At 42.0% G+C, this 71,864-nt stretch overlaps 3 protein-coding genes across 3 annotated transcripts; 1 reads left to right on the top strand and 2 right to left on the bottom strand.

Moving 5' to 3' along the window:
- Positions 1-33,707: 33,707 nt before the first annotated feature.
- ZCCHC18 (zinc finger CCHC-type containing 18) lies at positions 33,708-35,393 on the bottom strand. Its single transcript, XM_073227520.1, is given in 7 exon segments — positions 33,708-33,827; positions 33,830-34,513; positions 34,515-34,565; positions 34,567-34,688; positions 34,691-34,783; positions 34,786-34,858; positions 35,373-35,393. Coding segments are annotated over 7 exon segments (1,164 nt in total).
- On the bottom strand, positions 34,684-36,732 carry LOC108404192 (uncharacterized). The gene is made up of 5 exons (XM_073227758.1): positions 36,638-36,732; positions 36,175-36,247; positions 35,715-35,837; positions 35,373-35,574; positions 34,684-35,006 (listed from the first exon to the last, which is right to left on the bottom strand). Exons 1-4 carry the CDS (start codon positions 36,686-36,688, stop codon positions 35,561-35,563), a joined length of 261 nt encoding a protein of 86 aa, XP_073083859.1. The 5' UTR covers positions 36,689-36,732; the 3' UTR covers positions 34,684-35,006; positions 35,373-35,560.
- SLC25A53 (solute carrier family 25 member 53) lies at positions 36,395-45,279 on the top strand. Its single transcript, XM_017671676.3, has 2 exons — positions 36,395-36,639; positions 42,816-45,279. The coding sequence occupies exon 2, from the start codon at positions 42,847-42,849 to the stop codon at positions 43,765-43,767; it is 921 nt and encodes a 306-aa protein (XP_017527165.1). The 5' UTR covers positions 36,395-36,639; positions 42,816-42,846; the 3' UTR covers positions 43,768-45,279.
- Positions 45,280-71,864: the final 26,585 nt, after the last annotated feature.

Raw genomic sequence — 71,864 nt, 5'->3', positions numbered from 1 at the left:
AGAGACAGAGGCACTAAATAACATATTAGAGAAGATGGATTTAATGGACATCCACAGAACACTTTATCCAAAAGCAACAGGATAGAAATTCTTCTCAAGTGCACAAGGAACATTTTCAAGAATAGAACATATAGTAGGCCACGAAAAGGGCCTCAGTAAATTCAAAAATATCAAAATTGTACCAACAAAATTCTCAGATCACAAAGGTATAAAACTAGAAATAAATTACACAAAGAAAATGCAAAAACTGACAAACACATGGAGGCTAATAACATGCTCCTAAATAATCAATGGATTAACGACCAAATAAAAACAGAGATCAAGCAACATATGGAGACAAATGACAACAATAATTCAACACCACAAAATCTGTGGGATGCAGCAAAAGACATGCTAAGAGGGAAGTATATTGCAATATAGACCTATCTCAGGAAAGAAGAACAATCCCATATGAACAAGCTGAAATCACAATTAATGAAAGTAAAAGAAGAACAAATGAGGCCAAAAGTCAGTAGGAGGAACATAATAAACATTAGAGCAGGAACAAATAAAATCAAGAAGAATAAAACAATAGAAAGAATCAATGAAAGAAGGAGCTGGTTCTTTGAGAAAATAAATGAAATAGATAAACCCCTAGCTAGACTTACCAAGAAAAAAGACAGTCTACACACATAAACAGAATCAGAAATGAGAAAGGAAAAATTATTACAGACACCACAGAAATACAAAGAATTATGAAAGAATACTATGAAAAATTATATAGTACCAAACTGTATAACCTAGAAGAAAAGGACAAGTTTCTAGAAAAATACAACCTTCCAAGGCTGACCCAGGAAGAATCAGAAAATCTGAATAGACCAATTACCAGCAAGGAAATTGAATTGGTAATCAAAAAACTACCCAAGAACAAAACCCGTGGACCAGACGGTTTCACCACTGAATTTTATCAAAGATTTAATGAAGAACTAATACCCATCGTCCTTAAAGTTTTCCAAAAAGTAGAAGAGGAGGGAATACTCCCAAACTCCTTCTATGAGGCCAACATCACTGAAATACCAAAACCAGGCAAAGACACCACAAAAAAAGAAAATTACAGGCCAATATCTCTGATGAACATAGATGCAAAAATACTCAACAAAATATTAGCAAACTGAATTGAAAAATACATGAAAAAGATCATCCATCATGATCAAGTGGGATTAATCTGAGGGATGCAAGGATGGTACAACATTCGAAAATCCATCAACATCATCCAACACTTCAACAAAAAGGACAAAAATCACATGACCATCTCTATAGATGCTGAAAAAGCATTTGACAAAATTCAACATCCATTCATGATAAAAACTCTCAACAAAATGGGCATAGAGGGCAAGTATCTTAACATAATAAAGGCCATATGTGATAAATGCACAGCCAACATTATTCTTAACAGTGAGAAGCTGAAAGCTTTTCCTTTAAGATTGGGAACAAGACAAGGATGGCCACTCTCCCCACTTTTATTCAAAATAGTTCTGGAGGTCCTAGCCACAGCAATCAGACAACACAAAGAAATAAAAGGCATCCATATTGGTAAGGAAGAAGTCAAACTGTCACTGCAGATAACATGATGTTGTATATGAAAAACCATAAAGAATCCACTCCAAAACTACTAGATCTAATACCTGAATTCAGCAAAGTTGTAGGATACAAAATTAATACACAGAAATCTGTTGCAGTCCTATATACTAACAACGAACTAGCAGAAAGGGACATCAGGAAAACAATTCCATTCACAACTGCATCAAAAAGAATAAAATACCTGGGAATAAACCTAACCAAAGAAGTGAAAGACCTATAACTCTGAAAACTACAAGACACTCATGAGAGAAATTAAAGAAGATACCAATAACTGGAAACACATCCCATGCTCGTGGATAGGAGGAATTAATATTGTCAAAATGGCCATCCTGCCTAAAGTAATCTACAGATTCAATGCAATCCCTATCAAAATACCAACACCATTCTTCAATGAACTAGAGCAAACAGTTCTAACATTCATATGGAACCACAAAAGACTCCAAATAGCCAAAAAAATCCTGAGGAGGAAGAATGAAGCAGGGGGATTCTGGTGTCCCAACTTCAAGCTCTACTACAAAGCCACAGAAATCAAGACAATTTGGTACTGGCACAAGAACAGTCCCATAGACCAATGGAACAGAATAGAGATCCCAGATATAAACCCAAGCATATATGGTCAATTAATATATGATAAAGGAGCCATGAATATACAATAGAGAAATGAGAGCCTCTTCAGCAGCTGGTGTTGGCAAAACTGGTCAGCTACATGTAAGAGAATGAAACTGATCACTGTCTAACCCCATACACAAAAGTAAACCAAAATGGATAAAAAACCTGAATTTAAGTCATGAAACCATCAAACTCTTAGAAAAAAACATAGGCAAAAATCTCTTGGACATAAACATGAGCAACTTATTTATGAACATATGTCCCCAAGCATGGGAAAAAAAAGCAAAAATGAACAAGTGGGACTATATCAAACTAAAAAGCTTCTGTACAGCAAAGGACACCATCAGTAGAACAAAAAGACGTCCTACAGTATAAGAGAATATATTCATAAATGACATATCTATTAAGGGGTTGACATCCAAAACATATAAAGAGCTCACACACCTCAACAAACAAACAGCAAAAAAGCCAATTAAAAAATGGGCAGAGGAACTGAAGAGACACTACTCTAAAGAAGAAATTCAGTTGGCCAACAGGCACATCAAAAGATGCTCCACATCACTAATCATCAGAGAAATGCAAATTAAAACCACAATGAGTTATCACCTCACACCAGTTAGGATGGCTACCATCCTAAAGACAAACAACAAAAAATGTTTGTGTGGATGTGGAGAAAGGGGAACCCTCCCACACTGCTGGTAGGAATGTAAACTAGTTTAGCCATTGTGGAAAGCAATATGGAGGTTCCTCATAAACCTAAAAATAGAAATACCATTTGACCCAGGAATTCCACTCCTAGGAATTTACCCTGAGAATGCAGGAGTCCAGTTTCAAAAAAGGCATATGCACCCCTATGTTTATTGCAGCACTTTTACAATAGCCAAGAAATGGAAGCAACTTCAGTGACTGTCAGTAGATGAATGGATAAAGAAGATGTGGTACATATACACAATAGAATATTATTCAGCCATAAGAAGAAAACAAATCCTATCAATTGCAACACCATGGATGGATCTAGAGGGGATTATGCTCAGTGAAAGAAGCCAGGTGGAGAAAGACAAGTATCAAATGATTTCATTCATCGGTGGAGTATAAACAAGAAAAAAACTGAAGGAACAAAACAGCAGCAGACTCACAGAACCCAAGAATGGACTAACAGTTACCCAAGGGAAAGAGAATGGGGAGGATGGGTGGAAAGGGAGGGATAAGGGGGAAAAAGGGGCGTTATGATTAGCATGTATAATGTAGTGGTGGAGGACATGGGGAAGGCAGTATAACAGAGAAGACAAGTAGTAATTCTATAGCATCTTACTATGCTGATGGACAGTGACTGTAATGGGGTATATGGTGGGGAATTGTTAATACGGGGAGTCTACTAACCATAATGTTGTTCATGAATTGTACATTAATAATAGCAAAATAAAAATAATAAAAAATAAAACATAAAAAAAGAAACTACCAGGGTGATTTGCAGAGCTTTAATCACTTTACATTCCCAGCATCACTGAATGAAAGATTCCCATTTTCTACATGTTTCTCAGCATTTGATTTTACACTTTCATATTTTAGCCATTTTAATGGGTTTGTAACAGTAGCTTATTGCAGTATTAATTTGCATTTCCCTAATGACTAATGATGTTGAACATCTATTCATATGCTGCTTTGCTAACTGTATATCCTCTTTGATGAAATAATGTTCATGTCTTTTACTTACTTTCTAATTGAATCATTTGTTTTTTTACTGTTGAGTTCTGAGAGTTATTTTTATATTCTAGACACCAGTCCTTTCTTGGATATGTAGCATAAATATTTTCTTTCAGTCAGTAGCTTGTCTTTTCATTTCGTTAACCCAGTCTGTTACAGGACAAGAATTTCTTATATTGGTGAAGTCCATTCAGGAAATTTTATTTAATTTTTTTTATTTTGGTATCATTAATCTACAATTACATGTAGAACATTATGTTTACTAGGCTCCCCCTTCACCAAGTCCACCCGCACATACACCTTCACAGTCACTGTCCATCTGTGTAGTAAGATGCTGTAATATCACTATTTGTCTTCTCTGTGTTGTACAGCCCTCCCCGTGCACCCCAAGCACTATACATGCTAATCATAATGCCCTCTTTTTTTTCCCCCGCCCTTATCCCTCCCTTCCCACCCGTCCTCCCCAGTCCCCTTCCCTTTGGTAACTATTAGTCCATTCTTGGGTTCTGTGATTCTACTGCTGTTTTGTTCCTTCAGTTTTTCTTTGCTCTTATACTCCACATATGAGTGAAATCATTTGGTACTTGACCTTCTCTGCCTGGCTTATTTCACTGAGCATAATACCCTCTAGCTCCATCCACGTTGTTGCGAATGGTAGGATCTGTTTTTTTCTTATGGCTGAGTAATATCCCATTGTGTATATGTACCACATCTTCTTTATCCATTAATCTACCAATGGACATTTAGGTTGCTTAAAATTCTTGGCTATTGTAAATAGTGCTGCAATAAACATAGGGGTGCATCTGTCTTTCTCAAACTTGATTGCTGTATTCTTAGGGTAAATTCCTAGGAGTGGAATTCCTGGGTCAAATGGTAGGTCTGTTTTGAGCATTTTGATGAACCTCCATACTGCTTTCCACAATGGTTGAACTAATTTACATTCCCACCAGCAGTGTAGAAGGGTTCCCCTTTCTCCACAGCCTCGCCAACATTTGTTGTTGTTTGTCTTTTGGATGGTAGCCATCCTTACTGGTGTTAGATGATATCTCAGTGTGGTTTTAATTTGCATTTCTCTGATGATTAGCGATGTGGAGCATCTTTTCATGTGCCTGATGGCCATCTGGATTTCCTCTTTAGAGAACTGTCTATGCAGCTCCTCTGCCCATTTTTTAATTGGATTATTTGCGTTTTGTTTGTTGAGGCATGTGAGCTCTTTATATATTTTGGATGTCAATCCTTTATCGGATCTGTCATTTATGAATATGTTCTCCCATACTGTAGAATACCTTTTTGTTCTGTTGATGGTTTCCTTTGCTGTACAGAAGCTTTGTAGCTTGGTATAGACCCACTTGTTCATTTTTGCGTTTGTTTTCCTTGCCTGGGGAGAAAGGATCATGAAGAGCTTGCTCATGTTTATGTCCATGAGATTTTTCCCTATGTTTTTTTCTGAGTTTTTTTTTTAAGAGGGCATCTCTCATATTTATTGATCGAATGGTTGTTAACAACAATAAAATTCTGTATAGGGGAGTCAATACTCAATGCACAATCATTAATCCATCTCAAGCCTAATTCTCGTCAGTCTCGAATCTTCTGAAGCATAATGAACAAATTCTTACATAGTGAATAAGTTCTTACATGGTGAACAGTAAAAGGGCAGTCATCACAGAAACTTTTGGTTTTGATCACGCATTATGAACTATAAACAATCAGGTCAAATATGAATATTCGTTTGATTTTTATACTTGATTTGTATGTGGATCCCACATTTCTCCCTTTATTATTATTATTATTATTATTATTTTTAAATGAAATGCTGAAGTGGTAGGTAGATGCAAGATAAAGGTAGAAAACATAGTTTAGTGTTGTAAGAGAGCAATTGTAGATGATCAGGTGTGTGCCTGTAGACTAAGTGTTAATCCGAGCTAGACAAGGGCAATAAAACATCCACGGATGCAGAAGATTTCTCTCAAAACAGGGGAGGTGAGGTTCTAAGCCTCACCTCTGTTGATCCCCAATTTCTCACCTGATGGCCCTGCTGCAACTGTGCCTCTCTTAGGTTGTTCCTCCCTTGAGGAATCTTACCTGTCTCTGGCTAACCAGTCATCATCCAGTGCCATACAGGGAGATGTAAAGTTGGTAAGTGAGAGAGAAGCTATATTGTTTGAAAAGGTTAGCTTCTTACTTCTTTGCAGATTTATGCCCTGTGGCTTCTATGCCCAGCATTTGTCTTGAGGTATCTTTACCACTTGGAGGAGTTATGATACTCAGTGAATTCGATATGAGGCACAAATTCTATTTAAGGGTTGTAATTAGGAAGGAAGAAGAAAAGCTATAGAGGTAGCAGATGGAAGAATACATGGGAAGATTGATTATTTCTTTGACATATCTTTTGTAGAATAACTTAAGCATGTATAGGTTTTAAACTACTGATTAAATTGTGCACACACATTAACATAATAGGAATACAGTTACATAACCAAAGCAGATCTATAATTACTAGCCATCTCCAGTGAAGCCAAGAAAAGCAGTTAGGCACCCTAGGCATTTGTGAAAATTTGTCTATGATATAATGGATATTGCCCAATTGTACTTGAACAGTCTGAGAGAAATCAGACAAATTAAAACAACCCATTCCTGGGAACTGTTCACATACCATATGTTCTTTTAACAGCAGATAGTCTGTAGTCGTAAGCTTCTGGAGCGCTACAACTTGCACTTCTCCTAATTCTTGGTTGAGTTCCAACAGTATAGATCCAGTCAAATTTGTTGTTTTACTGAAAGCACAGGCCAGCTTAGATATCTCCTTCTTCATTCCAATGGCAAGTCCAGGAACCGGTGGGATGGATGCAGCTACAACTGCAGCATCGCCTGGAACTTTGTTGAGGTTTTTTGATGATCATCTTCTGGTATGACTCTTCCAGAGAGTGCTGATGTTGGAAGTTCTTCTTCATATCGTATCTTAGTTCATTTTCTGGGTAGCCAAATTAGGCTTTGATCCTCTATATAAACACAAACAGACCCTTTGCCCTCACTTTGACATGCCCTTTATACCATTGTGTATAACTTATTGGAGGTCACCACACAGGAACTGCTTTTTCTTTTTTTTTTTAAAGAGAAATTAATATTATCAGAAAAGTGTATCTCCATAGCCGATCATCTGACACCCTTTAAGTGATCAATATTAAGGCTATTTAAAGCATGCATTAATCATTGATTTACAGTATGTTTTATCCTATCAAGAAGTAATAACCATTTTCTTTCTTTCTTTTCATTTTTTTAATCTTTAATCTACACTTACATGAAGAATATTATGTTTACTAGCTCTCCCCTATACCAGGTTCCCCCTATAAACCACATTACAGTCACTGTCCATCAGCATAGCAAAATGTTGTAGAATAACTACTTGTCTTCTCTGTGTTGTACAGCCCTCCCCTTTCTCCCTCCCCCCCATGCATGCTAATCTTAATACCCCCTTTCTTCTTCCCCCCCTCATCCCTCCCTACCCACCCATCCTCCCCAGTCCCTTTCCCTTTGGTACCTGTTAGTCCATTTTTGGGTTCTGTAATTCTGCTGCTGTTTTGTTCCTTCAGTTTCTCCTTTGTTCTTATACTCCACATATGAGTGAAATCATTTGTTATTTCTCTTACTCTGTTTGGCTTATTTCACTGAGCCTAATACCCTCTAGCTCCATCCATGTTGTTGCAAATGGTAGGATTTTCCCTCTTCTTATGGCTGAGTAGTATTCCATTGTGTATATGTACCACATCTTCTTTATCCATTCATCTACCGATGGACATTTAGGTTGCTTCCAATTCTTGACTATTGTAAGTAGTGCTGTGATAAACATAGGGGTGCATCTGTCTTTCTCAAACTTGATGGCTGCGTTCTTAGGGTAAATTCGTAGGAGTGGAATTCCTGGGTCAAATGGTAGGTATGTTTTGAGCATTTTGATGAACCTCCATACTGCTTTCCACAATCGTTGAACTAATTTACATTCCCACCAGCAGTGTAGGAGGGTTCCCCTTTCTCCACAGCCTCGCCAACATTTGTTGTTGTTTGTCTTTTGGATGGCAGCCATACTTACTGGTGTGAGGTGATATCTTATTGTAGTTTTAATTTGCATTTCTCTGATAATTAGCGATGTGGAGCATCTTTTCATGTGTCTGTTGGCCATCTGTATTTCTTTTTTGGAGAACTGTCTGTTCAGTTCCTCTCCCCATTTTTTAATTGGATTATTTGTTTTTTGTTTGTTGAGGTGTGTGAGCTCTTTGTATATTTTGGACATCAAGCCTTTATCGGATCTGTCATTTACAAATATATTCTCCCATACTGTAGGGTTCCTTTTTGTTCTATTGATGGTGTCTTTTGCTGTACAGAAGCTTTTCAGCTTAATATAGTCCCACTTGTTCATTTTTGCTGTTGTTTTCCTTGCCCGCGGAGATATGTTCAAGAAGAGGTCACTCATGTTTATGTCTAAAAGGTTTTTGTCTATGTTTTTTTCTAAGAGTTTTAAGGTTTCATGACTTACATTCAGGTCTTTGATCCATTTTGAATTTACTTTTTTGTATGGGGTTAGACAATGGACCAGTTTCATTCTCCTACATGTAGCTGTCCAGTTTTGCCAGCACCATCTGTTGAAGAGACTGTCATTTTGCCATTGTGTGTCTATGGCTCCTTTATCAAATATTAATTGACCATATATGTTTGGGTTCATGACTGGAGTCTCTAGTCTCTTCCACTGGTCTGTGGCTCTGTTCTTGTGCCAGTACCAAATTGTCTTGATTACTATGGCTTTGTAGTAGAGTTTGAAGTTCGGGAGTGAGTTCCCCCCTACTTTATTCTTCTTTCTCGGGATTGCTTTGGCTATTCGGGGTCTTTGGTGTTTCCATATGAATTTTTGAATTATTTGTTCCAGTTCATTGAAGAATGTTGCTGGTAATTTGATAGGGATTGCATCAAATCTGTATATTGCTTTGGACAGGATGGCCATTTTGATGATATTAATTCTTCCTAGCCATGGGCATGGGATACGTTTCCATTTGTTAGTGTCCCCTTTAATTTCTCTTAAGTATGACTTGTAGTTTTCAGGGTATAGGTCTTTCACTTCTTTGGTTAGGTTTATTCCTAGGTATTTTATTCTTTTTGATGTAATTGTGAATGGAATTGTTTTCCTGATTTCTCTTTCTATTGGTTCATTGGTAGTGTTTAGGAAAGCTACATATTTCTGTGTGTTAATTTTGTATCATGCAACTTTGCAGTATTCTGATATCAGTTCTAGTAGGTTTGGAGTGGAGTCTTTAGGGTTTTTTTTATGTACAATATCATATCACCTGCAAATAGTGACAGTTTAACTTCTTCTTTACCAATCTGTATTCCTTGTATTTCTTTGTTTTGTCTGATTGCTGTGGCTAGGACCTCTAGTATTATGTTAAATAACCGTGGGAAGAGTGGGCATCCTTGTCTAGTTCCCAATCTCAGAGGAAAAGCTTTCAGCTTCTCGCTATTCAGTATGATTTTGGCTGTGGTTTTATCATATATGGCCTTTATTATGTTGAGGTACTTGCCCTCTATTCCCATTTTGCTGAGAGTTTTTGTCATGAATGGATGTTGAATTTTGTCAAATGCTTTTTCAGCATCTATGGAGATGATCATGTGGTTTTTCTCTTTCTTTTTGTTGATGTGGTGGATTATGTTGATGGATTTTCGAATATTGTGCCATCCTTGCATCCTTGGGATTAATCCCAATTGGTCATGGTGTATGATCCTTTTGATATGCTGTTGAATTCTGTTTGCTAATATTTTATTAAGTATATTTACACCTACATTCATCAGGGATATTGGTCTGTAATTTTCTTTTTTGGTGGGGCCTTTGCCTGGTTTTGGTATTAGGGTGATGTTGGCTTCATAGAATGAGTTTGGGAGTATTCCGTCCTCTTCTATTTTTTGGAAAACTTTAAGGAGAACGGGTATTATGTCTTCTCTGTGTGTCTGATAAAATTTCGAGGTAAATCCGTCCGGCCCCGGGGTTTTGTTCTTGGGTAGATTTTCGATTACAGTTTCAATTTCTTTGCTCGTAATTGGTTTGTTTAACTTTTGTGTTTCTTCCTTGGTCAGTCTTGGGAGTTTGTATTTTTCTAGGAAGTTGTCCATTTCTTCTAGGTTTTCCAGCTTGTTGGCATATAGGTTTTCATAGTAGTCTTTAATAATTCTTTGTATTTCTGTGGGATCTGTCGTGATTTTTCCATTCTCATTTCTGATTCTGTTGATTTGTGTTGATTCTCTTTTTCTCTTAATAAGTTGGGCTAGAGGCTTATCTATTTTGTTTATTTTCTCAAAGAACCACCTCTTGGTTTCGTTGATTTTTGCTATTGTTTTATTCTTCTCAATTTTGTTTATTTCTTCTCTGATCTTTATTATGTCCCTCCTTCTGCTGACTTAAGCCTCCTTTGTTCTTCTTTTTCCAGTTTTGATAATTGTAATGTTAGACTATTCATTTGGAATTGTTCTTCCGTCTTGAAGTGTACCTGGATCGCTATATACTTTCTTCTTAAGACTGCTTTTGTTGCGTCCCACAGAAGTTGCGGCTTTGTGTTGTTGTTGTCATTTGTTTATATATATTCCTTGATCTCTATTTTGATTTGTTCATTGATCCATTGATTATTTAGAAGCATGTTGTTAAGCCTCCATGTGTTTGTGAGCCTTTTTCCTTTCTTTGTAGAATTTATTTCTAGTTTTATACCTTTGTGGTCTGAAAAGTGGGTTGGTAGAATTTCAATATTGTGGAATTTACTGCGGCTCTTTTTGTGAGCTAGTATGTGGTCTATTCTGGAGAATGTTCCATGTGCACTTGAGAAGAATGTATATCCTGTTGCTTTTGGATGTAAAGTTCTATAGATGTCTATTAGGTCCATCTGTTCTAGTGTGTTGTTCAGTGCCTGCGTGTCCTTACTTATTTTCTGCCCGGTGGTTCTATCCTTTGGGGTGAGTGGTGTGTTGAAGTCTCCTTAAATGAGTGCATTGCAGTCTATTTCCCTCTTTAGTTCTGTTAGTATTTGTTTCACATATGCTGGTGCTCCTGTGTTGGGTGCATATATATTTAGAATGGTTATATCCTCTTGTTGGACTGAGCCCTTTATCATTATGTAGTGTCCTTCTTTATATCTTGTTGTTTTCTTTGTTTTTATGTCTATTTTGTCTGATATTAGTACTGCAACCCCTGCTTTCTTCTAGCTATTGTTTACCTGAAATATCTTTTTCCATCCCTTCACTTTTAGTCTGTGCATGTCCTTGGGTTGGAGGTGAGTTTCTAGTAAGCAGTATATAGATTGGTCTTGCTTTTTTATCCATTCTATTACTCTGTGTCTTTTGATTGGTGCATTAAGTCCATTTACATTTTGGGTGACTATTAAGAGATATGTACTTATTGCCATTGCAGGCTTTAGATTCATGGTTACCAAAGGTTCAAGGTTAGCCTCTTTAGTATCTTACTGCCTAACGTAGCTCGCTTATTGAGCTGTTATATACACTGTCTGGAGATTCTTTTCTTCTCTCCCTTCTTATTCCTCTTCTTCCATTCTTCATATGTTGTGTGTTTTATTCTGTGCTCTTTTTAGGAGTGCTCCCATCTAGAGCAGTCCCTGTAAGATGCCCTGTAGAGGTGGTTTGTGGGAAGCAAATTCCCTCAGCTTTTGCTTGTCTGGGAATTGTTTAATCCCGCCATCATATTTAAATGATAGTCGTGCTGGATACAGTATCCTTGCTTCAAGGCCCTTCTGTTTCGTTGTATTAAATATATCATGCCATTCTCTTCTGGCATGTAGGGTTTCTGTCGAGAAGTCTGATGTTAGGCTTATGGGTTTTCCTTTATAGTTGACCTTTTTCCTCTCTAGCTGCTTTTAAAACTCTTTCCTTGTCCTTGATCCTTGCCATTTTAATTATTATGTGTCTTGGTGCTGTCCTCCTTGGATCCTTTCTGTTGGGGGTTCTGTGTATTTCCGTGGTGTGTTCGATTATTTCCTACCCCAGTTTCGGGAAGTTTTCAGCAATTATTTCTTCAAAGACACTTTCTATCCCTTTTCCTCTGTCTTCTTCTTCTGGTACCCATATAATATGGATATTGTTCCTTTTGGTTTGTTCACATAGTTCTCCTTGTATTGTTTTGTTCCTGGAGATCCTTTTATCTCTCTCTATGTCAGCTTCTATACGTTCCTATTCTCTGGTTTCTATTCCTTCAATGGCCTCTTGCATTTTATCCATTCTGCTTATAAATCCTCCAGGGTTTGTTTCACTTCTGTGATCTCCTTCCTGTCATTCGTGATCTCCCTCCGTACTTCTTCCCATTGCTCTTGCATTTTTGTCTGCATCTCGATCAGCATGTTCATGATTTTTATTTTGAATTCTTTTTTAGGAAGACTGGTTAGGTCTGTCTCCTTCTCAGGTGTTGACTCTGTGATATTTGTCTGCCTGTAGTTTTGCCTTTTCATGGTGATAGATATAGTTTGCAGTGCTGGTACGAGTGACAGCTGGAAGAGCTTTCCTTCTTGTTGGTTTGTGGCCTTCCTATCCTGGGAGAATAGTGACCTCTAGTGACTTGTGCTTGGCAGCTGTGCGCAGACAGGGCTTCTGCCTCCTGCCCACCTGCTATGGAGTTTATCTCCGCTGTTGCTGTGGGCGTTGCTTGGCTTGGGCTTCTGCTACAAAATGGTGGAGCCCTGTTGGAGGGGGAGTGGCTGGGAGGTTATTTATCTCCATAATGGGCCTCTGTGCTCCCTGCTGCCCAGGGTATTTGAGTGCGCAGAGATCCCCAGATTCCCTGCCTCTGGACTAAGTGTCCTGCCCTGCCCCTTTAAGACTTCCAAAAAGCACTCTCCAAACCAAGACAACAACAGCAACAAAAAAAGAAAAAAATTAAATATATAATTAAAAAAAAATTAAAACGCACGATTTTCTTTGACCTCACGCACCACTCTGAGGAACCTGCTCACCAGTCTTGCTTCCCTGTTTCCCTAGTATTGGGGTTACTGTCCCTTTAAGATTTCCAAAAGCACTTGCCAAAAGAAAAAAAATAATAAAAGAGGAAAAAAAAATGGCTGCTCCCTTTTCTTTGTTCTCCGGCGTTGGCCTCAGGCACCCGCTTACCGCTTCTGCTGCCCTGTTTCCCTAGTATCCAGGACCCTACGCATGCACTGTGTCTGCGCTCTGGTCCAGATGGCTGGGGCTGGGTGTTCAGCAGTCCTGGGCTCCTTCTCCCTCCCTGCTGTCTCCTCTCCTCCCACTGGGAGTTTGGGGGTGGGGCTCTCGGATCTCACCGGGCCGGGGCTTGTATCTTACCCCCTTCGTGAGGCGCTGGGTTCTCACAGGTGTGGATGTGGTCTGGATGTTGTCCTGTGTCCTCTGGTCTCTATTTTAGGAAGAGTTGTCTTTCTTATATTTTCATAGATATATGTGGTTTTGGGAGGAGATTTCTGCTGCTCTACTCACGCTGCCATCTTGGCTCCACCCCTGTTTTTCTAAGAGTTTTATGGTTTCATAACTTACATTCAGGTCTTTAATCCATTTGGAGTTTACTTTTGTGTATGGGGTTAGACAGTGATCCAGTTTCATTCTCTTACATGTAGCTTTCCAGTTTTGCCAGCACCATCTGTTGAAGGGACTGTCATTTCCCCATTGTATGCCCATTGCTCCTTTAATATATATTAATTGACCATATATGTTTGGGTTAATGTCTGGAGTCTCTATTCTCTTCCACTGGTCTGTGGCTCTGTTCTTGTGCCAGTACCAAATTGTCTTGATTACTGTGGCTTTGTAGTAGAGTGAGATCCCCCCCTCTTTATTCTTCCTTCTCAGTATTGCTTTGGCTATTTGGGTTCTTTGATGGTTCCATATGAATTTTTGAACTATTTGTTCCAGTTCATTGAAGAATGCTGTTGGTAATTTGATAGGGATTGCATCGAATCTGTATATTGCTTTGGGCAGGATGACCATTTTGACGATATTAATTCTTCCTAGCCAGGAGCATGGGATGAGTTTCGATTTGTTAGTGACCTCTTTAATGTCTCTTAAGAGTGTCTTGTAGTTTGCACGGTATAGGCCTTTCACTTCTTTGGTTAGGTTTATTCCTACATATTTTATTCTTTTTGATGCTATTGTGAATGGAATTGTTTTCCTGATTTCTCTTTCTATTAGTTCATTGTTAGTGTATAGGAAAGCCACAGATTTCTGTGTGTTAATTTTGTATCCTGCAACTTTGCTGTATTCTGATATCAGTTCTAGTAGTTTTTCAGTGGAGTCTTTAAGGATTTTTATGCACAATATCATGTCATCTGCAAATAGTGACAGTTTGACTTCTTCTTTACCAATCTGGATTCCTTGTATTTCTTTGTTTTGTCTGATTGCCATGGCTAGGACCTCCAGTACTATGTTGAATAAGAGTGGGGAGAGTGGGCATCCCTGTCTTCTTCCCGATCTCAGAGGAAAATCTTTCAGCCTCTCGCTGTTCAGTATGATGTTAGCTGTGGGTTTATCATATATGGCCTTTATTATGTTGAGGTACTTGTCCTCTATACCCATTCTGCTGAGAATTTTTATCATGAATGGATGTTGAATTTTGTTGAATGCTTTTTCAGCATCTATAGAGATGATCATGTCATTTTTGTCCTTCTTCTTGTTCATGTGGTGGATGATGTTGATAGATTTTCGGAAGTTGTACCATCCTTGCATCCCTGGGATGAATCCCACTTGGTCATGGTGTATGACCTTTTTGATGTATTTTTGAATTTGGTTTGCTAATATTTTGTTGAGTATTTTTTGCATCTACATTCATCAGGGATGTTGGTCTGCAGTTTTCTTTTCTGGTGGGGTCTTTGCCTGATTTTGGTGTTAGGGTGATGTTTGCTTCATAGAATGAGTTTGGGAATATTCCCTCCTCTTATATTTTTTGGAACACTTTAGGGATAATGGGTGTTATGTCTTCTCTGTATGTCTGATAAAATTCCCAGGTAAATCCATTTGGCCTAGGGGTTTTGTTCTTGGGTAGTTATTTCATTACTGATTCAATTTCGTTGCTGGCAATTGGTCTGTTTAGGTTTTCTGTTTCTTTCTGGGTCAGTCTTGGAAGGTTGTATGTTTCTAGGAAGTTGTCCGTTTGTCCTAGGTTTTCCAGCTTGTTAGCATATAGGTTTTCATAGTATTCTCTAATAATTCTTTGTATTTCTATGGGGTCCATCGTGATTTTTCCTTTCTCGTTTCTGATTCTGTTGATGTGTGTTGACTCTCTTTTTCTCTTAATAAATCTGGCTAAAGGCTTATCTATTTTGTTTGTTTTCTCAAAGATCCAGCTCTTGGTTTCATTGATTTTTTTCTATTGTTTTATTCTTCTCAATTTTATTTATTTCTTGTGTGATCTTTATTATGTCCCTCCGTCTGCTGACCTTAGGCCTCATTTGTTCTTCTTTTTCCAATTTTGATAATTGTGACATTAGACTATTCATTTGGGATTGTTCTTCCTTCTTTAAGTTTGCCTGGATTGCTATATACTTTTCTCTTAAGACTGCTTTTGCTGCGTCCCACAGAAGTTGGGGCTTTGTGTTGTTATTGTCATTTGTTTGCATATATTGCTGGATCTCCATTTTAATTTGGTCATTGATCCATTGATTGTTTAGGAGCATGTTGTTAAGCCTCCATGTGTTTGTGAGCATTTTTGCTTTCTTTGTACAATTTATTTCTAATTTTATACCTTTGTGGTCTGAAAAGTTGGTTGGTAGGGTTTCAGTCTTTTGGAATTTACTGACTCTCCTTTTGTGGCCTAGTATGTGGTCTATTCTGGAGAATGTTCTATGTGCACTTGAGAAGAATGTGTATCCTGTTGCTTTTGGATGTAGAGTTCGATAGATGTCCATTAGATCCATCTGTTGTAGTGTGTTGTTTAGTGCCTCTGTGTCCTTACTTATTTTCTTTCTGGTGGATCTATCCTTTGGAGTGAGCGCGGTGTTAAAGTCTCCCAAAATGAATGCATTGCATTCTATTTCCTCCTTTAATTCTGTTAGTATTTTTTCACATATATTGGTGCTCCTGTATTGGGTGCATATATGTTTATAATGGTTAAATTCTCTCGTTGGACTGAGCCCTTCACCATTATGTAATGTCCTTCTTTATCTCTTGTTACTTTCTTTATTTTGAAGTGTATGTTGTCTGATACTACCATTGCAACCCCTGCTTTTTTCTCTCTGTTGTTTGCATGAAATATCTTTCTCCATCCCTTGAGTTTTAATTTGTGCGTGTCTGGGTTTGAGGTGAGAGGTGAGTCTCTTGTAAGGTGCATACAAATGTGTTTTGCTTTTTTATCCATTCTATTCCTCTGTGTCTTTTGATTGGTGCATTCAGTCCATTTACATTTAGGGTGATTATTGAAAGATATGTACTTATTGCCATTGCAGGCTTTAGATTCGTGGTTACCAGAGGTTCAAGGTTAGCTTGTTTACTACCTTACTTTCTGACTTAACTCGCTTATTGAACAGTATGATGATTATTTCTTTCCCTTCTTTTTCCTCCTCCTCCAGTCTTCATATGTTGAGTGTTTTGTTCTGTGCTCTTTTTAGGAGTGCTCCCATCTCGAGCAGTCCCTCTAAGATACCCTGTAGAGGTGGTGTGTGGGAGGCAAATTCCCTCAACTTTTGCTTGTCTGGGAATTGCTTAATCCCTCCTTCATATTTGAATGATAATCATGGTGGATACAGTATCCTTGGTTCAAGGCCCTTCTGTTTCATTGTATTAAGTATATCATCCCATTCTCTTCTGGCCTGTAAGTTTTCTGTTGAAAAGTCTGATGATAGCCTGATGGGTTTTCCTTTGTAGGTGACCTTTTGTCTCTCTCTGGCTGCCTTTAATACTCTGTCATTGTCCTTGATCCTTGCCATTTTAATTATTATGTGCCTTGGTGTTGTCCTCTTTGGGTCCCATCTCTCGGGAGTTCTGTGTGCCCCCGTAGTCTGAGCAACTATTTCCTCCTCCAGTTTGGGGAAGTTCTCAGCAATTATTTCTTCAAAGATACTTTCTATCCCTTTTTCTCTCTCTTCTTCTTCTGGTTCCCCTACAATGCTGTTATTGTTCATTTTGGATTGGTTGCACAGTTCCCTTAGTATTGTTTCATTCCTGGAGATCCTTTTATCTCTCTCTGTGTCAGCTTCTATGCATTCCTGTTCTCTGTTTTCTATTCCATCAATGGCCTCTTGCATCTTATCCATTCTGCCTATAAATCCTTCCAGAGTTTGTTTCATTTCTGTAATCACCCTCTGGACATCTGTAATCTCCCTCCAGACTTCATCCCTTAGCTCTTGCATATTTCTGTGTAGCTCTGTCAGCATGTTTATGAATTTTATTTTGAATTCTTTTTCAGGGAGACTGGTTAGGGCTGCCTCTGCGAATCCTCTCTCAAGTGTTGTTTGAACTATCTTGACTGGACTAAATATTTTTCCTTTTCATGGTGATAGCAGTGGCTTAGGTAGGTGGTGTGTGTGTCAGCTGGGAGAAGAATGCCCTTTCCAGCTTGCTGGATGGCTTCCCCTTCTCCGCTGCCTTTGATGGTTACCCGCACTCCTGGAGCAGCCACTGGGTTAGTCTCCAAAGCTGCTGTGTGCGAGGTCTCCATCAGATCAGCATGGAGACTTGTGGGGAGTGGCAGGCATGCCAGGTGCGTTCCTTCATGCTAGCAGCGCCCCTGCCAGGCAGCTCTGTGCCAACAGCGGCCATTGGGTCTGGCCCGTGTGGCTGTGCCTTGGGCTGGGATTCCGGTCAGCTGCTGGGTGTGTGCCTGCTCCCTCTGGCTCTGCTGCAGGTGTGCGCAGGCCTCTACCGGGCTCCTCTGGCTCCACTGCCACTGGTGCACTGAGCCATACCCGGGCTGTTGGGTCGTGCCACTGCGGGCTCACACAATCCTCTCCTGGTCCCTTCTGGTGCCATTGGCACACTGATCTGCTCTCGATCCCTTCCGGTGCCGCTGTCCCGGCACACGCTGCTGCTCTCCCGCTACTGGGCCGGTGTATCAGAGTCCACACCAGTTGGAGGAATGACTGGCAGGCTTCTTAGTGCCTTGAGGGGCTTCAGAGCTGCACTTCCTCCCCTGTGTTTAGGGCGCCTAGGTTTCCCTGGGATTCCCAGCTGCTGGCTAAGTGTGCCCAGACGACTTTGTCCAGCTATGGGGTCCCTGTCTCTTTAAGACTCGCAGAAAGCACTCGCTTTTCTTTTGTCTCAGGGGCACCAGTTGCAGGGAACTGCCCACAGGTTTTGCTTTTCCATTTCTCTCATGTCCAGCACCCCATGCACCTTGTATCTGCGCTCCGGGTGCGGATTTCTAGAGCTGGTTGTTTAGCAGTCCTGGGCTTTCACTCCCTCCCCGTTCCAACTCCTTTCTTCCTGCCAGATTTTGGGGTGGGTTAGCGTTCAGATCCTGCCTGGCCGCGGCTTGTATCTTACCCCCTTCATGTGATGTTGAGTTCTCACAGATGTAGATGTATCCTGGCTGTTGTACTGCATCCATTGGTGTCTCTTTTAGGAATAGTCATATTTATTGTATTTTCATAAATATATATGTTTTGGGGAGGAGATTTCCTCTGAACTACTCATGCTGCCATCTTCCCGTGATCCCCCCATTTCAGTAAATTTTATTTCTTTTATGGATGTCATATTTTTGATGTCTCGTCTAAGACCTTTTTGGCAAGAGCTGGGACCCAAAGATTCTCTCTTATGTTTTCTGCTACAAGTTTCATAGTTTTATATTTTATGTTTATGTTCATGATTCATTTTCAGTTAATTTTTGAAACTGGTGTGAGGTTCAGGTTGAAGTTCACTCTTACTTTCTTCTAGATGTTCAATTGTTTAAGCACCATTTTTTGAAAAAGCTACTTTTCTACTAAAATTTTTACATCTTTGTAAAAAATCAATTGAGTGTATTTGTGTTGATATATTTCTGGGTTCTCTGTTTGTTTCCTCTAATCTGTGTCTATTATTCCTTAAATATCACTGTCTCAATTTACCATAGCTCTAAGTCCTATCATTCAATAGAGTGATTCTCCCCAGTTTATTCTTCTTTTTCAAAATTGCTTAAACAATCATAGTTACTTTGCTTTTCCTCATAAGTTTTAGAATAAGTCTCTCTGTATCTATGAACAATCTGATGGGATTTTGATAGTAATTGTGTTAAACCTATAGATCACTTTGAGAAGAATTGCCATCTTTACAATATTGGGTCTTCTAATCAGTGAATGCTACATGTCTCACCATTCATTTAAATCTTTGCCTGCTTGCCTGCTTTCATCAGTGTTTTACAGAAAGGGGGATATGCCTATGAACTGAGAATACTGGTAGATTCTCAGTAGTTTTATCTTGCTCTGTGAACTCTGCAGCCTCAACTGCCTTATATATGGTGACAGCTCCCTTATAAGGTCATTGTGAAGATTTAAATAGATACTACAGGACTGAGTCTGCCTCTGAAATGTTTACTTTCCTCCTTAATGTTCCTCTCTTTAACTCTTGGGCCTCTCCAGTCCTCAGCTATGATCCCACACGATGACTGACTTCTGAGGGATTGTTGTGAGGAAGTGATGTGACAATTCAAGTAAAGCACTAAAGAGATTGCCTGACACAAAATACGGCATGATAAACAGTGGTTGTACTAATATTATTATATGAACGTAGTGAGATAAACTGTAATATTTTCCTTTCACTGAGAGAAACAGTTGATAGAAATCAAGGAGATAGTCCAAAGACCTGACCACACAAAGCAGGTAGCAAATTCTTGTTGAAGGTTTAGGAAAGTGGAAGAAGTTTATCCCAGCACATCAGGCATGAAATAGAATCTCAGAACCAAGGGCATGTTATGACCTGACTTAAATAGAAAAAGAACAATAATGAATATGTCTGTGTTTATGTAAAATATCTGGAAGAACAGACACCAGACAGGACTGTGGGGAGTTGGGGGAACTTTCACTTTTACTTTGTCCCCTTCAGATTTTGACAGCTGCTTCTTTTTAATTAAACACAAACTACACTAAATAAGGTTAAAATAAATTATTTTTTAAAAGGACAACCAATAAAAAAAAATAACCAATCAACAAATTACCCAAAAGAATCTCAGGACAGTTTCACTCAGACTTCTGTTTATTTAGCCTCCTGCTTGGCCCTTGGGCTCCCTCACCTCCTTGGCTTAGCAGCTCCCACCGTCCAGAGTTGCTTCTGCAGTAATCCTTAGACAAGGAATTTTACCTGCTATCTTCCTCTAGATCCAGGCCCTCTCAATTGGGTCCAGAGAGCCTCACTGCCCCCCGCCAAACCAAGAAAGCATCCCAGTTAGTCGTGTTCCTAATGCAGACAGTTCTGTTCTGAGAGGAATTATTTGGTTAGGTCTTAAAGGATTTTATTCTCTCCCCCTTCCATGGATAAATTAGCCTAAGGCTACTGAGCATAATGAAATTCTCTGTGAAGAAGCAGAGAGGGAAGATTTAGATAATCCATCTAAAGGCTCAGAGAGTTTGGAGAGAAGCATTTGGTGCAGTTATGATGGCATTCTATGAAACAAAACCTATAATGAACCAGACATTCTTTTAAAGCCTTTGTAAATGTTCACTCATTTGATTCTTACCACAACCCGATGCGGTACTTCCTGTTGTTACTCTACCAGTGAGGAAGCTGAAGCACAGAGAGGTTAACTACCTTGCCCAAGTTCTCACAGCTTGTAAAGGAAGGAGCCAGAGTTTCAAGAGTGCCCAAATCATTCCTCTCTTTATCCAACCATCCAACCCCTCCACAGGCAACCTGACTGACCATTTATACAAAGTATAGTATTCTATTTAGAATCACAATATGACTTCCTAAAGAGCTCAGCCAGTGCCTGATACCGAAAAGCTGGATTGAGGAATATGACTTAGTTGGTATAGCGTAGCAAAAGGTCCTGCTTGGAACTAAATTTGTAATTACCTTCTTTTTCATCAATATATTATTGAGGGTAGTTGTATCTTCATGAAAGGAGGACTTAGGGTAGCCAAAGAGAAAAGCAGGGGAATGTAGTCTTATTTCAGAAAAAGCCAGTGAGATCAGCCTTTTTAAGGTTGGGTACCTCAAGATGTGGCATTCAGCTAGAGTGAAGGTAAAGTGGTTGGGGCTGTGAGTCTGAAGTTTACAGAAGCCTATGTCAATCCTGAGACTCAACTCTGCCATTGGTCTTCAGCCAGAAAACTGCCAACATCTGCTGGCAATAGATAATAAAACACATAGAATTGAATGATAATGAAAAAATCTTCTTTTCAGCCATTCTCGTAGAATGCACCTCAAACAATATTCAAAAGCAAACTTAAAGCCACAGCGTGTATTTTAAAATGAAGAAAGACTGAAAATATATGCAGCAAATGTCCAGTGTAAATACCCAATGTAGGTAGGGTAGAAGGGAAGATCTAATAAAACAGAAATCATTGAAGTAGAAAACAAACAATAGAAAAATCAGCTAAGCCAAAAGTAGATTTGTCCAGAAGACTAGTAAACAAACCTCTGGAAAAACTGACCGACAATAAAGTAAAACAGATTGAATATGTTCTAAATGCTACTGAATTGTACACTTTAAAATGGTTAATTTTATGTTCTATGAATTTTACCCTGATAAAAAATATTTGGAATGAAAAAGGACAGACATAACTATGAATAGAGTACAGAAGAATCATACCATTTGATGAGATGTCTAGTAATTGCTTTAAAACACCCCATCAAAAAAGTGCAGGGAGATTATAGATGAAACAAGATATGCAGTGTTCATAATTCTTAAGCTGGGTGATGGGAATATGGAGGTTCATTATACCATTCTCTGTACTTTTGTGTGTGTTTGAAAAGCTCCATTAAAAAAGTTAAAATAGAAACCCCCAAGTCATTTCAAAATGTAAGTAATTTGTTGATTTCTTAGAGCTGAACTGACCTTTAAATATCACATACTAAAATCTCCAGTATCTCAGAGAAGGAGTCTTACAAGCACATTAAGAAATGAGGAAGGCTCCTGCATGTGAGCCAGTGCTGCCTCGTAGGTCATGCCACGGGCCACCTCGTCCTCCGGTTCTTGTGGAATATAGTCCTTCATTCAGCAACTCTACCTCTAGGAATGTATGCACCCTCAGGAAATAAGTGGTCACATGTGCAAACCTGCATGTAACTGAGGATGCTCCTCTCAACATGTTCATAATTGTGAAACATTGGAAACAAGAACTTATACAGAGGCTGGTTCAGTAAATCATGGTTATAAGCACATAATTGGATATAACGCAGAATAGAAAAATCTGTTTAAACTCCTTGGACCTCAGTTTCCTCCTTTGTAATTGGAGAAAGACAAAAGGAAGACAGGAAAAAGAAGTTGTAATTCTCAACTAGTTTTAATAGGCTAGCAAATCTGTGATACCAAAATATGACAAGGACATTACCAGAAAGGAAAATTATAGGCATATGGGCATAGATAGAAAAATCCTAAACAAGATATTAGCAAATTGAATCCAGCAATATATAACAATTATAATAAATCAGGACCAAATTGGGTTTAGTCCATGAATGTTTAATTAGTTTAATATTAGAAAACCAAACAATGTAGTTTAGCATGTTGAGAGATAAAGGGAAAAAATATATCATCTTAATAGATACAGAAAAAGCAATCAACAAAATTCAAAATCCATTGAAGATTTTTAAAACTAAGTAAATTAGGAATGGAAGGAAACATCCTTAATCTGATAACTGGGATATCAAAAACCAGTAGCCAGCATCGTACTTCATGTTGCATTGTTGAAAGTGGTACCCTTGAGTTCAGGAATTAGAAAAGGATGTCTCCATTTGCCACTTTTTTTTTGTTAGAACAACTCAGCAAAATAAAATTCCCGTTTATTGTTGGACAACATTGTTTCACACATACATCAAACAGGCCAAAATAAATAAACAGCAATATCATAGACAGAAAAAGGAAAAAGAGGAGACCTTTATCTTTGGCCTTTTTAACCATCTCATATAAACCAACTACTTATAGTACAGCTAAGTATACAAAAGAAGATACTAGAATGTTGAGAATAAGACTTTTTGTTGTTGTTTTTACAAGTTTTTCCCCCTCGTTTGAGATTATAATGGTCACACCACAATTAATGTAAGAAGATATAAAAAGCTTAGAAGGATGGCTTGGTCAACTGAGATCATTAAAAATGGCTGACCACTAACAACATGTACAAATATAGAAAATGTAAATAAAAAATACAGGCAAAATTTCTTTTTTAAAGTGCTTTTAAGAAAAAAAGCAGGGTCTTGGAAGTTTTGTTTCTTTTTTCCTCCCCTATTGCAAATTCACTTTGTGGTGTTGGTTGGGTGGGAAAAGCATGTGTCATCTACAGGTGGCCCTGCCCACAGTGTGTGGGCCTCTCTACTCCAGGGTGACCATGTTTACATTCTGAGAGGAGAAATGGAGGGTGAATAGGTCACAGTGACCTTTTTTTTATGTTTATATTTTCCTTTTTTGCTGTCTAGTCATCCTCATCTGTCTTCTGCTGCTTGGTGTCAACATCACCATTATCATCTTCAGCCACCTGCTTACTAGTACCTGCCTCAGCCTCCTCATCTTCATCTCCATCCTCTTCCTCACCATTACCTTTCTCCACATCCTGCTCTTCCTCCCTGCCTTCTTCCTTTTCTCATCTACCTTGTTGGCCTCCTGCTCCGCATTTCCCTCATCAGCATTCCTATTAGCAGATGCAACTCTTTGATTCTCTGCCTCCTCCACAACTACCTTCTTCTCCTTTACATCTATGGTAGTGATCACAGAACTGTTGTCAATGGTGGAGTCTGACATGATGGGGCACACCACTGGTGATCCATTGCAGTGGCTTTAAAAAAAATGATAACTATTTACAATAGCCAGGATATGGAAGTAACCAAAGTGTCCTTCAATAGACAAATGAATAAAGAAGATGGGGTATATTATATGCAATGGAATATTATTCAGCCAGAAAAATGAAAGAAACCCTACCATTTGTGACAACATGGATGGACCTAGAGGGTATTAAGCTGAGTGAAATAAACCAGGTGGAGAAAGAGAAATACCGTATGATTTCACTTATATGTGGAATCTAAAAACAACAAAAGACAAAATGAACAAAACAGCAGTAGACACAAGAGACACTGAGAAGTGACTGGTGGTTACCATGGGGGAAGGGTTGGGGTGGATGGGTGAGCAGGACAAAGAGGCACAAAATCTTAATCATAATGTAGGTTGGTCACAGGGATGAAATTGCAGCAGGGAGAATATAATCAATGGTTCTGTAACATCTTCGTATGTTGACAAATAGTAACCACACTAGTTGGGGGTGAGGATTTAATAATGTGGGTAACTGTTGAACCACTGTGTTGTATGCTTGAAACCACTATAATACTGTATATCAACTATACTTCCATAAAAAAAGTGAGAGTTGGAGGAGTGTGTGGTGGCAGAGGAGGGGCACGACGGATGTGGCTGAAGTGAGCAGGGAGCCAGACCAGAGAACAAGGCAAGATGGCTTTTCAGTGCAGCCAGTGGGCTCCCCCTCACCATTTCTTGTACTATAGCCAGTGCAGTAAGGCAAGACAAAGAAATAAAATGAATATGGATTGGAAGAGAAGAAATAATATGGTTATTATTACAGATGATATGCTTGTATATGAAGAAAATTCTAAAGCTACAGATAAAGTTACAACTATTAAGAGAGATTAGCAGAATCAACATACAAAATCAACATCAAAAGATCAATTATATTTCCATATACCATCAACAAGCACTTAGAAAATGAAATTTAAACAAAGATTACATTTATAATAGTATACAAAATTGTGAGAAACACACTTACTGGTCTATATTTAATAAGTGGACACAGAGACAAAGAGAACAGCGGAGTGAAGCTTTAAGGACAATCTTGCAAGATCGGGTGTCTGGTGGGCAGGCACACCTGGGGAGTTTGGTGCCAATAATTTATCTCCTAGTGCGTGAGTCTCTCCCCTGGTTCTTCACTGGCTGAGTACTACAGGGTTCACAGTCTTCCCCGGATGTCGCTGTAGAATCTAAGCATTTAGTGAAGACAGCAGGTTAGCCTAAGCACAGCCATCTTAAGAAGCCCAGAGGCCATTTTCTGGATATGTGACTCAGAAAGGCCTTGAAAAACAAGGTGAAAAACAAGTTAATCAATCATAAGCACCGACAGTAGTGACCTTTAGTCAGTTAACCTCGTGTGGGTTACTCATACATACCAAGAAACCACCCTAACATGATCTTATCTTGCTAAATTCCCAGGATGTGGCACCAGCCTGAAAAGTTATGTGCTTATGGAAAAATACTGCCTTTTTGAAAATGCTATATAAACCCTTGGCTTTGAGTGCTCGAGGTCCTTGTTGAGACCCGCTGTGTCGGGCTGACACTTGGACCCCAGCTAGCTGGTTCCCGAATAAATTCCTCTTGCTTGTTGCATCAAGAGACGCCTTTTGTGAGTGATTTGGGGTGGCATCCTCCTCTGGGAGAATCCAACATCGCCTAAACCCGTTATGTCTTTCCTTCACATTTGTCTTATTCTTATTGGTAGGTTAAAAAAACTCAAACAGGTATAGCCAGGCCCTTATCAATTTCCCCACCCCCACTCTCAGCCCGAGCAGCTTCCACCACATGGCCCTTTGTTAATACCTTACTGTTAAAATGTTTAAACATCCTAGTGGGAATAAATCACATTTAGATTTTTATACTCTTTCCTAAAAAAATCAAGTATCCTGAACTAAATAAAAAATGTGTAAAACCTTATGTGAAAGCTGTAAAGCTTTATTGACAATACCAAGTGTTTATGAAGATGTGGAACAAAAGGACTCTTAAACACTGATGTTGGAAGTGGCAGTTGGTACAACTTTGGTACACAGTTTGATAGTACCTAATGAAATTGAAAATATACTGTATGATCCAGCAATTTCACTCCCAGATATATACCCTGTATGTGCACATGTACGCCAGGAGACAGAAAAAAATGTTCATAGCAACATTTTTCATAATTGCCCCAAACTGGAAACAACCCAAATGTCTGTCAACCACAGAATGGATAAATAATTTCATATAAATTCATAGAATGTAATGTTGTAAGCAGTGCTAAAAATGATGAGCTTACACTACATGCAACAATGTTGAATCTCAGAAACATAATTGTAAGGGAGATGAGCCAGATGCAGAAGGAAATGCCATTATACTTCTATTTATATAAAGTCTGAAAACAAAACAGTAGTTTTGGGGAATTCATATTTGAGTTGTAAAACTTCAATGAAAAGCAAGAGAGGCTCATAGACACTGAGAAGTGACTAGTGGTTACCATTGGAGAGGGGTTGGGGTGGGTGGGTAGGGAGTGTGAAGGGCATAAAGGGGCACAAAATTTCTCAGTCATAATGTAAATTGGTCACAGGGAGTACAGCATGGAGAATATAGCCAGCGATTGTCCAATATCTTCCTATGTGGACAGATAGTAACTGCATTAGTGGGGGTGAGGATTTAATAATGTGGGTAACTGATGAACCACTGTGTCGTATACTTTAAACTAATAAAGATGGTGTACCAATGATACTTCAATGAAAAAATTAATAAGTAAAAGCAAGAAAGTAAGAGCCATAAATTATCATTAGAGTGGGTTCCTTTAGGGGAGATGAAAGAGGCTGTCCTTGGGCAGAGCCTCACAAGAGCTTTCAAGATTTCTGGCAATGTTCTGTTTCTTGATCTTTGTGGTAGTTTGCTTTGCAATAAGTTGTTAAGCTGTATATTTACATTTTATGCAGCATAAGCAGGAAGGCTTTAGAACCTGGACATAATATTAAGATCTATCTCCGTGAGACAGGGACTGTGGGATTAGGCAGAGTAAGGTGAGGGCCTCCAGAGAAAAAGCAGAGCAAGATAATTACCGTCAGAACAATGTAGCAATGTGCAAAGAAGTCCCTATTGAAACTCTGTGATAAGCATTATGCAAAGTCAGAGTCACACTAATTCTCTAGGGTAAAGATACCAGACTAGGAATATAGACATCTTCAGTGAGATCAGTTAAAGAAGGCCAGCAGCAACTTGGCCTGGAATGTTTGAGTGTTCTGCACATAAAGAAAAGTGTCTCAGAATAACCTGTGACTTCACTGTATCAATTTAAATCATGACACTGTAAAATTTACCTTAGCCTGCTAAAAGGCCCAGCTTATTTTAACTGTACCTATGTGCTATATTTCCTTCTCTGATCCTAACCAAGTGATCTGCAACCTAGGAAAAAGACTAATTTAGTAAGCAAGCCCAAGTATAAACAGCCCCCAAGAAGTTAAGAAGTAAGATTCTTAATTTACATCAGCAAATAGGCAACAACCCAGCCAACCTTGGGGACAGGGTAGGTGGTCTTAATTGACATACTCCCAGAAGGAAACTGCTATCTTGAAAAAGAATCTGAGCAGAAAATTTCTTCTGTTACTCACCAAAAATAAGCATTCTGAGACCACTCAACAAGTCTGCACCCCTAACCCTTTACTCTCATTCCTGAAAATCCTCAGCCGCGCATAAAACCCCTAGACAATGAGCCAACCATGGACTCTCTTGTCCCCTCCTGGGGTGAGCCAGGAGCTCTGTCCTCTCACTTTATCTCTAAATAAAAGCCTGTACCTTGCTCTCCTACCTTGAGTGTTTGTGAAGCTCATTCTTCGGCTTCGTGAACAAGAACACCGGCATCATCAGGACATTTTGTGAGAATGAAATTAAAACATGTAGAGCTGTTAGAATATGCCTGGCACTTTCTAAGATCTTAAATGTTAGCCTTCTGAACACAAAGGTTGGCTATGGCTATGTTCTTACTGTTTTTCTGACTTGGTGCCATATTTCTCAGCTTACTGTGTGTATATGTTAATAGTGTTTTCTGAATTATTAGTCTTTCCTTTGCAATTTCTTTCATCACTTGCAACCATAGAAAGTCTTCTCTAATCCAGATATTTAACAAACAAAATATTTATTTGCTTGGCAATTTTAAAAGGCGCTGCTTTTGAATGTTTGATCCTTTTTTTCCTTTCATAACAACAAAATATATTATTAAATAGTTAGTATATACTTGCATAAAATCAACATTAATCTCTAGAATTGAACTGGAATTCATATTTAGGGTCATGAAAAAAAGCAAACTGATCTTTTTTCCAATCAGGTAATGAAATCCCCCTAGCACCACTAATTGAGCAACTCATCCCTCCCCCACTGCCTTCTGCTGCTGTCTCCTCCTGCATATGTTAAATTCACAACCATTTGCACCTGCAGCATAGACAGGAAACAACAAAGTGCTTGAATGGAATGTGATAATACAGCTGAAGGGGGAGGAGAGACAGGGATGGTTGCCAGGTACCAGGAGGGCTTGCTGCAACTCAGAGGGAAAGAGAAAAAGAGGTAGAAAACTTTTTCTGTCAAACTAGTGCTGCTTAAAGATTCCATCCTCGTGTGGGACATACAAGCCACTTGCTCTTAGGATGTTTGGCTAATCACTGCATGAGTTCAGGCCTTGTTCTCCTTATGCATCATGTGTGGATAGTAATAGCACCTACATCATAGGGTGCTGTGCACAGAAGCACGTACCCAAATAAGATGCACAGGCTATGGAGTCAGGTGTTTCATCCCTCAGTCCACCACTAATTAGCTGCATGACCCTAAGGTAGTTCCTGACTTTCCATCCTGTTTCCCCATCGAAAATATGTGGCAACTAACAGTAATTAATATTAATAGTAAATTAGAGATAGTAATATCTACCTTATGTGGTTAATATGAGGATTAAAGAGCTAATGCATTTAAAGGGTTTAACAGAAGGGTGTCTGGCACATAATAAGCTTTCGATAAATCATAGTTGTGGTGGTTTTAATTTTTATCGCTATTATGGAAGGATCAGGAAGAGAAACAAGATTCAGCAAAGGAGAGTGAGAAGTAAGTAGGTGAGGTAGGGCAGGGACATGGGACATCCTTGATTCCGGGGTTCTTGTTCAAGAAGCCGAAGAATGAATTTCAGAAACACTCAAGGTAAGAGAGCAAGGTACAGGCTTTTATTTAGAGATAAAGTGAAAGGACAGAGCTCCAGGCTCACGCCAGGAGGGGACAAGAGAGTCCATGGTGGTGTGTCTAGGGGTTTTATAGGCAGTTGAGGATTTTTTGAGAACGTGAAAAAGAGTTTAGGGATGTGGACTTGTTAAGTGGTCCCTGAATATTAAAAATTAACTTAGCATAAGGAATTTCCTCTCTCGATTTCTCTCTGGGACACCGGCACCTTTGTGTGGAAGCACATCAAAAAGGCTGCCTGCCCAACCCCCAAGGTGGGCTGAGGTATTGTCTACTTGCTAAAGAATCTTGCCTCTTGAACTTCCTGGGTGTTAAAATGCAATCTTATCTTTAAGATGGAATTCTTCCTGCCTTTTACCATGTCGTCTACAGCTGGGTCTGCATGCCAAGTAAGTTGCTCAGTTTGTAAAATCACCTCGTCAGATTTGAAGGAGAAAAGACAGCACATAGGCCTGGGCCTTTTAGTATGCTGAAGTGAGTCTTACACATGGTTACAAATGATTAGCATAATGAAACATGTGCTACTCTTCTTTATCTGGGGAACATTAACTGATGTCACTGAAGAATGATTCTAGAGCTTAATGTTTAACATAGAGTTTTAGTAGGGGCGTTTCCTTGCATGTAGTTACATTGCTCTGACTGCAAATATCCCACCCTGCCCCCTACAGAGGCCCTCACCCTACTCTGACTACATCCAGGGTCCCTGTCTCATCCTCATGATGAACTTTTCCTGCCTATGCTGCAAAATGCCAAGATATAAACACTATAGTAAGAACAGGATGCACTCCATCTTAAGGCTAAAATTCCATTTTAAAAACCAGGGAGTTAGGAGGTAAGATTCCTAACATATTCTTTGGTAATCAGCCAACAACCTATCCTAAGGCAGGGCAACCATTCTTAACTGTATGTTCCCAGTGCTTGAGGGTAATCATAGGTATTGGAGAAGAACAGGAACAAGAAATTCTTTATGTTAAGTTTATCTTATAGAATATCTAGGGGACAGACTATGCATGATGACACAATGTGTCTCACAGGAGAGAGACATCATAAGACCACAAGTCAAGCCTATGTACTGCCCCTGTCCCATCCCCCGCCCTTTGCCCCATTTCTGAAAGCCTTAAAACGCGGAATCCTAAAGCCCTAAGTGCAGTTCCTCTCTGAGGTTGCCCGCACTCTCCTTTCTTCCAGTGTGTATTTTTTTTGCCTTAAATAAAGACTTCTCACTGCTCATAATTACGTTTTGTCTCTGCGCTCTTCCAGTGGTAAGCGTCTGTGTTACTTTGCTATTTCATTCATTTAGCAGCAGTCTTCACTTTCCTTGTCCTACCTCAGACAAGAAGGGAAGGACTACTGATATCTCTGATTTGGGCTCTGTTGCCTGGGTGATCCAGAAAGGACAGTAGCTGTATGGTCATGCTCTTTAATAGCCTGCCCAAAAACCTCTTTTTTTGCCTTTCATAAATTCTCAGAACATAATTTCACTCCATCCTAGGGCTCCCCCAAATCCTAGGGGTGGTAGGGGCTTCCCATGCTGCACTGATGCAAGCAGATACTGGACACCAGGTGACTCTGGCTTCAGGAATTGGCAAGGAATCTACCCTATGCTGAGGAGTTTAATGGGCTTCACTTTCCTCCCTCTGTTCTTCCTTGCTCTCTGCTGCCTGCAAAGCAGCTGTCATTCACTACTCCTCTCACTTTAATGGATTCCTTCCTTGCTTACACTCCTGCAACCTTCTCCAGAATTCTTTCTCATTCAGAGTCAAGAACCCTCTCCCCATCCAGGTTGAGGTTTCATCTAGTGCACAGATGCCCAACAACATAGGTATGGAAAAGATCAGTAAGGGGGAAACTGTGAGAGAGGGTTGTCACGGAAGCCAGGGGCATATAGTATCTGGGAGGGAGATAATGCCGAATGCATTCAAAGTCTAGTTTCTCCTAACAAAAGAGTCATTTCATCTCTTTGTGACTATTGAGAATGAAAGGGAACAAAAACATAATCTTAAATGAAGGCTATCAGACACAAATTCTCTACAAGACTTCTTTCAGCTAGCTCCCTTAGTCTGATCTGAATTCCCAGGTCCCCCAGGTCATGCAAATAGGAAAAAGATATATTTCCTGAATAAAGGAAAAGCCAGTGTCACACAAAGTGAAAAGAAGCATCAGGTTTGTGTCATTTTGGGGAAATAAAAATTTAGACAATTTCTAGTTTATACACCAGAGAAAGGGGTGGGAGAGGGGAAAAAAGGGTGATGAATCACAGGTTTTCAAAGCAGTGGTCTCTACCTTGGTCCCAAAAAGAAATGACAGCATGAATTATTTATCTGAGTAACAATCATTCAGCAAGCTCTAAGTTTGAGAAAAGGTGAGCAGAAAGAGGAATGATATCTCATCTAGCATGGATGAGTGGGCAGATCCCCTCCAAGTGTAGATTTAGAGATGGGGAGGGAGGAATAAAGGATTATAAACCTACAAGAGTCAGGGAATGTTGAGGGCTGCTGCGGGTTTGGGGGCCTGAGTGGAGCTACTTCATGCCTACTATGGAGGAAGGGTCCCTTTTGGCTCTGGAGAGATGGAGGTGGCTACCAAGGGCCCAGAAGTGCCCCAGAAGGATGCTAGGAGTGGGTCTCTGGAGCCTTGGCTCTTGGCCAGTTCTCAGCTCAAGGATCCAGGCAGAGGCCCTCCCAGTCTCCCTCTGGCCATGAGGTTAAGAAGGTGAGGCTTAAGGCAAACAGGGGTGCTGGGTGTGAGGGAGGGGTGCCGGCAGAGAGCATAGGTGGCCCAGTCTCCAGCTCCCACCCATAGAGAGGGTGGCTGGGCTTGGGGGCACTGTAAGGTCAGGCTGTGAGGCCATGGGTGGAGGAGGAGCAAGAAGCCAGGGAGGAGCTGGTGGGGGATTCTGGAAGCAGAAGCACTTCATGGCAGCCCAGGGAAGGCTGCAGTGGGCTTCTGGCAGTGCCTGGTTTCTAGCCCTCCCTTGGGGCCTCAGCCTGGAGGACTCCTTTGTCCCTTCTGAGCAGGCCATCAGCTCTTAGTATGAATTAGAGCCCCAACACCCCTCCCCTTGGGACAACATAGCCGAGGGTTGTGTGTGAAACCTTCGGATCTGAAATTCCTCCCAAGTTTCCAGTCAGTCCAATGTGAGTCCCCTGCCTGGTCATTGCCCTTGGCTCCCCTCCCCACACAGTTGTGTGCTTCCTCTCCCTCACACTGTCTCCCTTGTCCTCTCAGCCCTATTTCTTTCCTGACAGACTCCATCAGGTCTGCATTCATTTAACTCCTTGCCTTAAATGAAATCCCCCCACCAACCTTGTCCAGCTCACAAGGATAAGAACTGATATACCCACAAGGAACACAGAACCCCTAGGGACTGAAGTCACATCTCATTTTTCATCACTCTCCAAACTGAAATCATGAGACAGGGCAGCAGCATATGTCCAGGAAGGTCCATCTGTGATCTCTTTCCTCAGTTCTAATGGGTATATGGGCTTTCTCGCTAATTCCCATGCTTTTTCCCATGCCCTGGAATCCAGATTCCTTTTCATCCTTCACTGGCTATTCTCATTTCTTGGGTCAGGGCGAGGTTAGCTTGGAGTCCTTGAGCTGTTTGTGTCCTCTAGCATGTAGCTAAGGTGAGGCTTGGGGAGTGCTGAGCCTCCCCTAAGTACCAGTCTCTCAGGAGTAAGATGCTTTCTCTGTAACTGGGCAAGAGGCAGAAGGTAGTCCCAGCCCAAAAGACAGTCTTTTTGTTGCCATCAGGTGTCCAGAAGTGGCAGGTACAGCAACTTAAGAAATCTTCCCAAGGAAGGAAGAGCTGCCCCTTCCCAAAGTGTACAGGAATGGAGCCCCCTGAAATACCCATTGTCCATTTTTGCTCCCACCCCCACCCATTGGCAGACTTCTCAGGCTGCATTAGAGAAGAAAGCATTGGGACATTATTAATGGGTGCAGATTTGACCCTGTGGCCTAGGAGACAGCTCAGTTGTGATAGGGGGCTCTCTGGGAGATATTCACTCCACTTCAGTTTCCCTTTGCCTCATCTGTAAATGAGGCTGGTAAAAACTCCACAGTATCACCCCCTTCCCACATTATAGTTTCTATATTTACTTTTCTTATTTATTTTTCCTCTATATTCCTAAAAGCAGTATCACCCATAGAAACATTAAACTTGATTCTTATACATATTCATTGACAGAAGTCCACAACATATAGTTTGGTGAAAAAACACACAGTATAGAACAGCACTTATATTTGATCACCTTATTTACACATATGTCTATCTGGGTGTGCAGTTATAGAGAGCTATCTAAAAGGATATTCATCAAAGGTCTGAGAATGGTTATATAATGGTAGAGTTTCATGTAATATAAGGATGGAGAGTTTCATGTAATACGTACATTAGTCTTTGTATGTTCCTTCATTTTTTGAATGTTTAAGTTATACTCCTTTCATAAAAGAATAAATCATCAAAGAAATAGACACAGAGAACAGATCCTTATGCAGACAGGAGGGAGCAGGGACAGAGGTCAGAACATTCCTCCCTCCACATTGCTGGTACCTTCCCAAAAGCCACTTTGAGGATGAATTCATGCTAATAGATGTCTGCTTCCTCCTTCTCATCACCAGTCTTCTGAATATACTTGAGGGTCCACAGAGGGCTGGGTCTAGCCTGTTACTGTGGCTGAGAGGGGTCATTGTGTTCACCAGAGAAGTCTCTTGATTTCTCCTCCTCTTTATGTGTCACTTCTTTCAGGGTGATCAGGTTCTCAAACACCTGGGCCTGCTTGCTCTCCTGTCACAGGCTTCCCTTGAGTGGCCCTCCTCACCACAATATGAACAGCAGATTGTGTGTATTTTTACTTCCTGGCTCTGAAAATCCTGTGAACCATCATTCTTATACCCAGAACCACCACTGATGGAAGGAGACTGTATTCCAGAACTGCTGGGGGCATCAGTGACCAGTATTTGATCCTGAGGTCTTGCCCTGCCTCTAAAGTGAGGAGCATCTGTGGATGTAAGTGGAAGGTCCTGAGACACCACCAAAATCACATCCTCATCTGAGTCCTCAAGGGTATCATCTTTCTTTATGGCATTGTAGTCAGCGTAACTGATCACTACTGGTTTGGGACTCCGAAACACCACAGGGCTTGCTGCCCTTTCCATGATTAGCTCAGATCTTTTGGGTCACTTCCATTTCATAAGAGTATCATCCCAATCCTCTTCCTCCCTTATCATCTTGATTAACTCCAGGAAATTGGGAAGATGCTCCTGATCATTTGCATACACACTGAGAAGATGCTTCAGCCTGATGCACAGATCCCTGTTCAGCTCAGCCCCTAAAAGGAGCTGGTGCAGGTGAGTTTGCTTTCCATCTTTCTCAGCTATGATCCCTGCCTGAATAGTATTCTGGAGCTGTACCTCTAAATGGATCACATAAAGGGAGGCTTTTTCCCCTTGTGCCTGCAAAGTGTTAACAAAATTTACCATGGGCAGTGATACTGCTTTTAGACTCCCCAAACACCAATTTCATTGGCATGCAAGAATTCTGCCACACTTAAGTTGGAGTTGGCAACCTGGAGCAAATGCATGACCTCCCATGCAGGACTCCTAAGGGTTGTCATCAAGTGCTTGAGCTTTTCCTTCTCAGACATATCCAATCTGGCAGGAACCCACTGACTTGGATCAGCCAGTTTTCAAAGGTTTCTTCCCCTTGGGCTGGCACCACCCTCCCTGAAAAGAACTTCATTTTCTTTCTTCTATATTGACCCTTAAAGAAACAAGACTCCTCCTCAGGGATCTCAACAGGGAATGGGCCCAAGGCAGCTAGAGTGCCTTCCCCACCGGCCCATGACGATGATGACCTCCATCTGAATATGACAAGATGCTCAGGCTTTTTAGAAAAGCCTAACCTGCAGGAGAAATCCCCAAAGCAACGCTCCTGGGCTTAGCCTTCCTTGTATGTCAATGAGGACTGTAAAGAAAAGGAAAGAAAGCGGAAAAAAATGTTAATAAAGTAGTAGACAGCTTCCCTGAAGTGGCCTTCTCTACCTTGCTGAACCTCTTGCAGTACATTTTACATTTACCCACTGCCCTAAAAATACCCTGCAGGAGACTAGCAATTACAACCTTCTGGAGTTGGCGGGTGTCCCCGAGCTAGCAGGGTGCTTTTCTGAGCCGCATCCATCCCCTCCCACCAGTCCTCCAGGATGGAGGACAGCTGTTGCTTTGAGTTGTCAATGAAATAGTGTGTGGAGCCATTACTGGGCTCTCAAAACAGACTGTAACAGTCTAAATCTCACAGATTATGTGGTGATAATACGATCTCCATTAAACTCACGGTCTCAGGTGTTAGACGCATCCCCTTCTGAAAGTTTCCCCCGTTGTTCCTCAGATTCTTACTGGGGCTCAGAAATTAGTGCGTGCCTTTATTTCCCTTCCAGCCTCTGCAACAGGGGCCCCTCCTTGAGAAAGCTCGCCTCCGGGGTTGGTCGACCTCGGTCTCCTGGGGTTAACAGGTCCCAGTCCTCAGCGCATCAGGACTGAGCGGTTGCGGAAGGCAGAGCCGCAAAGGGAAAAAGTCAGAAGCAGCCTCTTTCCGCAACCTGCTTCCTCCCTCCCCAACCTCCACGCCCCACCCCCCGGGGGGGCCTCGCTGTTGCCAGAATGAAAATTCCCTCACACAGCTCCTGAATACTTGCCAAAGCAATTCCCACACCATTACATCTGCCCCGGGAAATGGCCGGCCTACCAGCCCTGCCATCAGCTGCACTGCATTCAAGTTCGGACTCGGCTTTGATCAGGCCTGCCAGAGAGAAAGGGAACAGGAGATGGAAACTCACACCCACAGACAGCACCCCAGGAAGAGATGAGGAGATGCCAAAGGGTTCAGGGCAGACAGTTTGAGATTCTCTCCCCGCCTCGCCCTTACCAACCTTCTGGAAATGCTCCCCTCCCAATCCAGGCAAATCCTACCCATTCGGCCGCATCCAGTAGAAGCCCACCTCCTCCCTCCGCGCAGCCGGACCACGGTAGTGCTCCTTCCTCTGCTTCCCTCTTCTCGATTCCCCAAGCGGGGAGCTGCCCAGTACCGGTGGGGCTTCCCCTCCTCTCCCGCTCGAGGCATCGCCCCCTTTCTTTACCTGTGCTGGGCTGGTGGGCAGCGGTAGCTCCGGCTTGGAGAGCTGAGGATGCCACCTTCCGGTCTCCGCGGCCCTGCAGGGGAAAGGATGACGCTTCCTTAGCCGCTAAGCGACCCGGGGCTGCCTGATAGAGCTGCTAGGCATTGCCGCTCAGCCTGGGGTAGCCGAGTTGCGGCAACACGGTTCCCACGACAGCAGCAGCCGCCCCCGCCCACCTGCTTGGCCCTTCCCGCAGCCGCCGCTTCTTTTAGCCTCTACCCAGTGAGACAAAAGCGCGTGATGAGCAGGGCGGAGCGGCCAATCAGCGGGCCGCGGGGACGACCTCGCCGCGCAGCCTCCGGCCCAAGGCCATTACTAGCCAAAGTGGGGTACCGGCCGGCGGGGGCTGTGGCACACGGGCGCGGGAGCCGGCGTGGTGTCAAGTGCAGCTCGGACGCACCGACAGAGCCGATTTGCATTTTACCCGTGAGTTTGCTGCTTCCTCCTCGCTTCCCTTCTTCCTCTCCCCTTCCATCTCCACCCGCCTCCTTCTGCGCTTTGAGCCCGGATGCCCCAGACACGAGGTGGGACTGAAATCAAGTGAACAATGAGTTCCTCACCTTTGTATAGGGGCGAGGGGGGTGGGGAAACATGTACTGAGCGCTTTCTGCGTGCAGATGCATTCGCACGACATATTTATTCTTCTCAGCAGCCTTGTGGAGGTGGCAGTATTCCCATTTAACAGCGGAGACTTAAGCACCCAGGCAGTTAGTGCAGTTAGAAGTGCAAAGCTAAGAGCTTACACCCAAGTCGACCCGTCTAATTTCAAAGGCTGCTCCGTGTGAACACTCCTTTCTACTCTCAGGTTGAGGGTTAGTGGAAAAAAGCCAAAGTGAAAATGGAAAGGCCCGTTTGGAATTATACAGAATTAGCGAACTAAGACTATTTTCTCCATTTTACAGATGAGGAGACAGACACAGTTAATTCATCTTGCTCCTCATCATACTGCTGTCAACATGTAATTTTGCACCTCAGTCTGTTGCTCTCCAAGTGCCAACTGTTTGCCTTGCTGAGCAGCCTATAGAGCATTTTCACATGGGTGGTCTCAAACCCTCTCAACAGCAGTCCTGGTGTGGTGGTATTGTCAAAGGGCAGGGATGGGGAAGAGTTGGGCAACTTTTATGGTACCCATCATGCAGAAGAGGAAACTGGGACACTTTTCTCTTTTTTATACTCTTTTTTAAAAAACTATAACAAACTGTTTATTTTAAAAATTAAAACATTATTTCTACAACTTAGAGCCCCAAAGTAGACAAAGGCTCAGAGAGGTGAAATGACTTGCTTGAAATTACAGGGTAAAGCCAAAATTTGGACCATCTCTCTCTGACACCACAATACGTGTTAATTAACCAAAGTATGGGCGCAAGGCTTGCTGCCTCAGAATCATTTTGGAGAGCTTGTTAGATATGCAGATTTCTGAACCCCACATCTGAGGTATTAGGATTTACTAGGACTAGGGGTGGGGAGTATGGTTTATAGCCAGTGCTGTAGTTAATTCTGAGGTATAGAGAGGTTTGTGAACCACTTCTGAAAACAGCACATCACGCTGAGGGTAATAAGCAAATGGACTTGCTGCCAATGTATCTGTCCACAGCATATCTGTCTGTAACTACAGAGCAGACCTGAGAACCTAGTGTCCTTCCTGAAATTGTTTGCAAATAATTTAGACTTTGTATATTTTCTAAGTCCATAGGTTTGTAAATTTTCAAATGTGTCTGTGGCCCAGAAATGGTTAGGAATCACTCCTCTACAATTGTTCTTCATAGTCATCCTCTTTCAACTTGTACATGAGGAAGAAGCATGAGAAATGAGACAGTTCTACCTAGCCCTTGAACCACAGCTCTCTGCTGCTGATAGAGCTCTTTCATTTCCTGGCTTGAGGACACGTTGCTAGGCTGCCCTTCTGTGAGCTCTTGACGGGACCTATTCTTTGCCGGATTTGGCATCACTGGCCCCCGAGAAGGAGCAACTCCATGGAAACGGCATGCAGGGCTGTCCAGAGTGAATGGGCCATGAAACTAGTGGCTGGGAAATGTGCTCAATTTTCCATGACTTCTAGTTCTTGGAGAGCAAGTCTTAACTTCCCTTGTGTAGAATGTGGCTTGGAGGCCCCCCCATGGGGCTTGTTCTTGACTCTTGATGCTTGGAAGCAAATGCAATCTGATACCCATTCAACGGCTACTGGTTTTGTCTTCAGCCTGCCCACATACCTCACCTGTTCCCTTCTACCTTCTTGTTTACAACCATAACACCTGAAGTTCCTTAGAGTAAACAATTCAAATTTGGAGATGAGGCACCTTCCATCTGATTACTGTGGCCATTCTCTTGTGGATAGAACAGTTGTGGGGAATGGAGGGCACAGGGAGGTAGAGAGAAGGCTCACTTCACACAGTCAGGGATGATGCTGACAGTAGCTCTGGGGTTTCCTTCAGACTTGCTTCTGCTCCCCAGTACCATGACATCTGACCTTGGGTCACAGTAGGTTCTTGTTCTGTGTTTAAATTGGATTCATTGCCAAATTAGGTGATCTGCAGTTGGACCTGGTGAGAGTGGGATCAAATAGGACAAAGAATAGATCTTAGAGCTCTGACAAAAAACTGAAAGGAAATGGATTATGTAAAGGTGCCTCGATTGGACCATTAGAACAAAGTGAGGGTCTTTCATGCAAGACTGGGAGGAGGCCTCATGTGGGAGTGTGTTCCAATTCACATCCCTAATGTGGCCACATTTTCCAGTTTCAACAAACCAGCCTTAAAAGCCTGAAAGTTAGGAGGGTAAGGCTTTTAGTTGAAACACTAATCACTGGCCTTGGCTGCCTGCCTCCTTTGTGCCAGGAACTTTACATTTGTTGTCTCACATAAGCTCCTTGACACCCCTGTTGAGACAGGCAATGTTATCTATACCATTTTGCACACAGGGAAACTGCGTTTCAGGAAGGTTAGATAACTTGTATAAGGCCACTCAACCTGTAAGTGGAGGCACTGGGACTCCAGCCCAGGGCTGTCAAACCCCAAAGCCCATGGCCATCTCTTCTCTGCTGTCTTCCAAAGAAGCAATACAAAATACACTCAGCTGATGATCCAGCACAGTAGGCCGATTGCAGCCTCTAGAACAACATAGTTGTTATCTTACCTCTGTTCCTGGGATCTCGTTATTTAAAAAGTGAAAGTACTAATTTAACCTATAAAGCAATTTATATCTGGGTAGTCTGATAAACCTTTTATATACTTCATCTCCTGCAACTTTCATGACAATCATTTTACAGATAAAGATATTGGGGCTCAGGGACAGGAAGAGACTCAGCCAAAGTCACAAAGCTAGGAAGCGGCATGGCGAAATTCAAACCTGAGCTGTCTGAATGCAGAACCTGTGTTTTTCTGCTGTAACACACTGCACTGGGGAAAACAAATATGGCGCTCATTCTAGATTGGCTCCTGTTTGTCTGCCACAGCTCTATCTCCTTCCTTCGGTCTGTGTCCAGTGCCTTGCGCCGCTCATGCTTTTAGGCCTCTGTGCCTTAGACCTCTTCCTCAGCATGGAATGCCTGCCCTCACACCACCTAACAAGAACCTGCTCATTGGTTAAGGATCAAGTCAGATGCCCTTCTCAGAGAAATTTTTTTGGTTGCTTCCTCTCCCAAGTGGAATAAATTGCTCTTGTCTCTCTGCTCTGACCCTGATTAGTACACCCTTTTTTTAAAAACTGATAGACAGTCTTAGATTAATTTCAAGTATAGAGCACAGTCGTTCAACAGTTACCCATGTTATTAAATCCTTACCCCCTCTAGTGCAGTCACTAAGTCAACACAGGAAGATGTTATAGGATCATTGGCTATACTCTCCATGCTGTACTTCCATCCCTGTGACCACCCTACATTATGATTGAGAACTTTTGCATGCACCCTTTATTTTGCCTTCCAGTGTAGTTTATCTCACGGTTGACCTGTGACCCCACTAGATTCTCAGGTCCTTGACAATAGGTCCCAATCTTCTTCACTTCTAGATCCACAGTGATCTACCCACAACAAGTTAGTAGATGATCATATTTGTTTGTGACATGAACAAAGACCAGCTGAGGGATGCCCTGAGTGAATGGACAAATGTCAGGCTGGAGTGTGGGGTGTTCACAGAGGCTGTCCATCTGGACTTGACTGGCCAGGGAACTCGGTACCAAGTCTCCCTGATGCCACAACACATATTAATTAACCAAAGTACGGGTACAAGTCTAGGATGGAGCTCACTTTACTAGGCTGTAAACATAGGAGGCACATCATAGGGTAAAGGGGATAAGTGCTCCAGGCCAATTCCAGGCCCATTCTGTGGTCTCTACTTGGCATTTATGTTCAGAGGTCAGGCTGTCCAGGATTGTTTATATAACATCTTGACATTCACAGAGGAAAGGTCTTCCCTGCCTCCCATGAACACAGGACTTGCTTCACTCTACCTACTGCTTCATCTGGGTCTGGCTGACCTGAGGGTGTCCTGCAGGGGCATGTGCTCTGTGGATACAGATGGTGAACTCAGGAAGTATCTTTCTTTTTTTAAAGATATTTTTTATTGAGGCCAGCATGCCACAGATGCTCAACTACTTTATCTCATTTTATTTTATTAATGTTTGCAAAAACCTTTGAGGTAGGTCTGTTGTCCCTTTTCAAAGAAACGGGGACTGAGTAAAGTGTGTTGCCTAAGGTAGTACAAGTAAGTGAGTGATGGAGGCAGAATTCAGCCTCAGGTCCGTCTTCCCCCAAAGCCTGGCCTTTCAACAGAAAAATACATGGGAGAAAAAACATCCTCCTTCCCCATAAAATAGGAAGAATTGGATTTATAAAATGATTAATTAGATATTGAAGGTAAGGCGTTTCTAAATGATTGTTCACCTTTAATTCCTGAAAATGACTGGCAAAAATGGCAGAAGGAATGAAGGAGGGAGCAGCACAATTCCTCAATCAAATATTGGCCCGAATTCCCCCATGTCAACCTATGTGATGTGTACAGTATGAAGATGCCTAGAGGGCATTGTGTCCTGTCTGCTCATTTCATAACTGAGCTGGACAAGGCTCCAAGTTGCCGATGGATTTCTAACATACAGGAAGCTGATAACAACTGGCACTTAGAATGCTTGTCTGCCAAATCCTAGCCCAATTTTCTTTCTGCTAAATTGGACTGCCTTATGCAGTTAGTCAACACATGTTTATAGGTTGTTCAGGAAAATAGAGGGAGGAAGCAGAACATTATCCCACTCTGGGATAGGAGAGGGGACAAACATTCCCCTTGCTACCAGTCCTTATTTAGGAGTAGGAAAACGTAGGGAAAAAGGTCCTTGGTAGGGTCTCTGGGGAATGTTGGGGGCCCCTGTGGGATTGGGGGCCTGAGTGGAACCCCTTTTTATTCACAATAAAGTCCCTCAGTTTCTCAGATCTGCACTGAGCACTCATTTCTTCCTGATTCCAATTTCTTTCACGAGCCCTGGCTCCCCAGTTGCCTTTGGTACTACCCCATGTGCTCCCAGACCTTCCTGGGGAGGGAGCACTAGTTTGGAGTGCTTGTACTACCTCTCCGCTCTGTGCAGTGCAGTGGTTCGGAACCTGGGGTGGGTTTGCCTCTCAGAGGACATACAGCACAATGTCTGGATATAATTTTGGTTGTCATCCCTGGGTAGGTCATAACTGTTGCTCCTGGCACCCAGGGAGTAGAAGCAGCAGTGCCACTTTTCAGAAAGAGAGTAGCACCTTATTATTCTAGCAGGTTATGAAATGAAAAATTTCACCTGGTGAAAATTGAATGCAGTTGGAGCCCTCCTTCCTCATTTTTACTTTCTGATGCTTTACTCAGGATGCTGCTGAGTGGCCTGTGATGCACAGGATAAATAACTACAACAAAGAATTATCTGGCCCCAAATGTCAATAGTGTTGGGATTCAAACCACTGCTCTGCTCTATAGCTACAGGTCTGCAAGATAAGGCTTGAAAATTGCCAGGTTGGAAGCCTTTTGGCACTGAACTTCCAGGAAGAGCTACTCATTCTGTTCCTCACGTGGGGGCTGGTGTCACAAAACAGCTACAGTATTGTCAGGAATCTACAAAAAGAGAGGTGAGGGGGAGTTCCTGCACTCCAGATTTCCTACCAGCCTCTAATTACTGGACTACAACTTCTGAATGCCTTTCTGCCTCTCTACGAGATAGTGCCACTTTTCAGAAAGAGAATAGCACCTTATTATTCTAGTAGTTTATCAAATGAAAAATTTCACGTGGTGAAAATTGAATGCAATAGGTTTTGGAGCCCTCCTTCCTCATTTTTACTTTCTTCAATATTCAGCCTTCTTTGAATATTAGAATGTTTGCTGTGTCAGCAAAACACTGTAGAGGTGACTGTACAGTAAAATGAACTGCCTTTGCTTTACTTTAAGGCTGATGAATTCTTTCTTAAGAGTGTGCCAATTTCTCAGAAACTGGCCCAAAGACTTGCTTGTTTCCTTAGAGCTGAGTTTCTAACTAAGAACTGAGTTTCTACCCGACTTAGGCTCTGTTTCTAACTAAGCAAAGAAAATGTTCACCAACAGAGTTAACCGGCCAGTCTAACCTCTTTTTTTTTCCACTCCTGTCAGTTTCTTCCTTCTGCACCCAGTTGTCTGCAGCATGGGGGAACAGAGCCACTCTCCCAGGAAGGATCTTCAGCACAAGACGCGAGCAGAGGCTCCAGGAAAGAAAAGCTGGCACTCACAGGCATATGCCCTTGGGGCTGTTTCCAACTTTATGTCTACTTTTCTGACCTTTCCTATCTATAAGGTTGTGTTCCGGCAACAGATCCATGCTGTGGCGGTGTCAGAGGCTGTGCGACAGCTTTGGCACGAAGGCCCTCAATACTTCTACCGGGGAATCTACCCACCTCTTCTGTCCAAGACATTGCAAGGGACCCTACTGTTTGGGACTTATGATAGTCTGCTGTGCTGTCTCTCCCCTGTTGGGCCACACTCCTTGGGACACCGCTGGACTGCAGGGCTCATGTCTGGTGTGGTGGAGGCTTTGGCCCTCAGTCCCTTTGAAAGGGTGCAGAATGTGCTCCAGGATGGTCGTAAGCAAGCTCGCTTCCCCAGCACCTTCAGCATTCTCAAGGAATTCAACTCTTATGGGCTTTGGGGGCGGCTGTCGCTGGGCTACTATCGTGGTTTCTGGCCTGTCCTTCTTAGGAACAGCCTGGGAAGTGCTCTGTATTTCTCCTTCAAGGACCCCATCCAGGATGGCTTGGCAGAGCAAGGCCTGCCCCACTGGGTTCCTGCCTTGGTGTCGGGAAGTGTCAATGGAACAATCACCTGCCTGGTTCTGTATCCTCTGATTGTGTTAGTGGCCAATATGCAGTCCCATATTGGCTGGCAGAGCATGCCAAGCCTGTGGGCATCTGCTCAGGATGTGTGGGACACTCGGGGCCGAAAGGTGTTCCTCATCTACCGTGGAGGTTCCCTGGTCATCCTGAGGTCCAGTGTGACATGGGGCCTCACTACTGCTATCCATGACTTCTTGCAGAGGAGGTCACGTTCTAGGAAAGAGCTGAAAGACTGACTAGCTTCAGAAAGTGTGGCTATGGCAACTTGGTTTTTCAAAGCTCCTGGGTTGGTCTAAATAGTTTACTTCTTTGGCTTGGTTACCTAATACAACCATTCTTTAGCACCTTTGAATGTCAGTGCATGGGAGAATTTCCCATCTACCAGCCTGCTGGGCATAGACAGAGCCCAACAGGGTTCCTTGATCAGAAAGAGAAAATTACCCCAGTGTAGCCACACTTTCATTCAACAGCCTCTGACCCAGGATGCTTTTCAATAACTTGTAACCAAATGGAATGTGATTCCTTTGAGGAATTCATTGACAATAAGAGGAAACTTTATGCAGTTATTGTGAGTTCCAGGACCCTTCCAGGTGTCTTCTGGGTCAGACTGAGTGGAAGACCAGGAACTCAGGATAGTTATGCATACAACTTCTCGGAAAGCTACATTGTCATTTGTTCATAACCCCTACCACCACTGCTCTCACTTCTCAAGGCTGTGGGTCCTAGTTTCAGGATGGCATATGTGGCTGGAAATCCTAAGTTGCGTTTGCCTCAGCTGATCAGGTGGCACAGAACTGGTAGGGTTGGAGGTGGGAGTGGGAGGAAGTGTGGTCGCTGGATGGATGGAAGGAATAGACTCTGAGGGAAGAGATTTAGTCACATGTGGAGAATTTACTAGAGATTTCTTGATGTCACTTGCTGGGCCCTTTTTGATAGTAAGGCAGGAATACTGCCTAGAAATCACTTGAGTTTTTCTAAGAAATATGGAAGTGAAATGACCATATCTCTTCATAAGTAATTATATATTTTATTGCTGTGGATAAATAAAATAACTGTGACATAAATTAAAAATCAGAAATCTTAGCCTGTTATTCACAGTCATTCAAAATATGGTTGCTTTCCAACTAGCAGCATTTTATCATACCACTGCCATTATATAGATCCTATACAGCCAGCCATACTGGTCTACTGTTCTTTCCCCAAACATGCCATGGGCTTTGCTGTGGCCATGCTTTGGCCCTCACAATTCTCTCCACATGCCAGTCTGCCAAAGTCCTAGTTCCTTAAGGCCTATCTCAGATGTCACCTTCCCTTTGCAGTGTCTTTGATGTCCCACAACTGAATGTGATGTTAGGCTCTTGTGATGCCCTCTCCAATAACACTTAATACATGGTACTGCCTCCATTATGTCACTGATGTCATATGGCCCTGTGTTCTTCTTGATGTTTTTCAATACCTCCTACTATACTGTAAAACTCCTTGACAGCAGGGATTTTTGTATGCATTTTTAATCTCCTATTGTGCCTAGGTGCTTAATAATGTTGGCTGAATTACTGAATTGATTCTCAAGCTGTGATATGGTCTTTATCCTCAGGGTGCTGTCCCTTGTACATGAAGATAATGTGATTGACTCACCGCCAGTAAGACACATGCCTTTGGGGTGTGATTTTGTTTTCTTTTATTAGTGTACTTAGTTTTGTGCTAATGGTAATGCTGCTGCTGCTGATAATAATAATAATAAAATGACTTTAAACTGGAACATTTGATGAGTTCGTGTTATTGATGGCACGTTTGCTATTGGCAACACTATGGGAACTGAAATTTCACAATCAGAAACACATTGCATAATGCTGGAATTTGTTTCAACGCTGGAGTTTTGAGGGTTTCCAAGGTGACATGTTGCAGTTTTCCTCTTAGAGATGATACCTTGATAATGACCTCCACTTGCACCTCATTACTGAACTGAATTTGTCATTTTAAATGATCTGATTATATATTCTAGCAATGAGAATTCCTCACTTAATATCACAGAAATTAATGACACAGCTGCAGGTGATCATGAGAACAGAGAGCATTTGCCAGCAAAGTCAATAGAAAATGGCTGGTCTAGAATAGCTTCAGATGAGTCTGTACATCTGATCCCTGTGCAGACTGGACTGAGTGGGACAATACTCTGCTTGTGGATTCAAGGACTGGGGACGGAGTTTGCACAAAGAAAAGAAAAACAGAACATCAGCTAGTTATATTTCAAGGCTAGCTCTCAGGAGAAAATTTATTTACAAGAAATCATAATATAGCTTGTGGTGTTGGCTTTACAGCTGAAAAGGAGGGGATAAATTACCATACTCCCCCACTTTTTAATTCAAGAGATGCATTTATTCCCAAGTATTCTGTTGATTTCCACTTATATCACTGTTTCAGTCCATGTCCCTTTCTTCATTTTAACTTCTTACTTAGAAATAATTTCAAACTTAGAAAAGTTGCCAGTGTAATCAAAGTATAAAGAACACCCACATATCCTTTACCTCAATTCACCTACTGTTAACATTTTACACCATTTGTTTTATTTGAGCACTCATTCTCTAGCTACATACACAATATTTTTTCCTGAGCTATCCAAGAGTTGTAACTTTAATATTTCTAGATTCGGTATTTGTAGATTCAAATGATTTTTTAAAAAACTTTGATCTTTATGACAATAGCAGAGTTATTATATAGACAGTTCCTGACTTATGATGGTTTGACTTACAATTTTTTGACTTCATGATGGTGCAAAAACAATATGCATTCAGTAGAAACTCTACTTTGGGTTTTGAATTGGAATCTTTTCCTGGTCTAGAGATATGCAGTACGTACTCTCCTCTGATGCTGGACAGTGGCAGTAGCAGTGATTTGCAGCTTCCAGTCAGCCACGTGATCATGAGCGTCAACAAACAATAGGACTTAAAACCATCCTGTCCCCATACAACCATTTTCTTCACTTTCAGTACAGTAGTCAATAAATTACATGAGGTAGTCAACACTTCATTTCAAAATAAGTTTTGTGCTAGATGATTTTGCCCAACTGAAGGCTAATATAAGTGTTCTGATGATGTTTTAGGTAAACGAGGCTAAGCTATGATGTGAGGTAGGTCAATTAAGTACTAAGTGCATTTTCGACTTACAGTGTTTTCAGCTTGTGATGGCTTTATTGGGACATAACCCCATCACATATCAAGGAAGATCTATAGAATATAGAAAATGAAAACTCATGGCATATTTTAAAGCAACATTGATGGTAACTTTAAATTTACATTTGCCTTTATAAAAATTTTAAATTTACACTATGTATATTCATACTTAAGCCTATATAATTACAATATAAACATGTATATAAACCAAATCATGTTATAATTTAAATAACTGATTTTTTACAAATTGGTTCATATAAAAACGTATGCAAAATTATAAAATTACATATACATAACAACTTTTTCCATTTAAATCTTCTAAGTAAATTTAAGAGTATAATAGTTTTCCAGTAATTTTAAATATCAGTATTTAGTTTTGTGATTCTAATATGTTTATATTTCCTGACATTTAAAAAATGACTTTGGGAATGGAGATCAATAAAAGAATAGGTAATAAATATTTATGTCTGTTTAAAAGTTATAAAATGAAGAATTAACACTTAAGCTACCTGATATAAAAATTGAAAGAAAAAGAAAAAAAATACTGGCATGAGCCCTGCTTATTTTTGTCTAAATATGAACTACATTAGCTTCTCTAAAACTCAAGATGAAATAATAAATACCATGTATTACTATTATCATAATTATATGATTTATTAAGACTTAATTATGCTTTTAAAATTTCTTTTTAAACATTAAATATCATAATTTAACTGGGAATAACTGCATATAATGTACAATATTAAAATTAATAAAATAATGTTATATGCAAGAGAAAAAGCATTAGAAATGAGGAAAAAGGGAAAATTTTTCATTAAAGAATTAAGATAAAAAAAGACTATATTCCCCTATTCTGGTTACTCTCCAACCTCTTTCTTTTCTACCATCTTCCTTTTCCTCAAATCTTCAACACCACCTACCCCCATCCTTGATCCCACTTGGTGACCTTGCTTTCCATTTTATTAAGAAAAGAGAAACGTTCAGAAAAGAACTGCCAGTTAAAAGAACTTTTATAAAGTTGTCAATCACCCAGGTAATGACCACCCTGGACAAGAAACAACACCTCAATAACCCCCACTCACTTAGTCCCTCTGTCCCCCAGCCCCCACCTGATGACATTCCTCCATTCACCTTAGACGTAACCCCTATCTTGTCTATTGTGATATCATTTCTTTGCTTTTCTTTATAGGTTTATCTTCCATGTAAGCATCCCTAAACAACACAGTTTTGTTTTACAGATATTTGAACTTTATATACTTAATATACTTGGAGTTCTGACTATCTTCTTTCACTCCACATTATTTGTGAGATTCAGCCATGTTATTGCTGGAAGCTATAGTTATTACAATTTTTAAGATTGTGATAAACTTACTTTTTAAAAAAGTTTGTTTCTTAGAGCAGTTTTAGGTTCACAGCAAATTTGAAAAGAAAGCACAGAGATTTACCATATACCCCCTGCTTTCACACATACATAATTTATCCCCCCATTATCAACATCCCCCATCTGAGTGGAACATTTGTAACAGTTGATGAACCTACATTGACACATTTCAACTACTTAAAGTCCGTAGTTTACCCCAGTGTTCAACTCTTAGTGTTGTATATTTTACGGGTTTGGATAAATGTGTAATGACATATATCCATCATTATAATATCATACAGAGTAGCTCCACTGCCCCCCACCAAATCCTCTGTGCTCTACCTATTTGCACTCCCCTCCCCCATCCCATCTTCTGGCAACCACTGATCTTTTTATTTTCTCCATAGTGTTGCCCTTTCCAGAACGTCATACAGTTGGAATCATACAGTATGTAGCCTTTTCAGATTCGCTTATTTAACCTATTAATATACATTTAAGTTACCCCACATGTTTTTGTGGCTTTCATTTCTTTTTAGCTCAGAATAATATTCCACTGTCTGGATGTATCACTGTTTATGCATCCGTTCATCTACTGAAGGACATCTGGGTTGCTTACAAGTTTGCGCACCTATGAATAAAGCTGTTATAAATTTGTGTGTGCTGGATTTTGTGCAGATATGTCTTCATCAGCTTTGGATAAACACCAAGGAGCAAAATTGCTGGATTGTATGGCAAGCATATATTTAGTTTTGTAAGAAACTTCTAAACTGTCTTCCAAAGTAGCTGTATCATTTTGCATTCTCATCAGCAGTGAATGAGAGTTCCTGCTGCTCCATATCCTTGTCAGCATTTAGTGTTGTTGGTGTTCCAAATTTTGGCCATTCTAGTAGGTGTGTAGACATCTCGTTGTTTGGTTATTTCATTTATTTGCAAATACTCTTGTATGAATATACAAAATTTATCTAACTTTGAGAGACATTCTAATTGTTTTTGACTGTTACAAAACAGTGCTACCACGAATATTCTTAGTTGTGTACATAAACACAGGTGTACATAGGTGTCTCCAGGATTTTTATTGAAGAGTGGAATACTGGTTTACAGGGTATGGGCACCTTCAATGCGCCTAGATAATGCCTAACATTTCCTAATGACTAAATTTTCCTAATGCCTTGTACCAGTTTACACCCTTACTAGCAGTGTTTAGGAGTTCCCACTCCTCCACCTGCTGGCCAACACTTTTATTATCAGACTTTAATTTTTGCCAATTTAGTGGATATTAAGTGGCCTTTTGTAATTTGATTTTCCTGATTGCTAATGATGTTGAGCATCTTTTCATATGCCTGTTGGATATTAGGATTTCTTGTATTGTGAAGCATTTATCCAAATATTCCTCAACTTTTTCTATTGGGTAATGTGCCTTTTTCAAATTAATTTATAGAAGTTATTTATATATATTTACATTAGTCCTTTGTACTTTATATATGTTGCATATATCTTTCCCCACTTTGTCTCTTATCTTTTGATCAAGTTCTTGGTGGTTTCTTTAAATTAACAGAAGTTCTTAACTATAATATAGTCAAAGTTATTAATCGTTTTACTTTATACATAGTGGTTTTGTGTTTTTTCAAATAAATCCTTGTCTACCCCCAACACCAGAAGACATTCTCATATGAATATGAATATGAAGATATTCCCCTATATAGGCATTTAAAATTGTATTATTTTTATTTTTTGCAGGGTAGGAGAAAATTTTTATAATAGATCTGTACTGGGTTGAACCTTCCCTAATATCCTTTTTTAATAGTTTTTTTTGATATCACTAATCTACAATTAGATGAGCAACATTATTGTTACTAGACTCCCCCCATTATCAAGCCCCCACCACATACCCCATTACAGTCACTATCCATCAGCATAGTAAGATGCTATAGAATCACTACTTGTCTTTGTTGTACAGCCTTCCCCGTGCCCCCCCCCCCACCCATACACTATGTCTGCTAATCATAATGCCCGTTTTCCCCCTTGTCCAACCCTTCCCACCCATCCTCCCCAGTCCCTTTCCCTTCGGTAACTGTTAGTCCATTCTTGAGTTCTGTGAGTCAGCTGCTGTTTTGTTACTTTAGCTTTTGTCTTTGTTGTTATACTCCACAGAGGCGTGAAATCATTTGATACTTGTCTTTGTCCACCTGGCTTATTTCAGTGAGCAAAATACCCTATAGCTCCATCCATGTTGCAAATGGTAGGATTTGTTTTCTTCTTATGGCTGAATAATATTCCATTGTGTACATGTACTGCATCTTCTTTATTCATTTGTCTACTGATGGGCAGTTAGGTTGCTTCCATTTCTTGGCTATTGTAAGTAGTGCTGGAATAAACATAGGGGTGAGTAAGTCTTTTTCAAACTGGACTCCTGCATTCTTAGGGTAAATTCCTAGGAGTGGAATTCCTGGGTCAAATGGTATTTCTAATTTGAGATTTTGAGGAGCCTCCACATTGCTTTCCACAATGGTTGAACTAATTTACGTTCCCAACAGTAGTGTAGGAGGGTTCCCCTTTCTCCATATCCAATCATCCATTGTTGATTTTTGTTTTGTTTTGTTTTTGTCTCTCCAGAATGGGTTGGAGTTAATGCCAGCCATGTGACTGTTTTCAGACCATTCTGTTACTTTCCCCTAACTTAAGAAAACCCCACATATTGCAGCAAGACTTTAGTAAAGCTATGCATTGAGAGGTAACCCTCATTCCATGCAGCTCAATTACCATCTCTTTTATGCCATGTAGCCCCTGAATAATTCCTTACAAGCTTCATCACCTCAGTAAGCCTCAGCAACCTTGGAAAACTGATGATTGTGCTATCAGAGTTCCCTTGTGGGAAATAGGCGAAAGAGCAGATGCAATGCAGCAAGTCCAGAAACTGGCCTACACCTTGGCACTCAGAGTTCTCTGGGTTTGTGGAATGAAGGAGCACAGCGTAATGAAATCTTCCCAGAGCCTGGCCAACAGAGTTCCTTGCATGTGTAGCTTCGAGCAACTGGGTCCAAGGCCTCCTGAATCAACTTGGCTTCCTCTGCAGAGGTGGTTCAATTGGAAACAGTTCCCTGGGTGTCAGGCTTGCAGCAAACTCAGGGATCAGTACTTACAGGAAGTAAAGTTTCTGGCCCCCAGGACTCTCTGCTCTGTGCTCCTGGGGACACAACTTCCTGTAAGGACTCCATTTTGTTTGTGTGACCCCGACAAAGAGCTTAGGACTGGCTCTCTCCTCCCTCGGCAGCCCTCCTGGGATCTCTCCAATCTGCTAGCTCCAGCCCACAGATTGTCTTCACAAGAAGCCTGTGAGGACATTGGTGGCAGGCCACTCACTGCCTTCCAGCCACACCATGGGTGCGTTTGTTAGCATGAGACCTTGGCCTGAGATCCCCATGAGGCTGGAGGGATTCTGGGTCCCCTCTCCCAGCCCAAACCACAGGACACCCAGCCCACCCCTGTTTAGAGTGGGATGGCAAGGGACTAGGCTGACCCCCATCCACTGCTTGAGGAAATGGGTCAAGCAGGCCCTGATACACCAATCCTGGTTCCACATGGACAACATCTCCTCCTCCTATGCAGATGGTCATGGCTGAGGTGGAATTTTGTCCCTGGTTGAGGGAGAGGGCCTGAGTCAGGTGGTCCTCGTACATCCAGGGTCTGGAGATTGGGGATGGTCCCCTAGGTGGAGGGATTGGGAATTCTGGTGTAAATAAATGTTCTTTGGAGTCATGCTGCAGGAGGGTGAGGGGCAGAGAACCCACCAGTACCCTTGAAACTCATGTCAGCTATCCAGGGTAGCTTGTGTTTACACCATTAAACTTTCTTGAGGCTTGCTGTATGGCCTAGCATTTACCATACCCTGGAATGTTGCATGTGTAGTTACTATGTGCATTGGTCTATTTCAACTAAGTAAACTGGATAATCTAGTTAATTCACATTTTGAAATCTTCTCCATCTAGCTGAATTTTTATCTGCCACTTTGTATGTCACCAAGGGAGGCGTGTTAAAATTTCCCACTCTGACAATGAATTTGTCCATTTCTCCATTTACTTCTGTCAGTCTTTGCTGTGCATATTTTGGCTGTGTTAAGACATGCATGCAAATTAGGACTTTGCATTGATAGCTTCTTACTACTTTGAATCTTTTTACCTGAACCAAATCTCCCTCTTTTCTCTAGCAGCATTTTTTTTTCTTAAAGGGTACCTTCCATTTACTAATATGCTCATACCAGCTTTCGGTAGGATAGAGTGTAAATTTTACATCTTACCAATATTTCTTTTATTTTCCAATTTTGTAGATCACTGAATTTTGCATGTGTCTCTTAAGGAGCATTTGATGTAGTGTTACTGTTGTCGTTGTTGTTGTTGTTTATATATTTTTTTACTTTGTTATCATTAATCTACAATTACATGAGTAACATTATGCTTATAAGACTCCCCCCATCACCGAGTCACCCCCCAAATATGCCATCACAGTCACTGTCCATCAGCATAGTAAGATGCTGTAGAATCACTACTTGTCTTCTCTGTGTTACACAGCACTCCCTGTGTGTCCCCCAACATTATACATGCTAATCGTAATGCCCCCTTTCTTTCCCCGCCCACTTATACCTCCCTTCCCACCCATCCTCCCCAGACCCTTTCCCTTTGGTAACTGTTAGTCCATTCTTGGGGTCTGTGATTCTGCTGCTCTTTTGTTCCCTCAGTTTTTTTCTTTGTTCTTATACTCCACATATGAGTGAAATCATTTGGTATTTGTTCTTCTCCAACTGGCTTATTTCACTGAGCATAATACCCTCTAGCTCCATCCATATTGTTGCAAATGGTAGGATTTGTTTTCTTCTTATGGATGAATAATATTCCATTGTGTATATGTACCACATCTTCTTTATCCATTCATCTACTGATGGACACTTAGGTTGCTTCCATTTCTTGGCTATTGAAAATAGTGCTCCGAGAAACATAGGGGTGCATCTGTCTTTTTCAAACTGGGCTGCTGCATTCTTAGGGTAAATTCCTAGAGGTAGAATTCCTGGGTCAAATGGTATTTCTATTTGCTGCTTTTTGAGGAACCTCCATACTGCTTTCCACAATGGTGGAACTAGTTTTCATTCCAACCAGTAGTGTAGAGGGCCCCGTTTCCCCACAATCTCACCAACATTTGTTGTTGTTTGTCTTTTGGATGGTGGCAATCCTTACTGGTGTGAGGTGATATCTCATTGTGGTTTTAGTTTGCATTTCTCTGATGACTAGTGATGTGGAGCATATTTTCATGTGTCTTTTGGCCATCTGAATTTCTTTGGAAAAGTGTCTGTTCAGCTCCTCTGCCCATTTTTTAATTGGATTATTTGCATTTTGCTTGTTGAGGTGTGTGAGCTCTTTATATATTTTGGATGTCAACCCTTTACTGGATCTTTCATTTATGAGTATATTCTCCCAAACTGTAGGATGTCTTTTTGTTCTATTAGTGGTGTCATTTGCTGTACAGAAGCTTTTCAGCTTGATGTCATCCCACTTGTTCATTTTTGCTTTTTTTCCCCTTGCCCAGGGAGATATGTTCATGAAGAAGTCCCTCATGTTTATGTCCAAGAGATTTTTGCCTATGTTTTTTTCTAAGAGTTTTATGGTTTCATGACTTACATTCAGGTCTTTGATCCATTTTGAATTTACTTTTGTGTATGGGGTTAGACAATGATCCAGTTTCATTCTCTTACATGTAGCTGTCCAGTTTGGCTAACACCAGCTGTTGAAGAGGCTGTCATTTCCCCATTGTATGTCCATGGCTCCTTTATCATATATTAATTGACCATATATGTTTGGATTAATATCTGGACTGTCTATTCTGTTCCACTTGTCTGTAGCTCTGTTCTTGTGCCAGTACCAAAATGTCTTGATTACTGTGGCTTTGTAGTAGAGCTTGAAGTTGGGGAGCCAGATGCCCCCTGCTTTACCCTTCTTTCTCAGGATTGCTTTGGCTATTCGAGGTCTTTTGTGGTTTTATATGAATTTTTGAACTATTTGTTCCAATTCGTTGAAGAATGTTGTTGGTATTTTGATAGGCATTGCATTGAATCTGTAGATTGCTTTAGGCAGGATGGCCATTTTGATGATTTAATTCTTCCTAGCCAAGAGCATGTGATAGGTTTCTATTTGTTAGTGTCCTCTTCAATTTCTCTTAAGACTGTCTTGTAGTTTACAGGGTATAGGTCTTTCACTTCCTTGAATAGGTTTATTCCTAGGTATTTTATTCTTTTTGATGCAGTTGTGAATGGAATTCTTTTCCTGATTTCTCTTTCTGTTAATTTGTCATTAGTGTTTAGGAAAGCAACGAACCTCTGTGTATTAATTTTGTATTATGCAACTTTGCTGAATTCAGATATTAGTTCTAGTTGTTTTGGAATGGAGCCTTTAGGGTTTTTTATTACAATATCATGTCATCTGCAAATAGTGACAGTTTGACTTCCTCTAACAATCTGGATGCCTTATATTTTTTGTTTTGTCTGCTTGCCATGGCTGGGACCTCCAGTACTATTTTGAATAACAGTGGGGAGAGTGGGCATCCCTGTCTTGTTCCCTATCTTAGAGGAAAAGTTTTCAGCTTCTCACTGTTAAGTATGATGTTGGCTGTGGGTTTGTCATATATGGCCTTTATTATGTGAGGTACTTGCCCTCTATACCCATTTTGTTGAGAGTTTTTATCATGAATGGATGTTGAATTTTGTTGAATGCTTTTTCAGCATCTATGGAAATGATTATTGGTTTCTCTCCTTCTTTTTGCTGATGTGGTGGATGATGTGGATGGATTTTCAAATGTTGTTCCATCCTTGCATCCCTGAGATGAATCCCACTTGGTCATGGTGTATGATCCTCTTGATGTATTTTTGAATTCGGTTTGCTAATATTTTGTTGAGTATTTTTGCATCTACGTTCATCAGGGATATTGGTCCGTCATTTTCTTTTTTGGTGGAGTCTTTGTCTGGTTTTGGTATTAAAGTGATGCTGGCTTCATAGAATGAGATTGGAAGTATGCCCTCCTCTTCTATTTTCTGGAAAACTTTAAGAAGAATGGGTATTATGTCTTCTCTATATGTCTGAGAAAATTCTCCGGTGAATCCATCTTGCCCAGGGGTTTTGCTCTAGGGTAGTTTTTTGATTACCACTTCTATTTTGTTGCTGGTAATTGGTCTGTTTAGATTTTCTCTTTCTTCTTTGGTCAGTCTTGGAAGGTTGTATTTTTCTAAGAAGTCGTCCATTTCTTCTAGGTTTTCCAGCTTGTTAGCATATAGATTTTCATAGTATTCTCTAATAATTTTTTGTATTTTTGTGTGGTCCATCATGATTTTTCCTTTCTCATTTCTGATTCTGTTGATGTGTATAGGTTCTGTTTTTCTCTTAAGAGCTTATCTATTTTGTTTATTTTTTCAAATGCCCAGCTCTTTGTTTCATTGATTTTTCTCTATTGTTTTATTGTTCTCAATTTTTTTTATTTCTTCTCTGATCTTTATTATGTCCCTCCTTCTGCTGACTTTGGGCCTCATTTTTTCTTCCTTTTCCAGTTTCAATAATTGTGTCTTTAGACTACTCATTTGGGAATGTTCTTCTTTCTTTAGATAGGCCTGGATTGCTATGTACTTTCCTCTTAGAACTGCTTTTGCTGCATCCCACAGAAGTTGGAACTTTATGCTGTCAGTGTTATTAGTCTCCATATATTGCTTTATCTCTGTTTTAATTTGGTCATTGGTCCATTCATTATTTAGGAGCATGTTGCTAAGCCTCCATGTGTTTGTGAGCCATTGTGTTTTCTTTATACAATTTATTTCTAATTTTATGTCTTTGTGGTCTGAGAAGTTGGTTGGTTGAATTTCAATCTTTTTGAATTTACTGAGGCTCTTTTAGTGGCCTAGTATGTGGTCTATTCTGGACAATGTTCCATGTGCACTTGAGAAGAATGTGTATCCACCTGCTTTTGGGTGTAGAGTTTTGTAGATGTCTGTTAAGTCCATCTATTCTAGTGTGTTGTTCAGTGTCTCTGTGTCCTTACTAATTTTCTGTCTGGTGGATCTGTCCTTTAGAGTGAGTGGTGTGTTGAAGTCTCCTAAAATGAACACATTGCATTATATTTCCTCCTTTAATTCTCTTAGTATTTCTTTCACATATGTTGGTGCTCCTGTACTGGGTGCATATATATTTATAATGGCTATATTCTTTTGTTGGACTGACCCCTTTATTATTACATAATGTCCTTCTTTATTTCTTGTTACTTTCTTTGTTTTGAAGTCTATTTTATCTGATACCAGTACAGCTACTCCTGCTTTTTTCTCCCTATTGTTTGCATGAAATATTTTTTTCTATCCCTTGACTTTTAGTCTGTGTATGTCTTTGGGTTTGAGGTGAGTCTCTTCTAAGCAGCATGTAGATGGGTCTTGCTTTTTTTATCCATTCTATTCCTCTGTGTCTTTTGATTGGTGCATTCAGTCCATTTACATTTAAGGTGATCATTGAGAGACATGTACTTATTGCAATTGCAGGCTTTAGATTTGTGGTTACCAAGGGTTCAAGGTTAGCTTCTTTACTATCTAACTGTCTAACATAACTCACTTATTAAGCTATTATAAGCACAGTCTGATGCTTCTTTACTTCTCTCCCTTTTTATTCCTCCTCCTCCATTCTTTATATGTTAGGTGTTTTATTCTGTGTTCTTTTGTGTTTCCTTTGACTGCTTTTGTGATTAGTTGATTTTACTTTTTGCCTTTAGTTAGTATTTGGTTGGTCTACTTTCTTTGCTGTGATTTTATTTTCTCTGGTGACATCTATTTAGTCTTAGGAGTGCTCCCATCTAGAGCAGTCCCTCTAAAATACCCTGTAGAGGTGGTTTGTGGGAGGCAAATTCCCTCAACTTTTGCTTCTCTGGGAATTGTTTAATCTCTCCTTCATATTTAAATGATAATCATGCTGGATATAGTATTCTTGGTTCAAGGTCCTTGTGTTTCATTGCATTAAATATATCATGCTGTTCTCTTCTGGCCTGTAAAGTTTCTGATGAGAAGTCTGATGATAGCCTGATGGGTTTTCCTTTGTAGGTGATCTTTTTTCTCTCTCTGGCTGCTTTTAATACTCTGTCCTTGTCTTTGATCTTTGCCATTTTAATTATTATATGATTGGTGTTGTCTTCCTTGGGTCCTTTGTGTTGGGAGTTCTGTGGGCTTCCATGGTCGGAGAGACTATTTCTTCCCCCAGTTTGGGGAAATTTTCAGCAATTATTTCTTCAAACACACTTTCTCTCCCTTTTTCTCTCTCCTTCTTCTGCTACCCATATAATGCGAATATTGTTCCATTTGGATTGGTCACAGAGTTCTCTTAATTTTCTTTAATTCCTGGAGATCCTTTTGTCTCTCTCTGCATCAGCTACTCTGTGTTTCTGTTCTCTGATTTCTATTCCATTAACGGCATGTTGCACCTCATTCAGTCTGCTCTTAAGTCCTTCCAAAGACTGTTTTATTTATGTATTCTCTCCCCCAACTTTATCCTTTAACTCTTGCTTATTTCTCTGCATGTCCATTAGCATGGTTATGACCTTTATTTTGAATTCTTTTTTGGGGATATTGGTTAAATATATCTCCCCAGGCCCTCTCTCAGGGGTTGTCTGGGTAATTTTGGACTGGACTGAAGCCTTCTGCCTTTTCATGGTGATACAGGTAGCTGTAGGCAGGTAGCACGCGTGTCAGCTGGAAGAACAAAGTCTTTTCCTGCTTGTTGGTCACCTTGCCCTTCTCTGTTGCCTGTGTCACTTAGCAGCACTCCTGGAGCAGCCTCCAGATTAATCTCCTAATCTGCTGTGGGTGGGGTTGCTGTCAGGGTAGCCCTGAGCCCTGCAGGGAGTGGCAGGCACACCGGGTGTGCTCTCTTGTGAGAGCAGCACCCCTGCCGGGCACCTGCGCACTGGTGTCGGTCTTTGGTTCTGGCCCAGGGGCTGTGTGCTGGGAGGAGATTCTGGGCAGCTGCTGGGGGTGTGCTCGCTCATGGGCCAGTCCGCTGCAACTGTAGGCTTGCACAGGCTGCTCCCGAGCTGCTCGCTCAGCCACCAGGAATGAGCGCTCTCGTGGGCCGATACAGGACCCCTTGCTCGGCTGCTGTCATCATTGCCACCTCACACGGGTTGCTCACTTGGCTGCCACCGACTCACACAGGTTGCTCCCAGGCCTTTTGCTTCGTCACCGCGGCTGCTGCTGCTGGCTCGCTCACTATTAGGCTGGTGTGTCAGGGTCCACGCCATCTGGTGGAATGACTGGCTGGCTACTTATTGCTGTGAGGGGCTTCAGAGCTGTACTGCTGCCTAGGGAGTTAGGTCACCTGGATTTCTCTGGGATTCCCAGCTGCTGGGCTGAGTGTGCCAGGATGATTCTGTCCATCTGGGAGGCCCCTGTCCCTTTAAGACTTTCAAAAAGCACGCTTTTCTTTTGCTTCAGGGGAACCACTTGTGGGGATCCGCTCACAGATTTTGCCCTTCTGTTTTTCTAATATCCAGCACACTGTGCATTGTGTGTCCATGCTACCGGTGTGGATTAGTCCTGGGCTTTCACACCCTCCCCGCTCTGACTCCTTTCTTCCTGCCAGGGAACTGGGGTGGGGGAGCACTCATATTCTGCTGGGCCACAGCTTGTATCTTACCCCCTTTGTGTGATGCTAAGTTTTTGCAGATGTAGATGTAGCCTGGCTATTGTACAGTATCCACTGGTCTCTCTTTTAGGAATAGTTGCATTTGTTATATTTTCAAAAATATGTATGTTTTTGGGAGGAGATTTCCGCTGAACTACTCATGCCACCATGTTGCCTCCTCCCCCTTACGTTGTTGTTGTTTTAACCCAGTCTGGTAATATGTCTTCCTATGTGGAGTATTTATTCTGGAACTTCTCATGTAAATATAGATATAATTTGGCTTATACATACAATATCACTGTACATTTATTTTTGCCTGATCCAAGTTCTTTTCCCTCCCTTTTTCTTTGAAATTAATAGTTTTAAGCATTAAGTTATCTAATTTAGCTAGATAGTTAAATACCCTTTTGCCATTCTTGTGTTGTTAACCCTTAAGATTACAAAGTACGTTTGCAGTCTAATGTAAACCAGCTTTTTAAAGTTCCTCTGACAATGGCAGAAGTTTGGAACAATTGGAATGCTCTTAACCCCCTCCCAACTCGCTGTCACACATTTCAGTTCTCTCTACATTTTAGCCCGCAGAAGAAATGAGTACCATGGTGCTGTAATAGCCAGTACTCACTTAGCTTTGCATACATATTCACAAATGTCATTAATTTTTCTTTCCTACACCCACTTGTATCCCTCTGGGATCATACTTCTATCTCCTATAAAATAACCTTTGGTATTTCTTTTGTTTGAGGTCTCCTGGTCACAGATTTTCCCAGTCTTTGCTATGTTAACATCAATATGAAATGTTGGTCTTTTCTTTAGGAATGTTTTTCCTCAAAGCATACTTTTGCTACTAGAATTGTAATGCTGAATTGCTATCTTGTTACTTTTGGAAACTTCTCAGCCAAGAGCTCTAAAAATACTGCTTCTCCCCAAGACTCAAACATGGGTAAGATATGTTTGCTACCTCTTCTCTAATTCTCTCCCCACTGTGTTTTGATATTCTCCATTTTATGTCTCTCCAGGCTTCATGCTGGGTATTTTCAACCTATTTATCTTCCATTTCTCTAATTCTTCGTACAGGCAGGAGCTCACCTTTGACCCTTGTCCCATAACACCAAATTTCCAGGGTAGATTTTATTACCCCCCTAGAGCAGAGGAGGGAATGAGAGTTAGAGATGATAAGCAACATGTCCTACATCACCTAGCCTGAAAAGGACTAACATCACAGATTAAACCCTAACCCCAAACCCTGTCCTCTGTGATAATTTTCTTATCTTCTGCCAATATGCCCCACCTCTCACCTCCCATGCAGAACCATAGTGAAGTATTTCAGTCTTCTTAGCACTTCCCTTTGAGTGTGAAAGTCAGTGGTATTTCTTCAACAGCCATGGTACATCCCAAGGACTTCTTCTGGTATAGGGACCATTGCTGTCTTGTTCTCAATTTCAGGACACAGCAGCGAAGGCAACCCCTCACAGAGAAGAGCAAGATGTTGGGTTATTTACTGGACAAGATGTAACGACTGGTCTGAACAAGTCAGTTTTGGCATTCACCCTCCATCCCACCAGCAGCAAGATGGAGATGCAGCAACAGCTGAAGCTCACATGGACACACCTGAGTAAGATAGTAAGTGACCAGTCAGTGTGGCTGAAATGGACCAGCCAGTGGAATACACAACCCTGTGGTGAAACGTATCATTCTTCTCTCCAGCCTCCAAGAGTGTCACGACAGGATCAGGTTAAAGGTCGAACAAACTTTATTGTAGCCCAGCATCCAGATGTTTCTTTGAAGGGAAGGTTGGAGGGCTCATGGGGTGGTGACAAGAGGCAGGGAAGTGGATTTGTTGGCAGCGGAAGGAACTGGGGGTGCAGGGTCACACTGGCCACGGTTCTCTGCTCCATGCGTTTCCTGCCCACAATTACAGGTGAAGTCTGCAGGGCTGTTGGACAAAGGCAAAGGGCTGGAGCTAGAAGAGATGAGAGCTGACTCAAAACCACTGTGCACCACCTTCCCAGGTAAGTCAACCAACATAAGGTCAATTGTATCCTCTGTCACCCTTGGGAGCCTGAGCTACACCTGATGGGGCATGTTTGCAGGAGGCAGCAGTCCTCATCCTCTGGGAGTTCCTCAGGCCCTACACTCTCCTCCCTGTGCCCCTCACCTGTGCTTAGAGCTCTCCTTGCCTTCCTCTGATTTTTTCACCTGCTCTCCTGGGCTGGAGTCTGTTCCCTTACTCTCGGCACCCAGCCTTCTGGAGCATGTCCATTCAGAGGTGTGCTCCAGGAATCAGGGCTCCCCCTGTTTGCCAGGATCAGGAGTGACCAGCCTTGCCCCCGATGCTGGTGCCCTGGGCTGAGAAGGGCCCTCCAGCCTAGGGCCTCATGCAGAGACAGGCCTTCCTGACTCTGAGCTGATGTGGGGCTTCCCTCCCCTGCCCTGAGAGGGGCCCCTCTTTCTCATGCTCCAAAAGGGTCCCCACTCCAATCCCAGGATAACCTGGGGATTTCCTGCCCCACATGGAGTTGGAGCCTGAGGCTTTACTCCTTCTGGTCGGGGTCTCCTCCCCCTGTGGCTGTCTCTGGGGCTATTCCTGGGGTGCCCTGGTCTGGCAGAATGTTGGACCCCCAGTGAGGTGGATGACCCCTGGGCTCCCACGCTATCAACGCTCCTCTCTGGGGCCTTCACGGGGAACCTGGAAAGAAGGAAGGGAGGCAGGGATGGGGAGGCAGGCTGAACCCTATGTACAGATGCGGCTTCTTGTGGTGCTGGAGGTGGGACCCAGGGCCATCTAGGTGGGAGCTGCCTAGGAGGACGGAGAGGGAGAAGGTAGAGGGTGAGGGAGGAGGGAGGCAGGGAGGAAGGAAGGCAGCACTCGCTCTCTGCGTTAGTGCACAGGGTTGGTTCCCAGGGCCCTGGAAGGCTGAGGTGCTGGCGTGTAGGTTGGGAGGCACTGGGCTGTGCACCTGGGCTAAGGATGCTTGCTCCCATGGGGCCCTGGAAGGCTGAGGCGCTGGCGTGTAGGTTGGGAGGCACTGGGCTGTGCACCTGGGCTAAGGATGCTTGCTCCCATGCGCACAACTGCTCTGCAGTTTCACTCACCCTTCGGTTTTGTCTTGACTGTGGCAGCTCCATCCTGCAGTTGTTCCCCAGGTTACTCCTCCTGGTAAGTGTACTCCGTGATCACTCCACCCTCTAAGGGGCACTGACACCGCCCACAGCCTCCTCTGAACCCTTTTGGTCTCGCCCAAGTTGAGTGTTTGAACCTGACTCTTAAACCTCCTGGGAGGGAGGAGGATGGTAACCAACCCATGTGGGAACCTGACAAAGGCTCTGGATCCTTCCCAACCACGTTCCGCAAAGCCTTTAGGGGCACCATGAGGATGACCCCAAATGCAGTCTTACCCACAGAATTTCCAGAAACCTTTCTCACCCGACCTGACCCTCACCCTTTCCTGGGCCCATCCTTCTCTTGATCATCCAGCACTGCCCCCTGGTCTGCAAAGCTGACTGCCTCTTCCTTTCCCCAGGATGGCCAGGACTCACGGCCACCAACCATCCCTGGTACTGAAGCCCGCAAGATGTTACCGAGGTGCATGGTGAGGAGGGGGAATCATGCAGGTTTTAGGCAGTGCCTGAGGAGGGGATCCAGCTGTAGTTCTGGGGACCACTTGATTCCAGGGAAGTGTCTTTGGATCTGATGTGCTGGAGAGTCTAGTCCTGCCATTCCTGCAGCAGTAAGTACCCTTGGGACCAGGAGGCTGGGGTGGACAGGGATGGGAGGGGTTTCCTAAGCTCAGGATTGCTCACTGCACCCTTGAAATCCCATGTGGGGTCCAGGCACAGACTGGACTGTCCTTTTTGCTCCCACAAAGGTATTACAAGATCTATGACTGCGGAGACTGACAAGGTCTCCTGGGCGCTTACCACATTGAGGCCTGCTTCTCCCTGACCGTTCCCTTCAGCTCCAAGGCCCCAGCCCTGTGAGTACCGCAGCTGAGACTCTGCTCTGAGGCCAGCTCCTGGGAACACCCACCTGGCCAGAGCATCAACCCTCTTCCTCTTTTTTCTCCTAGAAGCGGCTTCTGCGAGTATGCGAAGGGCAGCAGGAATATAAAGGAGCTCAAGGACCCCTGTGCATGTGTGGTGGGCAAGACTGCCCGGGCTAGGGGATGGGACAGGCCGGTCATGGTCCCACTGTGTGGCCGCCCCAGCCTTGGCTAGCTTCTCCTCCCCCACAGATCTGAGGTTTAAGCCACTGAAACACACATAGTGTGACATCCTGTGCTCCCTGTGCATATTGTCAGGAACTCAATATGACCTCAGCTCCTTCATGGTGGACATGTGGCTCCATACGGGAAGTGGCTGTTCCCTCCCTTGGGCCGGCCCAGGGAGCCTCATGTGGGTGGGAGGTTTGGGTGGTGCTGAGCGCCCGGGCACTTCCCTTTCAGGAGACCATGCTCTGCTTCTCTGTCAGTGGGGTCTTCAAGGTAGGTGGGCCTGTGCAGGGGCCCCTCTGCAGATGCCCCATGCTCCCTCCACTAGCCAGGCTCGCTCTCAGAACTCTCCCAGCTTCCCTGTCCTTCCTTTTCACGCTGTTGTTTCCCACCTCCACTCTGCCCCCAACCATCCAGGTCTGACCCGCATCCATGACTGTCGGGCCCCCACAGCTTAGACACCAGCGACACAGGCTATACGAGTTTGCTGCCTCTCATCCTAGGTCTTCACCCTGTGGCTTCGGGCCCAGTAAATAACCTCCCAGTTTCCTTGTTTGCACACTGGGGCAAACTGAACCCACCTCTTGTGCAGCTGTGAAAAATGAATTAAATGGGCTTGTGAAATGGTTGTCACAGGGCGTGGCACACTGTAGGGGTCCTAGTTGTGCCCCCCTTTCATGATGCCCTGACTCTCAGAGAACGTTTATCCCCTTCAGCGGCAATACCAAGTCTGACCCTGACTGGGGGGAACTCTGTGAGAGCTTGGGAAGCGTGCGGGCCTCTATGAGGTTTTGTTGTTTATTGCCTTTGAAGTGGAAGGATCGTCTCAGGACTCAAATCCAGGTCAGTCTGAGTCGAAAGCCCAGGGATTCCCTTTTGCCATCTTCTCTCTGAGACTTGGGTGATGGCATGGGCCCCTGAAACGTGGATACCCACGCAGTCTGATGTGAGCCCCCCTTTTTAGTAAGCCCTTCAATAGCTTGATATTTCTTGAAAGGTTTTATGATCATCTCACAGGATAAAAGCAAAAGCCTCAAGTGGGCCTTCCTGCAAAGGCATACATGGAACCCGATTTTCTTGGGTAACTACCAGAGAAGTGCTCTCAAGCAGCAGTTAGCAAGTTCACCACTTGCCGTGCTCAAATCTATACTGCAATAGCTGTCTCAAGCATGTGCGAAACCGTTCCATGTTCCATAATTGTGTGCAGTTTGCCATGCTGCAAATTGGTGGGGGAAAGGGTAAGAAGCAGAGAGGGGGAGAAGACTTCATGCTGGGATAGCCATTACTTGGTGACCCGCATTCAGCTCTCTACACCAGAAACATTGCTGCATAAACCCAAATGCTGTCCTCACATGTAGAATATGCAGCTATGGATCCAAGGAATTGGTGATCCCGTCAATCAGTGTCCTTGCCTCTGACTAGTTACCACACAGTTACGTCAGTATCCTTTCCTTGCTCTTTATAGATGTTTCCTCACCATTTGGTATTACTGGGGAGAACAAAATATTCAGGGCCACAGCAAAGCTGAGGGCTTTGTTATAGTAATTTCTGAAAATAACAGTCATTCGAACACTGGCAGTCTATGGGGCGCATATAACCAGAAGATCAAATAAACCAGAACTGCCTCTACCTCCAACCTTGCCAGCTGATTGCATGTCCTTTCCTCACCACCCTTATAATGGATACTGCTTTGTCAGTCGGTGTTGCTTAAACCAGGCATCGCTAAAATACTAAGAGTACTCATTGACTGAAGAGCAACGGTGCCAGGCAGTGTGCCAAGCACTTCATGGGAAGTTACCCTTCATGCCATGCCTGGGAAGTAAACAGTGTCATTCCTTTTTTTATGGATGAAGAACCTGAACCGCAAAAGAGCATCATGTGCCCAAGATCGTACAGATAGGAAGCTGGGGAGCCAACAATCAAATATGTCTTGACTAAATTACCAGAGTAGGAGCGAGGTTTTCCTACCTCTTGCCACTCAGCAGCATAGGCGGGGACCTTCAACTGCTCTCACTCACTACTTTGAATGAGGACATTCAGTACAAGATCTCAGGGAGCCTCCCCATATCCTCCAGACCAGGACGAAGGCCCCTGGCATTTCCTCTTCAGGAAAGCCATGTCTTTGTCAACATCCCGTCTTTGTCATCCAAACTCTCAAGAACCGGGGAAGGTGTGCTATTTTCCTCTCCTTGTGAGTTAAGTTGGCCTGCCACAGTTTCATAAATTCTGGAGAACACAAGAGACTTCTGGGTCAGAGAGGAAGGAATGTGTTACTCACAGAGCAGCTTGATGCTGGTGCTGTTGCCCTTGCTTTCTTCTCCCCCAGTTCCCACACAGGTGCCATGCTGTCAAAAAGAAATGCAGTATAAGCCTCACCAAAATAAAAGTAAAAACCTCTTAAAGTTAAAAGAATCAGGTGAGTTTAATTTTAGTGACTTATTTAACACAAAAGTGAACAAAAATGACAATTTCAACATGGAAACCAAGACATTGTTAGTTTTTACATTTCTTAGGAAGCCTTTGAAGTGCAGTGTGGACTTTCAACACATAAGCAATATTGACAAATTACTGATCATCTGTTCTCTTTTTCTTACAAAGTCTTTGAAATGCCATCTGTTACCATTTCAACAAAGAAACAGTACATGCGATTCATTTACTAGCTCTTTTAACAGGTTCGTCTAAGTCCAATGCTGTGTATTGCTGCCAAACATAGATGAAAAATGTTAACTATTTTTATTCATTATAAACTTTTACATTCTTTACTCTTGGTCTTTGATATGCGATTTGTTATTGCCTGTGTAAGCAACATGAAAGAATAACTCTAAATTACTTTTTATTGAGCCTTTGAAATGCATATGTTGTCATTTCAACATGGAAACCATGTAAGTATTCCATCAATTACCTTTACATTCTTCTATCTTACCAAGTCTGCTCTCATTTCAACAAGAGAACAGTATGCACGAACTACTGATTATTTTTCATTCTGTTTCTGTTATGAAGCCATTAAAGTTCAGTGTGTTATCATTTCAACATGTAAGATGAACAAGCAATTTTACATTCTTTATTCTCAGTATGTCTTTGACATACAGCACTTTATCATTCTGACATGTAAGCATAAACAGATCATTCATTAGTCATCTTCACTCTTTTTATACTCTTTGAAATACAGGGCTACCATATCAACAGGTAAATATAAACAATTTACATTCTTTTTTCCCCTGTCTCTGACATGCAGTGTGTTATCCTTTCAACATGTAAGCAATATAAATAAACTATCAATTAGTTATTCTACATCCTGTTTCTTACTAACTGTTGGATATATAGTGTGTATTTAACACCTGGAGAACATCGCATTTCAGAGTAGCCAGATTTCTAGCACTCAGTGGCCACGTGTGGTTAGTGTGTACCATCGAGAGCAGTGCAAACCTAGTGGAAGATCAGAGGAAGCAAACACATATGAAATAGTGTATACCTGAAAGAATATTCATGCACATGGCACACTGAGACCAACAGCAAGTAACAACCTACTTAAATGAGGAAGTAAGAGAAAACCTAGTGGAGGAGGTAACATTTAAGCCATGACCTGACAGTTGAGCAGCTATATGTAAGGGAAAAAGTGAACAAAAATCTGGGCCATGGAGGCATAATTTTCCCAAATGCCCTAAGAAATAGTCGAGAAATGGACAAAACATAGGAGCAGCTGTTACTCTGAGGGGTTTGAGATCAGGGACTTGATCTTTCTTAGCACCTGGAACAGTACTTAAAGCACAATAGACACAGGGTGAGTGCATGTGAAGTAAAAGTAACTGAGCCAAGGGTCTGAGACCTGCAGAGGAAGCTAGCAGCATGATGAAGACACCAGTAGGCAGTGAGAGTATAGTTTGTTTGGTTCCTTTCCCTTGCATAGGGTTTCTCATAAGCAACCTAAGGCAATCATACATACAAGAAGTATTCAGGACCCTCGAGGGTGAACTTACTGACTTCAACAACTACCACAGCCAGGGAGAGTCTCAGTTCATGGGACTTATGCCAAGGGCCTATAAGATGATAAATGGACCCACCCGTGTGCACAGGGAAGTGATGGAACATGACTGGGAGAGCTTCCATCACGTAACCAACACTGTACTTAGCAATCAAAAGAGGAAGTAGAGGGCAATGGGCAACAGATCCACAGGAGCTTCCAAATTCCTCTCCTTCCTTTTTAGAGTTCCCCTTTCACAGAGGTCAAGGACACAGCCAATCTTGCTGAGCCCCGTTTCCCCGAACAGTACAATTTTACATGTGTCTCTACAAATTAGGCCTTCAAGCAAAACACTGAGCACTTTTGTGGCCACACATCAGTGCTGACACGACTCCTTGTACTACAGTAATAATGCAGTATGAGAAGTCCAGTGCATGTCATCCCGCTGTACCGCCTGCAGCATTGCCTTCAATTGTGCCTGAACTTCAGCCAACTTCTGTTGGTCATAAAAGCCACAAACATCCCATTGTCTGTAGCAATGGAGAGGGACAGGATAAATCACATGCTTCAGCTCCATCAAGGATGTTAGGTGCTGCAGAACACTCGAGAGCATAGGCATTCTAATGGGGTTGGAGGCAAAGCTAAGCACACGGAGGCACGAACAGTGGCTCAGAGCTGGCAGGAGAGCAGAGAGAGTAGAATCAGTTAACAGGCAATTATTTATTTGCAGATGCTGCAGGGTACCTGAGGCCCTCTCCAGCAGAGTCTGGAAGGGCTCATGAGCCTCTGAGAATATCTGGTTGTGACTTAGATTCAACTGCCTTAGGTGGGTAGCCTTAGAGCTCTGGGACAGGATGATGACATCTATGCTAGACAGACCACAGTAAGAGAGATTCAGTGTCTTCAGGTGAGGTGGCAGCACTCTGCAGAGAGAAAAAAGAAAGGTTATTTCAGAAGAGCGACTGTTGGACTAGGGCAGTGTGCCCTGAAAAACAGGCTCTTAAGATCTAGAATAAAATAATCTGTACATATCTTCTTGTTTGGTCAGGTTTAGTCCCATCCCAGCCCCTCCCTGTGGGTCACTATTGTACCTATTTTGCAACAGTCCTTATTCATGTGGGCTTTGGAATCAAACTAAATATATTTGTGACCATGAGAAAGTTACTTTCCCACTAGAAGACACATGTTCTTTATCTTTAAAATGTGCACACCAGTAATTATTGTTCCAGAGTTCTGTAGCAGATTAAGTGAAAAAAAAACTGTATGCACTTAGTATGTACAACATCATCAATGGCCACTCCTGGTCACTTACATGGTGAGGACAGGTCTGGGAAGGCAGCCAACTGAAGGCTCCCTTTGACTGGTTCCCAGATGACTGCCCCTCCATTCAGTGTCTAAGCCTTGGGGAAAACACAGGAGCAAGAGGATCTGGCAGTGTTAACTACTGTGGCAAGTCCAGGGGGATGTGCATCAGTGTTACAGCATAAGACATTTTCCATCTGAACGCCTCCTCTTGCTCACTAGAGAGCTGTAGACACCACCAGGACTGAGACTTTTACCAGTATACTTACAGACTCATCATAGAGTCTACACATGGCTGTCTGAATGAATGAATGCACGAATGAGCACAGCTTCCTTTTCTAATCTTGTCTTTCTCCTCACCATGAAGTACCTCTCTCTAGCCTGGCCAAATGCTAGTTCCCAGCACTTCCCATGCTGAGGCAGAAGGAGAAATACTTTACAAGGAGCTTAGGAATATCTAAGCATGCTCTCTTCTCTTACTCATGGGGTAAGAAGGGAACCCAGGTTAATCCCACCGGCTCACCTGAGAAGTCTGTGCAATCGATCTTTGAGGAACAAGGCATACAAGTCAAGCTCTTGGAGGTTGTCCAGCTTCCCAAGATAGTTGAGAAAAGTTTAGAAGTATGTCTCCGCAAAACATGTAAAGCGGATCTTAAACAGATGAAGGCTGTACAGGTGGACTGTCTGCGGCACACAAGTGTTTACTTCACTCAAATGAGCTTCATCTACCTTCAGGTGAGCAATGCATTTTGGATCCAGAAACTGCAGCATACTTCTGTGGGCAGACATGTCAAAAATTTTCAAATATCTGCAGCAGAGGTGCAAAGTCCCAAAGCTCTGCCTGAGTTTACTCTGATGAAAGGAAACAAATTTCTGTGTTCTCACGGTTCCGTCAAGGGAGAGGTCTACAAGTAATTCCACAGATTCTGAGGCTGAGTGAGGCTCTGATTTTGAATTATCAAATCCGTGGCACCTGACTTTATGCTGGGTTTCTTCTGTTCTACAAGTAGAGTTCTGAGAGTAAGCACAAGACCAAAAGCAGGGGCAGAATGTGGTTCTGATCTTAGGGCATATTATTCTACAGTCTAGGCCCTGCCTTAAATCTAAGAGCCTCAGTTTTGGGGGCCTGTAAAGAGAGGAGACAGAACACATGAGAGGTAGCCGATTGTAATGTAATCTCCCAAGATCAGTGTTGAGAAGGAACGATACCCTTTATCCCGGTTTCTCACAGCATATGTCATTCACCAAGAATTCCTTTCCTAGAAATTCAGTACCTTTCGTTCTTTTCCCCCTACTTTGTCCACCTCTGGTCTCCTCCCATATCAATGCCCATGTGCTTCTTCTATGTAATTGCACCCAGGAGATAAATCCACCCATGTTATCCTCAGTCACCACTATTCTGTAATCAAGTCTGTGAGACATTAGAGTCCTTAAGGTGACCCCAAGTGTTGGACCAGTAGCCCCACAGAGATCTATAGCATTCACTACTGGCTACTTCGGGAAGACTGTTAGGTATTCCCCTGCCCCAGGCACCAGCACACTCTCCTGCTGACTCACTCTATCGCTACTGGAGATAGTCTTACCAGGATGAAGAGTTCTGGGCAGAGAGGAGCTGCAAACCATCAATCATGGCTTCCAAGATGTCATAGGCTGACCCTTGTGCACTCAGTGGCCCGATATGGAGACAGCGAAAGGGCCAAACCCTCACCATTGCCTTTAGTATCTCCTTATGTCTGCCCAAGAAGGCAGGAATGAACAGTGGAACAAAGAGGTCTCTTGGGAGCTCATCCAGGGCCTGGATAACAGCCTGCTCATTACTCAGCAGACTCTTTGCAGCACGCTCTAGCAGAGTGCTTGTGGGCTTCTGGTCCATCTTGAACCTGCTTCAGGGTAAAGAATATTTAGAAATCCTAAGAGGACATCCACAGCCTCCAATGTCAGTTACAGAAAAAATATTTATTGAATAAATATACAGTGACCTCTAGTGACCCCTACTACAGGGATAGAATACAAATAGGCTCGTGTGCATAAGTATGTGTGTGCACACACACACACACACACACATGATAAAATGCCCCTGTAAATTACAGGTAAGTTAGCAGAATATGATGTTGACCACAAAGCAGTCTTCCTTCCATTATATTTCCTCCCAAAAGGATACCGACCAATCAGAAGGAAAATGTAAATCTACACAAAAGCCACAATCTGATCATTACTTTAACATAGAAAATGTGAAAAGTTCAACGTAATTGGGAGTAACAAACATCGTGAAATTCCAGCACACAGGCTGTCACACTCCCATCAATAGGCTTTCTGGTGTGCAAACACAGACCTGGAAAAGCTGCAAGACATACAGATGGAGGAAAACAGTGAGGGGCTTAAACTTCATCTAAAACTGCAGCAGAATAAGTCTGAAAATACTAAAACGGTGTCCTGGAAGGCGAGATTTGGACCTACAGGGAAAAGAATCCGTAGTATGAGCATTTAAAAGGGTAAGGAGGGTATAAAGGTGAAGTCGTTGAAAGACATAACCTCTAGGGAATAATAAAGTCAAGGAGCAAAGGAGAAGCATCCCAGACGCTTGGGTAATGGGGAAAATGAAGGATCTTCCAAGACATAAGAGAACCACAAATCAGAGCAATCACAGCTTCTCCCTCCCTTATCAAAACAAAATAAATAAAGGATCTGGACTTTGCTATACTGACACAAGAATAACATCACTAAGGTAGAAATCTTGGCAAAAAACACAATATCATACACATTAGCAAAAGGAAGGGGACTCCTACATGCAACCATTGCAAAAAAAAAAAAGATGAGGAAAAAAGTTTCACACATATGAAACAACCATAAAGCAGGAGACTGTAAGCCAACACTCCAAACAGAATTGCACTCAAGCAAGCATTTGAGGATATGACACCTGCTTGAATCAGAATCCTTTTAAAACTATAAAAACAGAGGTGAACCAAAAGTAAGTCTGAAGTTGAGATTTTCCATCCCAGCTGGAGTGTCCTTCAAATATCACAGCCTATAGAGAAAGTTTTTCAACACATAGGAACTTGGGAATTCGGCACCCCTCAGTGCTTTCTGAGTTATCTACTAGAGCAGGGCTTTGCAAACTGCACCACCCCATTGTTCCAAATCTAGCCCATTGCTTGATTTTGTAAAGAAAGTTTTATTGGAACAAAGACACAATCAATAGTTTATGTATTGTCTATAAACGCTTTTGCACTGCAATGGCAGGCTGAGTAGCTTTGACAGAGACACTGTGGCCCACACACTTAAAAACATTTAGTATATGCCTCTTCACAGGCTGATTGCCAAGAATCTTCTAAAAGATGAATTAGGATTGTGATCCCCTATCTGATGATGGAAAACGTCACCAAAATATGTGATGTTGAGCATGTTACAGCTAATACCAAAATCGAGGTGGTGGAAAACGTGGGAAGACTAATGTAGAAATGCTTCAATATTGTGAAAACACAGAAGTTGTGTAATTAAACATGAGAGAAAGCAGAAGAATAGAACAAAAGACAGTTAAACTTTATGTCATAATGCAGTAGGTGAGTTTTAAATAATACTGGGCAGTGCAGAAGAATGGACCAGATAGGAAAGAGTTCAGAAAACAGGGTAGTTCAGGATGAGTTTTTTAA

Source organism: Manis javanica, chromosome X (genome assembly GCF_040802235.1).
Source record: "Manis javanica isolate MJ-LG chromosome X, MJ_LKY, whole genome shotgun sequence".
Classification (NCBI taxonomy): Eukaryota; Metazoa; Chordata; class Mammalia; order Pholidota; family Manidae; genus Manis; species Manis javanica.
Note: the sequence above shows the minus strand (reverse complement) of the source record. Positions and strands in the feature narration are given on the sequence as shown.

What these genes read in the sequence shown, in the direction of transcription:
- LOC108404192 (XM_073227758.1), bottom strand. Translation starts at nt 36,688, where the DNA reads ATGGAAGGGGAGAGGAAGAAGGGAAGCGAGGAGGAAGCAGCAAACTCA. An exon ending in AGGAAGCAGCAAACTCACGG is followed by an intron (nt 36,248 to 36,637) that starts GTAAAATGCAAA and finishes TTTCCCCTGCAG; the next exon opens with GGCCGCGGAGACCGGAAGGT. An exon ending in TGCCCACCAGCCCAGCACAG is followed by an intron (nt 35,838 to 36,174) that starts GTAAAGAAAGGG and finishes TCTCTCTGGCAG; the next exon opens with GCCTGATCAAAGCCGAGTCC.
- SLC25A53 (XM_017671676.3), top strand. Translation starts at nt 42,847, where the DNA reads ATGGGGGAACAGAGCCACTCTCCCAGGAAGGATCTTCAGCACAAGACG.